Here is a 72,089-nt window from a genome sequence, read left to right on the forward strand (position 1 = left end):
AAATCTGTATGCAGGTCAAGAAGCAACAGTTAGAACTGGACATGGAACAATAGACTAGTTCCAAATTGGGAAAGAGTATGTCAAGGCTGTATGCAGTCACCTTGCTTATTTAACTTATATGCAGAGTACATCATGTGAAATGCTGGACTGGATGAAGCACAAGCTAGAATCAAGACTGCCAGGAGAAATATCAACAACCTCAGATATGCAGATGACACCACCCTTATGGCAGAAAGTGAAGAACTAAAGGGCCTCTTGATGAAAGGGAAAGAGGAGAGTGAAAAGCTTGGCTTAAAACTCAACATTCAGAAAACTAAGATCATGGCATCCGGTCCCATCACTTCGTGGCAAATAGATGGGGAAACAATGGAAGCAGTGACAGACTCTATCTTTTTGTGCTCCAAAATCATTGCAGATGGTGATTGCAGCCAAGAAATTAAAAGATGCTTGCTCCATGGAAGGAAAGTTATGACAAACCTAGACAGCATATTAAAAAGCAGAGACATTACTTTGCCAACAAATGTCCATCTAGTCAAGGCTATGGTTTTTCCAGTGGTCATGCACGGATGTGAGAGTTGGACTATAAAGGAAACAGAGTGCCAAGAAATTGATGCTTTTGAACTGTGGTGTTGGAGAAGACTCTTGAGAGTCCCTTGGACGGCAAGGAGATCCAACCATCCATCCTAAAAGAAATTGGTCCTAAATATTCATTGGAAGGACTGGTGCTGAAGCTGAAATTCCAATACTTTGTCCACCTGATGCAAAGAACAGACTCCTTGGAAAAGACCCTGATTCTGGGAAAGATTGAAGGCAGGAGGAGAAGGGGATGACAGGATGAGATGGTTGGATGGCATCACTGACTTGATGGACATGAATTTGAGCAAACTCTGGGGAATTGTGAAGGACAGGGAAGCCTGTCATGCTGCCGTCCATGGAGTTACAAAGAGTCAACTACAACTGAGTGACTAAATTGAACCGAACTTTCTTAAAAATCTCACAAGACATTTATTAAGTTGTTTGAAACTGATTTGGTAAAAATATTACTTGTACATCTTTCATCCAATGAATATATGTGTTGAGAAATTATTTAGGGATATTGTCAGACATAAGGAAGCAAAGATAAATATAATAATCACGCCACTTTAAAAAGATTTTCAGATAAGAACATAAGTGCTGAAATGAAACATTTATTTAATAAATTGCAGCATTAAATTAAAATTAATATATCTCTATATATCTGTATCAAATTAATGTGCTACTATGATTTGTAAGGCTTACATTTGGTGCCTAAGATTCAACTTTCATCAATATGTCTTTCATATTACATAATTCAGAAAATAGAAATCTTTAAAAAAGACTTAGCAGTTTGTCACCTTACGGAGGTTCAGCAAAAGCATACTGATTAATATGTCTGTAGAGATGCCAATAGATGTCCTCTGATAAATCTAATTATTACCACTGGGATGGGGAATACATGTAAATCCATGGCTAATTCATATCAATGTATAACAAAAACTACTGTAATGATGTAAAGTAATTAGCCTCCAACTAATAAAAATTTAAAAAAAAAAAAATAATAAATGGCTCATTCATCAGCCTTTGTATACCCTGGATCATTCTGTGCACATGTTAGAGAAAGATAATCACACAGTTCTTGGAACAAACAAACTAGCTCATTTTGGCTAGCTTTATAATTAGGGGGGAAAAAAAAACCACTACAAAACACTGGGTAAGAAAAATCAAAGGTTCTCGGATAAAATGAATTTCACTTCCAAATCCAGTAAAGAAAAAGCCCTGAAAATGGAATCTGTAAGCCTAGAATTACAATTAGTAGATAAAATGTATATATTTTAATTCAATCATATTGACATGCTTTGTATTAATTTTTAGATTTTTATTCAGCTCATATGCTGAATATTATATCGCTTCCATATTGTTTAATCTCATCAAAGATAGACAACCTAAATTAAAAGGTTTTATATTAAATGTGCTATGTTTCAAAGCCAGTGATTACTATCTCTTCCACCAAATGACAAATTCTAAATTTGAAGAAATAAAAGAAAGTGTGTTTACATCTACATCTGTCCTTCTATTTACTACCTACCTATAATTTGGAAGAGCTCTATTAATATAAACACTTGGTATTTTTAATTTTTTTTACTTCTCTACCTGATGCTGAGAAGGATTGGGGGCAGGAAGAAAAGGGGATGACAGAGATGAGATGGCTGGATGGCATCACCGACTTGATGGGCATGAGTTTGAGTAAACTCTGGGAGTTGGTGATGGACAGGGAGGCCTGGCATGTTGTGATTCATGGGGTCGCAAAGAGCCAGACACGACTGAGTGACTGAACTGACTGATTGACTGACTCATACATGTAGTAAAGCAATGTATTTTTATAAAATATTTTTGAAATAACTTGAGTATATTTAGTATTCATAAATCATGGCTGATTGAACAAACACACATATGCATGCCAAGAGTAATTTAATGTTGACTTAGAATGATTTGAATCTGTCAAAAATAATGCTCCAAAATTTAAAAGTTGCCTTCTATGTTAATTTCTCTCAATAAGCTCTTTCTCAGTACTTTCAAGATGAGAGAAAATAAAATACTGAAGAGGTGATATTGAGATAACCTGAGATAGCAATATAACTCAGAGAATAAAAGCTGAAAAGAGGTATAAATTACAAAAGACATAATAAAAAGTACAACATAACTGTAACCCAGGGAGTTGAATCTAATAACAGGTATCTAATAACACCTGTCCACACTTGCCCTTATTCAGCAAACTTTTATATTCAGAATGGTGAATATATACCTCACAGGCTCAGGGTTATTAATGTATGAGCATAATACAAAGTAATTGCTTTATGAAAATGTCTTCTATTACATAATGAAAAGTTTCCTTAATTTTAGGGAGAGTGAAAATTTTTCATTGATATCTATACATCTGACTTTCAAATTATCCTTTTTTTAAAATATTTGCCATATTTCTCTATGAACAGCTAGTGGAGGTGATGGAATTCCAGATGAACTCTTTTAAATCCTAAAAGATGATGCTATGAAAGTGCAGTATACAATATGCAAGCAAACTTGGAAAACTCAGCAGTGGCCACAGGACTGGAAAAGGTCAGTTTTCATTCCAACCCCTAAGAAAGGCAATGCCAAAGAATGCTCAAACTACTGCATAATTGCACTTATCTCACACCCTACTAAAGTAATACTCAAAATTTCCCAAGCCAGGCTTCAAAAATACATGAACCGTGAACTTCCAGATGTTCAAACTGGTTTTAGAAAAGGTAGAGGAACAAGAGATCAAATTGCCAACATCTGCTGGATCATTGAAAAAGCAACAGAGTTCCAGAAAAAAATCTATTTCTGCCTTATTGACTATGCCAAAGCCTTTGACTGTGTGGATCACAATAAACTGTGGAAAATTCTGAAAGAGATGGGAATACCAGACCACCTGACCTGCCTCCTGAGAAATCTGTATGAAGGTCAGGAAGCAACAGTTAGAACTGGACATGGAACAACAGACTGGTCCTAAATAGGAAAAGGAGTACATCAAGGCTGTATATTGTCACCCTGCTTATTTAACTTATATGCAGAGAACATCATGAGAAATGCTGGGCTGGAAGAAGCACAAGCTGGAATCAAGATTTCCTGGAGAAATATCAATAACCTCAGATATGCAGATGACACCACCCTTATGGCAGAAAGTGAAGAGGAACTAAAAAGCCTCTTGATGAAAGTGAAAGAGGAGAGTGAAAAAGCTGGCTTAAAACTCAACTTTTGGAAAACGAAGATCATGGCATCCAGTCCCATCACTTCATGGCAAATAGATGGGGAGACAGTGGAAATAGTGTCAGACTTTATTTTTTTAGGTTCCAAAATCACTGCAGATGGTGACTACAGCCATGAGATTAAAAGACACTTGCTCCTTGGAAGAAAAGCTACAACCAACCTAGACAGCATATTAAAAAGCAGAAGTATCACTTTGCCAACAATGGTCTGTCTAGTCAAGATTATGGTTTTTCCAGTAGTTCTGTATGGATGTGAGAATTGGACTATAAAAAAAGCTGAGCACTGAAGAATTGATGCTTTTGAACTGTGGTGTTGGAGAAGACTCTTGTTTCCTTGGACTGCAAGGTGATCCATCCAGTCCATCCTAAAGGAAATCAGTCCTGAGTGTTCATAGGAAGGACTGATTTTGAAGCTGAAACTCCAGTACTTTGGCCACCTGATGGGGCAAGTTGACTCATTTGAAAAGACCCTGATGCTAGGAAAGATTGAAGGCAGGAGGAGAAGGGGACAAAAGAGGATGAGAGGTTGGATGGCATCATCAACTCAATGGACATGAGTTGGAGTAAACTCCGGGAGCTGGTGATGGACAGGGAGGCCTGGCGTGCTGCAGTCCATGGGGTCGCAAAGAGTCAGACATGATGAGAGACTGAACTGAACTGAACCATATGTCTACTATTTTGACATGAGCAATGTACTGCATAGATCAATGTCTCCAGATTTATATACTCCTTTAGTATTACACATATGTGTATACATACATACATATATATATATATATACATGCCTATCCTGACATGGACTGTGAACTAAACTGAACTGATGTGCCTATCATATATAACTACCTAGATACAGATACATGTATTGAGATATATAATTTCTCAACATATAACCTAAGGACAAACCTGCTGAGAGTGGCTCCTGTTTCTGACCAAAGGATATTAGGGTAGATGAACTGAAATTTTCAAACTTTGTTTTCTAATTGTTGTTATCATTCAAATCTTGCATTATTTATATATGTCATAGAGTAAATTCTGAAAAATGTTTTAGAATGCTTAGCTTTCTCATGTAGACTGCAATATGGGAATAAAAATGTGTTGCCACTTTTATAATGTTTAAATTGAATCTACTACATTATTTTATCTCCTGTGATTCTATTATTTCACTGTTTCAGATTTTTTGATCCTTTGATATTAATACTATTTTTGTGTATTTTAACAGTGCCATTTGCAATTAATAAATTCCCTGTAGCCCTTTGCCTGTTGTCCTCTAACAAATCACTTTAAAGGGTTTGTAAGAGTTATTGCTACATCTCTTTCAGGAATAGACTGGTTTTTCCTTTTGTCTTTGAGTCAATTTCCTGACCCAGGGTTCTAACCCAAATCTCCTGCATTGCAAGTGAATTCTTTACCCAATGAGCCACCAGAGATGCACATTCTCATTATAAATAATCATAATTACCATGTAGCTACCTTTATAAGACTTTGTAAAAAACAACAAAAAAAGAAAAAGAAACTTACCACTATACTTCTTTTTTTTTAAGCTCAAATAAGTATTTATAGGGTGGCTCTGTGGTAAGGAATCTGTCTGCCAATGTAGGAGAAGCAGCTTTGATCCCTGGGTCAGAAAGATCCTCTGGAGAAGGATATGGCAACCCACTCCAGTATTCTTGCCAGGAAAAGCCCATGAACAGAGGAGTCTGGTGGGCTACAGCCCATGGGGTCACAAAATAGTTGGACATTACTTAGCGACTAAACAACATAAGTATTTCATTGTATGAATACACATTCACTCATTTGTTGATTAACAGTTGGGTTGTTTCCAATTTTCAGCTACTGAAATAAAACTGATATTAACATTTGGGTATATGTTTTTGTCTAAATATGTGTTTTATTTTCCTTTCTTTGGGAAAAATACACACGAATGGAAAAGTTCCATCTCTACGCAGAGGGTTGCTTATGAGTTAGACTCTTTACCTAAGTAGTTATAGCTGTACAATTTTTATATTCCCACTAGAAGTGTTCTAATTTTTAAATCCTTGACAACATTTAGTATCATCAGTCTTTTCATTCTAAACTTTCTGAAAAGTATTTAATTGTATCTACTTACATTTTTAATTTGTATTTCCTGTGTAACTAATGAAGTAAGAATCCTTTTGTGGGCTTTTTACCCAATCTTATATCTTCATTGTTAAATTTTGTTAATGCTGTTAACTGTAACATTTGTTAACTGTAAAAGTACATAAATTTTTCACCTATTTCTAGAGAGTTAAGGCCCAAGTCTTTTTCCACAGAAAAAGCACAAATAATTAATTTACATATTCTTCCTTCCATGACTTGGAGCCCATTTCCCCTTCTTTTGTTCTTTTGAGCATTGGCTGGGCTTAGTAACTTACTTCAAACAGAAAGGTTGAGGGGATAACTAATAACAATTTTAGAGGAAAAATATGGCAAATGCAACCTTACCCAAGTAATTGAGGTTAACACAATTTGTGATAAAAAGTGTTGATGTTTCCCATAATATAATGCAGTAATGAAAGCATTCCTCTCCTATAATATTCTTCCCCAAAGACCATAGCCCCTGTCTACTCATAGGAAAGCATCAGATAAATCTGTATTGAGAGACATTCTACAAAATACCTTACACAATCTATTTATTCAAAAGTGGTAAGGTCATGAAGAATAAGGAAAAATTAAATAAATGTCATTGATTGAAGGAGAAAAAGGAGCTAAGGAGTCATGAACCTAAATTCAATTTGCAACCTGAATTGTATCCTGAAACAGAAATAAGGACTTTAGTTGATTAATTGCTGCTGCTGCTGCTAAGTCACTTCAGTCGTGTCTGACTCTGTGCGACCCCATAAACATCAGCCCACCAGGCTCCCCCATCCCTGGGATTCTCCAGGTAAGAACACTGGAGTGGGTTGCCATTTCCTTCTCCAATGCATGAAAGTGAAAAGTGAAAGTGAAGTCACTCAGTCGTGTCGACTCTTAGCAACCCCATGGACTGCAGCCCACCCGGCTCCTCCATCCATGGGATTTTCCAGGCAAGAGTACTGGAGTGGGGTGCCATTGCCTTCTCCGAGTTGATTAACTAGTGAACTCCAAATAGCATGCATACTTTAGCCGATAGTACCAACATTAATTTCTTAGTGTTGATAAATAAATCACTATTCAATAACATATTAAATTAAGGGAAATTGAGGGAAGATATGCAGAAATTTTCTGTGTTGTTGCTGCTCTAAATCTAAAATTATTTCAAAGTAAAAGTGCCTTAAATATGTTAAGTAAAGTTTAACTGTTTTTATCCACTTATTATTAGACTGTAATAGTTCTTTATGTAAACTTAATGAAAGTCTTTTTTCAGACATGTATATCAATGACTAAATTTTTTTATTGTAAGGTTAAAATTTGTTAGTTTTTGTCATTAAAATAAAGAGGAAACATTATTTTTAAAGATATACACTCTAATGAATCTTAAGTATTTTCATTATAAAATAAAATTATTAGTTTTTTACATATGTGTGATGGACTTTCCAAACTGCAGCAATTCATGAAAACTAATTATATACTTTAAAAGGACAAGAACAAGTTAGTTTTTAATATTAATAAATTTACTTTTTTGAATCCTTAAGTTTTTACTATTATCTGCATTCTCCACAGTGTTTTAAACCATGGTAAAACATATTATGCAAGATTTTATTAAATCCTATATCATTTTCCTGCAACAAAACTAGTATATGAATTAAAACTAAAAAAATAAATTTCCCCATTTTAGAGACTTTGATATTAAAATTTATTTTGAACTGAGATATTATAAAATCATGTATATAGATATTTGGTTTTAAATAATTATAAAATATAAAAAGTAAAATTTTATTGGAAGGACATTTTGTAATGAGCTAAACAGTTTATAGGGTTCAGCATTCAGCCTTAATTTTTTTACTTTTTAAGATATAAATGCTTAGACCTGAGAATAGAAGGACTTTATAACTGAATTTTTTCTGATTATTTTCTGTATGAAACAAATGACTTAAAAATTTTGAAATTTAAAGAACCATGTGTTATGTCCTATAATCCTGTGGGCTGACCAGAAAGTTCTGCTTTGTGTGTTATCAGTGAGGTGCTAGGACGGTTAGAAGGTCTGAATTCCTCATTCAGGTATTTGGCAATCTGTGAAGACTGGTATCTGAGCTGAGATTGTCAGCTGGATTCTGTCTTCTCTTCCATGTGAGCTGCTCTATCTGGCTGCTTACACCTGCTTCCACTATGGTAGCACGTGTGTGCACAACGTCCCTTCAGTCATGTCTGCCTCTTTGTTACCCTGTGGACTGTAGTCAGCCAGGCTCCTCTGTCCATGGGTTGCCATGTCTTTCTCCAGGGGATTTTCCCGACCCAGGGATCAAACCTGAGTCTCTTCTGGCTCCTGCGTTGCAGGCAGATTCTTTACCGCTGAGCCACTGGGGAAGCCAAGCTAAAGAAGTAAAAGCCGCATATCTCTTCGGGCTTCCCACTCTTTACTACTGGTAAAGAACCTGCCTGCCAATGCAGGAGATATAAGAGACCTGGGTTCCATCCATGGGTTGGGAAGATCCCTTGGAGGAGGGTATGGCAACCCACTCCAGTATTCTTGCTGGGAGAATCCCGCAGACAGAGGAGCCTGGCAGGCTATAGTCCATGGGGTCATGAAGAGTCAGACATGACTGAGGAACTAACACACACACACACAGAAGATATCTTATATGCTTTTATGAAATTATTATTTTTGTGCTGTATTTCATTTAACAGGATATATAAATAGTATATTCTTATCAGGGCTGGGAAAAATTTACTTCTGATCTAAGGAGAGTAAGAAAGGTAATAGACACAAAACAACAATTATATATCATGATCATGCCATTATTATAATGTCATGGACCTAATACTATACCAATCACTTCAGATGCTACCATTTATCAAATCCTAATAATGACCTTATATAGAAGGGGATATTACTTCACTATATAGTAGATACTGAAACTAAATCTTAGTGAGAATCAACAATCTCCGTAAATCACACAGATTGTAATGGTGGTGATGTGCCTTTGGAGTTACATATTCTCCATGGCCCAAGGACTAGAGTAAGGGAACCCTAACACAGACCTGAGGGGAATTTCAGACTCTTGGTTTAAACTCCGGTGATGGACGGTCTGATCTATCAGCAACAGTGGGGGCAGGATGGGCCTGGCTCTCTTAGCCCCTCTGCATAAATGGTCCTGGTAGGTGGTCTCATCCGCCTGCAGTGGCAGCAGCAAAGTGCAAGTACCTGCTTCTCCACAAGTGGATTACCTGCAGGTGATCAGATTCATAAGCAACAACACAGCATTGACGTCTCTGGCTATTCCAGAATTTTTCCACAACCAGAAAAGAGGACAGGGGAGTTAAGGGTAGAGGGGTAGAATGCAGTGTCCCATATACTCATATCTACAAGAGCAATAAAACCCCATGTCTCCTTAAAGTACACTCAGTGATTTAAGGAAACCCAGACCCAATGGCTCTTGTGCCATCTACCCCCAAGAAGATCACCTAGCAACAGATGATATCCCATGGAAACAGCTTCTACCCTCACAGACTGCACCAGTAGGAGCTAAGTGTGGTCTAAGAATCAAAAGCATCAGGGGAATGAAGCAGGCAATATTATAGCAAACACTCAGAAAGCCAAACTGTCATTGGAAGCGATATCCACAAAAGTAGGCTAAAACTTCTAAGCTAAACCTAAACAGAATAACAACCTGTTGAAGACATTTAAGATTTAGATAGAATTGAGAGTCTCCTTCTATAATAACCAGAATGTTTAAGCTATAACTGAAAATTACCTGTTTATACCAATAACCAAGAACAGTGTAATTTGAATGAGAAAAGACACCCAACAGATGTCAATACCAAAATAAAGCAGATGCTTGAATTATCTGACAAGAATTTTAAGCAGCTGCCATTAAAATATTTCAGGGAATAGTATTCAGACATTAGAAAGAAGAAAATTAAGCAATCTGTGACAACATGAATAGACCATGAGAATGTTATGCTAAGTGAAAGAAGTCAGAGAGAGACAAATATTGTAATTTTACCTGACTGCGGGGATAGGACAACACTGTGGTTACAGTTAAAAATAACACTATTATATACTTAAAAATTGCTGAGCATTATTCTTAAATGTTCTCATCATCAAAATGATAGCTATGTGACCTAATGGAGGTGTTAGCTAACACTACACTCTTAATCATAGTGAGATATATATTTATCAAATCCACACCTTGTTGATCTTAAAAGTTACAAATTCTGTATGACAATTACAGCTCAATAACTGAAAAAGATGCTTCAACATCAATTACAAGTCCTCTTGAAAGAAATTTAAACATTAGAAAATTTCACAAGTAAATTGAAATTATAAAAAGGGAACTAAACATAAAATATGTAAATTTAAACTGAATTTAAAAAATTAATACACTAAGACATATGCTCAGTAATGTCACAGGATTTAATATCAACACAAAAATTAATTGAATTTTTAATTATGTTTCACATGTGCAGTGTTATAGTTCAACTTCTGTATACACTACAGAGTGATCACCACCACAAGTCAAGTCACCATACAGTTGACTTCCTTCAACTATTTTCCTCCTCCCAACTCCCTTTCCTTATAATGGCCACCAAGCTAATCTCTGTATCTATGAGGTATTATTTGGTTTGTTTGTTCACTTGTTTTGTTTATTTTGGTTTTGCTTTTAGATTTCACTTATAGTAAAATATATGGTGTTTGCCTTTCTCCATTCAACTTATTTCACTTAGCATGTGTGTGTTGGCCACTCAGGCATGTCTGACTCTATGGGACCTCATGGACTATAACCCACCAGACTTCTCTGTCCATAGGATTCTCCAGGCATGAATACTGAAGTGGATTGCCATGCCCTTCTCCAGAGGATCTTCCTGACCCGGGGATTGAACCCAGGTCTCCTGCATTGCAGGCTGACTCTTTACCATCTGAGCCACAAGGGAAGCCTTAGCATAATATCCTCAAGTTCCTTCCATGTTTTAACAAATGGCAGGATTTCATTCTTCCTTATGGCTGAGTAGTCATCCACTGTATAAACATGCAAAACATGTTCTTTACCCATTGTCCATACATGGACACTGAGGTTTGTTTCCATACCTTGGCTATTATAAACAATGTGTAATGAAGATAGGGATACATGTATCTTGTCAAATCAGTATTTTTATCTTCTATGGATAAATACTCAAAAGGGGAATAGCTAGGTCATATGGTAGTCTATTCTTAGTTTTTTGAGGAAACTCCATACTGTCTTCCATAGTGACTATATAACATAATTCTGCCATCAGTGTACAAGGTTTCCCGTTTATCCACATCCATCCCAACATTTGTTATAGTTTGTGTATTCCTTAACAGTCTTAACATCAGGTGAGAGGTGATATCTCATTGTGGGTTTGATTTGCATTTCCCTGATAATTAGTGACGTTGAACACTTTTTTCATGAGTCTTTGGGCCACTTTTATGTCTTCTTAGGAACAATGTATATTTAGATTCTCTGCCCATTTTTCTTAATGGGATTGTTTGTTGTTGCTGTTCAGTTGTATGAGTTCTTTTTTTATATTTTGAATACTAACCCTTTTCTTGGATATGGGACTTGTAAATATCTTCTCTTATTCACTAGGTTTCTTTTTCATTTTAAAGATGGTTTCCTTTGCTATGAAGAAGCTTTTTAGTCTGATGTAGTCCCATTTGATTATTTTTTGCTTTTGTTTCTCTCATCATTGGAGTTATATCTACAAAAGCTTTGCTAAGACTGATGTCAAAGAGCTTACTGCTTATGTTTTCTTTTATGAATCTTATGATTTCAGGCTTTATATTCAAGACTTTGATCCCACTTTGAGTTAGTTTATGTGTGTAGTATAAATAGTTGTGTAGTTTCTTTTGCATGTGGCTATCTAGTTTTCCCAGCATCATTTACTGAAGACATTATTCTTTCACTATTGTATTTTCTTTACTTCTTTGTAATAGATTAGTTTTTCATATGTGTGTGGGTTTATTTTTGGGCTCTCAATTCTGTACTATTGATCTAGGTTTCTGTTGTTTTTGTGCCAATATCATGCTGTTTTGATTTCTGTAGCTTTGTAGCATAATTTTAAATCAGGGCATGTGATAACTCCATCTTTGTTATTCTTTTTTAAGATTCATTTGACTCTTCAACATCTTTTGTGGTTTCACACAAATTTTAGAATTATTTCTTCTAGTTCTGTGAAATTGACATTTGGATAGGAATTGCATTGAATTTGTAGATTTCTTTGTGTGCTATGGATATTTCAATAATAAATTTTCCAATTAATGAGCATGGGATATTTTTCAATTTTTTTGGAATCTAATTTCTTTCATTAATAGTTTTTAGTGTACAGGTTTTCAACTCACTGATTAAATTTATTTCCAGGTATTTTATTCTTTTGATGCAATTGTAAATAGTATTATTTTCTTAATTAATCTTTCTGGTAGATAGCTATTAACTTATAGAAATGACACATATTTTATGCATATTGATTTTGTACCCTTTAACTTTACTATATTAATTTATTCATTTTAACTATTTTTGTGGAGTCAGAATTTTCTGGATGTAGTGTCATGTCCTGTATAAATAATGAGAGCTTTACTTCTTCCTTTCATACTGGATACTGTTAAATTTCATTTTCATTCCTAATTGCTGTAGCTGGAATACAAGTGTCATGAGTGGACATCCTTGTCTTGCTCTTGATCTTGGAAAGATCTTAGAGTGTGATGTTAGCTGTGTGAGTGTGATGGGCTTATCATATATGGCCTGTGTGAAGTTGAAGTACAGTCCCCCATTCCCACTTTTTATCATAAATTGATGCTGAATTTTGTCAAATGATCTTTATGCATCTATTGAGATAATCATATGATACTAATCTTTCATTTTTTTAATGTGATATACCTGTTGATTGATTTGTAGATGTTGAACAGTCCTTGCATCCTTGAATAAAATTTCAATTGTTTATGGCCCATGATCCTATTAATGTACAGCCATATCTTAGAGATATTACAGGTCTGGTTCCAGACCACTGCAATAAAGTGAATATCACAATAATGTGAGTCATACTTTTTTTTAAATTTCATTATGTATATACATTATGTTAACCTCAGCTTCCTGATGCAAACCGTCAACTCACTGGAACAGATCCTGATGCTGGGAAAGATGGAAGGCAAAAGAAGAAGCAGGCAGCAGAGAATGAGATGGTTAGAGAGCATCGCTGATTCAATGGACATGAATATGAACAAACTCTGGAAGAGAGTGAAGGACAGAGGGGCCTATGTGCTGCACTCCAGGGCGTTGCAATGAAGTGGACACAATTAGTCACTGAACAACAAAAATACATTATGTTTACAGTATATGTGGTTATTGTGTGCAATAGCATTATTTCTTTAAAAATGTACATACTTAATTTTAAAATGTTTTATTGCTTTAAGAAATGCTAATAATCATCTGTGCCTGCAGCAAGTCATCATGTTCTGCTGGTTGAGTCTTGCCTCGGTGTTGATGTCTGCTAACTGATCAGGGTGGTGGCTGCTGAAGACAGGTGGCTATGATAATTTTTTAAAATAAGACAAGAATAAAGTTTGTCACATTGATTGCCTTTTTCTTTCTTGATTAATGGCATACAAAACTGTTTGATAGCAGTTTACCCACAGTATAAAGTCTTACAAAATTGGAGTCAACCCTTCAAAATCTTGCTGCTTGCTTTATCAGCTAAGTTCATGTAATAATCTAAATCTTGTGTTTTCATTTCACAATTAATGATGCCTGTTGTCTTTATACGTGTGTATTACAACAGAAAATCAAAGATCACTAATAACAGATAATCATAACTGATATAATGATAATTTGAAGTTCTAAATGTTATGAGAATTAACAAAATGTGACACAGACATGAAGTGAGCAAATGTTGGAAAATGATGACAACAGAATTGATACACTTGGGGTTGCCACAAAACTTCAATTTCTAAGTAATATAATATCTGCAAAGCGCAATAAAGTGAACAACAATAAAACTAGGTATGCCCATATTATTATGTTTAGTTTGCTACTATTTTGTTGAGAAATTTGCATCTATGTTAATCAAGAGTATGTGCCTATAATTTTATCTTTCATGGTGTCCTTGGCAGGTACAGTATCAAGGTAGTACTAGTTTCTTGAAGCCGTTTTGAAAGTTTCCTTACATTTTTTGGAAAAGTTTGAGAAGTATACATATTAAATCTTTTTTGTATATTTTGTAAAATTTAACAGTGAAGTCTGTCTGGTCTGGTCCTGGTCCTGGGCTTTTTTTCATTGAGAGCTTTTTTGATAGATGTTTCAATATCCTTATTAGTAATAAGTCTATTGAGATTTTCTACTTTTTCATCATTCAACCTTGGAAGATTGCATGTTTCTAGAGCCTACCCATTTTTTTTTTTTTTTAGTGTAAGTATTCTTTTATATTAGAGTATAGTTGATTTACAATGCTCTTTTGGTTTAAGGTGTACAGCTTAGTGATTCAGTTATACATATAAATACATGTATTCCACATATATATGAAATTTGATATTTTAGATTCTATTGAATAGAGTTGCCTGTGCTATACAGTCGGTCCTTGTTGATTATGTATTTTATATATTTTTATGTGTATATGTTAATCCCAAAGAACTTATTTATTCTTCCTCCACAGTCTTCCCTCTTTGGTAACTATAAGTTTGTTTTCTAAATCTATGAGTCTGTTTCTGTTTTATAAGTAAGTTCAGTTCAGTTCAGTTGCTCAGTCATGCCCGACTCTTTGCGACCCCGTGAACCACAGCACACCAGGCCTCCCTGTCCATTACCAACTCCCGAAGTCCATTGAGTCGGTGATGACATCCAACCATCTCATCCTCTATCATCCCCTTCTCCTCCTGCCCCCAATCCCTCCCAGCATCAGGGTCTTTTCAAATGAGTCAGCTCGTCACATCAGCTGGCCAAAGTATTGGAGTTTCAGCTTCAACATCAGTCCTTCCAATGAACACCCAGGACTGATCTCCTTTAGGATGGACTGGTTGGAACTCCCTGAAGTCCATGGACTCTCAAGAGTCTTCTCCAACACCACAGTTCAAAAGCATCAATTTTTCAGTGTTCAGTTTTCTTCACAGTCCAACTCTCACATCCATACATGACCACTGGAAAAACCATAGCCATGACTAGATGGGCCTTTGTTGGCAAAGTAATGTCTCTGCTTTTTAATATGCTGTCTAGGTTGGTCATAATTTTCTTTCCAAGGAGTAAGTATCTTTTTTTTTTTTTAATTTCATGGTTTCAATCACCATCTGCAGTGATTTTGGAGCCCAGAAAAATAAAGTCAGCCACTGTTTCTACTGTTTCCCCATCTATTTACCCTGAAGTGATGGCACTGGATGCCATGATCTTAGTTTTCTGAATGTTGATCTGTAAGCCAACTTTTTCACTCTCCTCTTTCACTTTCATCAAGAGGCTCTTTAGTTCTTCTTCACTTTCTGCCAAAGGGTGGTGTCATCTGCATAGCTGAGGTTACTGATATTTCTCCCAGCAATCTTAATTCCAGCTTGTGCTTCATTTGTGTCATTTTTTTTAAGATTTCATATATACATGATATTATATGATATTTATCTTTCTCTATAAGACTTATATCACTTAGTATGATATTCTCTAGGTTCCATGTGGCTGCAAATGGTAGCATTCCATACTTTTAATGACTGGGTAATACTCCATTGAATACATGTACCTAGGAATGAACTTAGGCAAAAGACCTGCACTCTGAAAACTGTAAGATGCTGATGAAAGAAATAAGGTGATAAAAATGGAAAGACAGACCCTGTTCTTGGATTGGAAGAATTAATATTGCAACAATGGCTATACTACCCAAAGTGATCTACAGACTCAATGCAATCCCTATCACATTACCAAAGACATTTTTCACCAAACTACAACAAATTAAAAAAAAAAGTCTGTATGCAGACACAATAGGTGACCAAAGCAGTCTGGAAAAAGAAAAATGGAGCTGGAGAAATCAGACTTCCTGACTGCAGACTATATTTCAAAGCTACAGTCATCCAAACAATATGGTACTGGCACAAATATAAAAATATAGATCAATGGGACAGGATAGAAAGTCCAGAAATAAACCCATGCATCTTTGGTCAATTTATCTATGACAAAGGGGGTAAGACTATACATTGAAAATTTATCTGTTTATTCTACATTATCCAATTTATTAGCATTTAATTGTTTGTAGCATTCTCTTACATTGTTCTGTGATATCAGTTGCAACCTCTTTTTTTTCACTATTTAGTTTTACTTATTTGGGCTCTCTCTCTTTCTTTCCCCCCTTGGTTACTCTAGCTAATGACAGGTCAATTTATGTATCTTTTCAAAGGAACAACTCAGTTTCATTGATGTTTTCTATTTTTTTATAATCTCTATTTAATTTCTGCACTAATATTTATTATTCCCTTATTTCCATTTTTCATTGTTTTATGGCTATTTTCCTGATTCCTCTCTATTCTTTTCTTCTCTTTCTCTTCCTTGGTTTTACTTAGCTTTCTTTAGTGTTGTATTTGAATTTCTTCTCATTTTCATTTGCCCACTTACTATATATGCATATATATATATATATATATATATATATATATATATATAATCTTCTGATTACTGTGAGGTTCACAGACATCTTATGCAAATGCAAGCTGTTTTAAGTTGGTAGAACACATTTCAAAAAGCTATCTTTTTACTCCTCTCACAATATTTTATATTTTGATGACATATTTTACATCTTTCTACTTTTTATTTCTTTTAACTAGTTACTATAATTTTAGTCAAATTTACTACTTTTTTTTTTAACATTCATTCTTACATTGAAAATGCCTGAATAACTGTCTTTATTACATATTTACCTTTCAAATAATATTTCCTTTCACATGTTTTCTTATTATTAATTAGTGCCATTTCAGATTAAGATTCCCTTTATGGCCATTTTAGAGGTGGTTAATTCCTTTAGCTTTTACTTAGCTTGAAAACTCTTAATCTCTGCTTCATGTGAAATGGTAACCTTGCTGGGTAGAGAATTCTTGGTTGCATTTTTTGTTTGTTTGTTTGTTTTGTTTTTCCCCCTTTAGCACTTTGAATGTGCCACTCCCTTTAATTTGTAAGGTTGCTGCTGAAAAATCTGCTTATAGGCTGTTGGAATTTAACTTATATATAACAAATTGATTTTATTTTTCTGCTTTTAGGAATCTCTCTTTATTCTTAACTTTTACCATTTTAATTACAGCATATCTTGATATGTGTGTCATTGAATTCATCTTATTTGGAACAGGACTTTCTGGAACTAAACATTTGTTTCCTTCCTCAGATTAGGCAATTTTTCAGCCACTACTCCCTCAAATAATTTGAATGAATCTTTATCTCTCTTCTATTTCTGGGATCCCTATAATGTGAATGTTAATTCACTTAATGCTCTCTCAAAGTTTCTATAAGATTTCTTTACTTTATTTATTTATTTTCATTTTGCTGCTTTGTCTGGATGGGTTTCAATGTTTTGCCTTCCAGTTTGCTGATTTACCACTCTGCCCCATCCAGTCTACTGTTGAATGTCTCTAGTGTGTTTTTCAGCTCAGTTAAAACTTCTGTTTGGTATTTTTAAAGTGTATATATATATATATATATATATAAAATCTAAATGGTCACTGTGCTTGCCCATCCTTCTACCAAGCTCAGTAAGCATCTTCATGACCATTACTTTAAACTCTTTATCATTTATGCTGTTTATATCCATTTTGTTTAGCTCTTTTTCTTAGGTTTTGCCTTACTCCTCTGTTTCTCCATTTTACCTAATGCTCTCTTTCCATGTATGAGTTAAATAAGGTATCTCTTCCAGTCTTGACAGAGTGTTGTAATGCAGACGTCCTTTGGAGCTAGAAGCACAATCTCACCTGGCCGAAAAAGCCAAGTGTTCAGCGGTGCCATATTTGGGCTGCATGAACCCTTGCATTCTGGTGGAGCTAGTCCCTGGAAGAGCTACAGCATCCAACCACAGTGGATTCTGAGCACTAGTGGGCAGAGTTATCACCTGGCCTGCTATGAGCTCCAGTCTAGGAATAGGGATGAACAGGGCCATTGGTGGGGTACACCCACTGACACAAATAAGTTAGAGAGAAAACTCCAAAATGGCATCTTCTAGCACTAGCAAGGTAGTCTGAGATTGCAAAAATGACTCCTGCATCAGTCCCTGAGGAGTGCCCCAAGAGGTTCCTGCCTCTTCAGCATATGCTTGAAGATTAGTAGGTGCGTATCCTTCAGCTATGTTCTCTACACTTTTCAATCTAGCATTTTTGCACTGATTTTCAGGTGATGTGAGTATGGGTGCAAGCTTTTTATTATAAATTGCTGAACTAATTGGGTACGGCTTTTCTTCACTAGGTTGTGTCTCTCTTTCTCCTACTCTTTTGATGCTGTGCTTTTACCTTTAGATGTATAAACTTTGTTCATCCAGTTTTCAGGTCTCTTTCAGAGAGAATAATTGCATATATTGTAGATTTTCTGCATCCCTGGGAGGAGGAAAGTTCATGATCTTCCTACCCTGTCTTCTTGAAACCCATCCTTAATGCATTCTATATAATGAAAACTAACTTCTTTTAAAAGTCTGAAACCATTTATAATTGCTCCAAAGTAAATAAAATATTCATATTTAAATCTACCTAAACTTGGACAGAATCTGTACTGTGAAAATTACAAAATACAGTGAACAAAATCAATAAAGACCTACATAAATGGAAAGGCATATTATATTCATTGACTAGAAGAACCAAAAGAGTAAATATATATATATATATTTTTTTTCTCCAAAAAGATTGATAGGTTTAATGTAATTAAAATCTCAGAAAAGTTTGTAGACATAGACAAACTTATTCTATAGCTTATATAAAAAGCCAAACAATTTTAAAAGAGAAATAAAAAGTGAAATGGATTAGATTTCTCACTGGTAAGTCTTTCTACATAGCTGCATATTCAAGACACTATGGTACTACCAGAGTGCACACACAGGTCAGTGAAGAGCTAGATTGGATGAGGGTTTGTGGGTTCTGAATCACAGTTCATTATTCCCCTCTGCCCAACCCTGTTTCCTTCTTTTAATGATTATTGATCCTTAATAAATATCTACCCCTCTTTGTCAAAAAAGAAAAAAAAGAAATAGCTTATATGTGAACACTGGAGTAATGGCTGCTTATAGAAAGATCACCTTACAAAATAATGCAGCTGTGAAATTACTTAAAGTGATTTTTAAAGATTTTAAATTACTTATTATTTATTTTATAGTATTAAATAAAATCACTATAGACATTACATTTGTAAGATGAGTGAAATGTATATACACCATGAAGATAAATACACAAAAATATAAATAGAACTTATCCCTAAGTAGTAGGATAAGGTATAGTTTACATATTAGTTGCTATCTTTTATGGTATTTTATTTATCTTCTGTGATAATCATGGACTCTACCTATAATTATGAAAAATGTACATGCCATCTGACCACAAATTATGTAAGAATGGCAAACTAAAAGGAAAAGATAATTTTCATTCAACTTAAAATTTAACAGGAATTCAACCTTCTTGTGAATTGATTTTATTTTTAGTTTTCCGTTTGAATTCAATATTTCATTCTTCCTTCTGAATTCAACATTTGGACTTTCCTGCTGGCTCAGTTGGTAAAGAATCTGCCTGCAATGTGGGGAACCAAAGTTCTATCCCTAGGTCAGGAAGATCCTCCGGAGAAGGGAATGGCTATGCACTCCAGCATTCTTGGCTGGGGAATTCCATGGAGAGAGCAGGTTAGCGAGCTACAGTCTATGGGGTTGCATAGAGTCAGACAACTCAGAGACTAACATTGGGATTTCCCTGTATCTCAGATTGTAAAGAATCTGCCTGTAATGCAGGAGACCTGGGTTCGATACGTGCGTCAGAAAGATTCCCAGGAGAAGGAAATGGCCACTCACTCCAGTATTCTTGCCTGGAGAATTCCAGGTACAGAGGAGCCTCGTGGGCTATAGCCAAGGTGTCACAAAGTCAGACAGGACTGAGCTACTAACACGCACAACAGAAAAATTCTTGACAGAAAAATTTTATTGTTAAAATCATAGTACTTTAAACTAACAGGTAATAATCACATCAAAAAGTAGAGACTATCTCAATTTTAGAGCTGTAATTTGGCATTTTTGAAATAAACATATTTCATCTGTAATTGCTAAAAGAATGAAGAATCAGTTTTAGAAAAATTTAAAGGATAATCTTTGGGTCAAATATTCTAAATGGTAGATTATCATCTTTAATGATAGCTTGAAATGAAATTCAATACTAATTTAAAGACAAGATTGCCTCATTTAGATTTACTATAAAAATTCTAAATTAAAACTGATTATATAATACAATTCCTTTACTGGATCATATAGTTTTATACCAAGTTCTTATATTTCGATTTCATACTTTCCTAAATAACAACAAAAAAGGCAAAGCATTTAAGTACAAAATAATAATATAATTGATTGTCATTTTTCCTACTTTCACAAACAACATTTTTTTATAAACATAAAAACTCTCACTCTGTCCCAAAATAAGGATATCAAGATGCTTGGAATAAGCATTTATCATAGATTAAAATTAAAATTCTGAGTAACTCCATATATTTAAGTGTTGAATGTTACTTCAAATATGAGATTTTTTAAAATATGGAAAATAATGGGAAATCCCATTTATCACTGCAAAGAATCCTGTGAATTTATTAATATTACCCACATTTGACAAAGAAGGCTTTGATGTTTCAAGAGAACAGCATCGAAACATGTATATTATCTAGGGTGAAACAGATCACCAGCCCAGGTTGGATGCAGGAGACAAGTGCTGGGACCTGGTGCACTGGGAAGAGCCAAAGGGATCGGGTCGAGAGGGAGGTGGGAGGGGGGATCGGGATGGGGAATACATGTAGATCCATGGCTGATTCATGTCAATGTATGACAAAAACCACTACAATATTGTAAAGTAATTAGCCTCCAACTAATAAAATAAATGAAAAAAAAAAAGAAGGCTTTGAAACACTAAAATGTTTTCATTTTCACATATGCCATGGCTAAATTAGCAGTATAACTGAATGTTTACCTTAGAGAGGAGTTTCTGCCAATGGAGTTTGTGTACTGTAAACTAGTGTGAATGATGATCAGCAATGAACATTCTTAAATTCTACCCTTCAGTTACTGAATTAGACACTCTGAGAATAGAAATCAGACATCTGCATTTCTAACAAGTTAACTACATTACTCTGAAGGATACAAAATTTTGAGAAATTTTGTCATAGGTCTTTGCTTCCTACGCTTTAAGAAAACATATAATAATTTAAATTTGGATATATAATCTAAAAATATTAAAACATATTTCTCCTGTTCTAATACATACATTTTTCATGGCACTGTTAGAATGCTTATTGAATTTTCGATGAAATGAATTAGGATAGTACTTCACCTTAGACATGTCAAATTGCAGCTAATTTTGATAGTTTAATAATACCTACCTTAAGTATTAGTTTGAGGAAAAAACTGAGGTTGTAGCAAGATAAATGAAAAAGTGCTGTAATCTTTTATCTTAGACTTCTAAAGGCAAATGAATAGATAAATGGCTCTATGTTTGTCAAGTGTTTGCTGGCTTTGAAATAGCCTGTTATTATCATATCCACCTTGAAGTTTAACATGCCTTGTGGCACTTCTTAGCAGCAGTGTTAGCGGCAAAAATTCTAAAATTTTGTAACCAGGAAAACCAGGATTCAAATTTTAGGTCTGATATATTTACCATGGAAGTTAGGAATAGCATTTTCAAGACTCAATTCTTAAAGCTAGGTTGATACAGACAGACACACACACACACACACACAAAACCGGCTTTAAAATATTTTAACTTTTTAAAGAATATAAGAAAACCTTTTTTATAAAATGTGGGTGAAGAGTCCTGCAAATTCTGTCCCCAATGAAACAACAAAAAGTTGTGAAAATTAAAAAGGTATAAAATTAAACTAAATACTAACAAAACAATTATCTGAGCATTTTGCCTAGGAGAATTCACTGGAAATTACCCTAGAGGCATATAACAAATGAAAAATTTTTTAAAGAATATCTACTAAATCTCAGTGAGAACAGCAAGAGTCTGGGCACATGAGCCACAAACTACTACCTCACATTCTCAATCTTCAGCTCAAAATGTTGGAAGACCTACACTGCATAGTTGTGATCAAGAGGACAGGGCTCCCTCTCCTCTCAACTCCATCAAGTACCATAGGACACCACTGGGAGGGACAGGCATCCAGAATTTCTTGTTCTTTCCAGGTCTGGGTTCCAGAGAATAAATGCCAGGTAAATGAGGCTGAGAGTATAAGGGCTTCCTTTCTCTAGCCAACCCCCAATCATAGGGCTGAGGGTCTAACTCAAGTATGGATGGATGAAAATATAGGAAGTCCTGTCACCCTTACTTCAGTTAATTCATAGATCAATGTTTACTGGCTGGGAGAGGTATGAAAATAACACCAAAGGCATTACCTCAACACAGCACTCTGGTCAGCAAGTACAATTTTCACCTCAAGAGAAGCAAGACGCCAACCAAGTCCCAAGTCATGTCCCATAGCTCAGAAATTTTCCACAGGGGAATAAAAAGTCTACAAGGTCAGAGAATTTTGAAGCTCTCCTAAAGGAAACTGACATTCTTTGTAATAGAGTGTGGGAATTTCAAGCTTAGGTTATTCTAAAAATACTTAAGAGGTTTGAGTGCTAAGCAATTGAGAGCAGGTTGATAACTCCATGACAGTAACACCATAGGTCATCTACTTTACCGGAGACACCCAGAGAAAGAGACAGCTGAGAAGAGTCTTTCTGTGGTCAGAAGAAAACTTCAGACCCTTCCCTCAGAAACAACACAGCAAAAGGGCTCAACTTTGGAATACTTTGTGCTCCAGTCATTGATGCAAAACACAGAGCAACCAGTCAGCAATTAGTGGCTGACTGTGATACCTATAGTGGCAAACTCTTCCTCTATCTTCCACAGAGATATTAAGGAGATAGAGTCAAAGAGAACCTGCTAAATCAGACATTACAGGGTAACTGTATGCCTACCCAGTGCAGTCCTCTGAGCAGTAACAAGAAAGACTTCTAATAAATGGGAAATAGACTTCAATAACACAAGACAACTAACTGACTAAGAAGAAAAAGATAAAAAGCAATAAAAACAAATCCTAGGATGGGGGTCAGTATATAAAGCTACTAAAATATATTATACAAAGTACCCAATAAAAAGTTAATGTATCAATCTATTCAAATTTATACATGTTCAGTCTTCTTATGTTGGGTCTTTAAAGATATACAAGAGTGTAAAGTAATAATGATAGCATCATATTGTTGGTTTTGTAAAATATATGGAAGAAATTAGTATAACAATAACCAAAAAAAGTGGATAAATGGATAAAGCTATATGGAAGTAAAACTTACATATGTCACTGGATTTACATTAGTAAAAATAAGAAGTAAATTCTGATAGAATATAATATGATCAATCCCAAAGCAACGATTAGGATAATAACTAAACAGATGAGACATTATTTAAGGAATTTAAATATTCCACTAGATATACTCAATTCAGTTCAGTTCAGGCACTCAGTCGTGTCTGACTCTTTGCGACGCCATGAATCACAGCATGCCAGGCCTCCCTGTCCATCACAAACTCCCAGAGTTTACTCAAACTCATATCCATCGAGTCGGTGATGCCATCCATCCAGCCATCTCATCCTCTGTCATCCCCTTCTCCTTCTGTCCCCAATCCCTCCCAGCATCAGGGTCTTTTCCAATGAGTCAACTCTTCACATGAGGTGGCCAAAGTATTGCAGTTTCATCTTCAGCATCTTCCAATGAATACCCAGGACTGATCTCCTTTAGGATGGACTGGTTGGATCTCCTTGCACTCCAAGGGACTCTCAAGAGTCTTCTCCAACACCACAGTTCAAAAGCATCAATTCTTTGGTGCTCAGCTTTCATCACAGTCCAAATCTCACATCCATACATGACCACTGGAAAAAACACAGCCTTGACTAGATGGATCTTTGTTGGCAAACTATTGCCTCTGCTTTTTAATATGCTGTCTAGGTTGGTCATAACTTTCCTTCCAAGGAGTAAGCATCTTTTAATCTCATGGCTGCAATCACCAACTGCAGTGATTTTGGAGCCCAAAAAAATAAGTCTGACACTGTTTACACTGTTTCCCCATCTATTTGCCATGAAGTGATGGGACCAGATGCCATGATCTCAGTTTTCTGAATGTTGAGCTTTAAGCAAACCTTTTCACTCTCCTCTTTCACTTTCATCAAGAGGCCCTTTAGTTCCTCTTCACTTTCTGCCATAAGGGTGGTGTCATCTGCATATCTGAGGTTATTGATATTTCTCCTGGCAATCTTGATTCCAGCTTGTGCTTCTTCCAGCCCAGTGTCTCTCATGATGTACTCAGCATATAAGTTAAATAAGCAAGGTGACAATATACAAGCTTGATGTACTCCTTTTCCTCTTTGGAACCAGTCTGTTGTTCTATGTCCAGTTCTAACTGTTGCTTCCTGACCTGCATATAGGTTTTTCAAGAGGCAGGTCAGGTGGTCTGGTATTACCATTTCTTTCAGAATTTTACACAGTTTATTGTGATCCACACAGTCAAAGGCTTTGGCATAGTCAATAAAGCATAAATAGATGTTTTTTCTGGAACTCTCTTGCTTTTTTGATGATCCAGCAGATGTTGGCAATTTGATCTCTGGTTCCTCTGCCTTTTCTAAAAGCAGCTTGAACATCTGGAAATTCATGGTTCAAGTGTTGCTGAAGCCTGGCTTGGAGAATTTTGAGCATTACTATACTAGTGTATGCTAAGTCACTTCAGTTGTGTCCGATTCTTCGTGATCCCATAGACTGTAGCCCACCAGGCTCTCTGTCATGGGATTCTCCAGGCAAGAATACTGGAGTGGGTTGCCATTACCTCCTCCATACTAGTATATGAGATGAGTGCAATTGTGCGGTAGTTTGTGCATTCTTTGGGATTGGAATGAAAACTGACCTTTTCCAGTCCTGTGGCCACTGCTGAGTTTTCCAAATTTGCTGGCATATTGAGTGCAGCACTTTCACAGCATCATCTTTCAGGATTTGAAATAGCTCAACAGGAATTCCATCACCTCCACTAGCTTTGTTCATAATGATGCTTTCTAAGGCCCACTTGACTTCACATTCCAGGATGTCTGGCTCTAGGTGAATGCTCACACCATCATGATTATCTGGGTCGTGAAGATCTTTTTTGTACAGTTCTTCTGTGTATTCTTGCCACCTCTTCTTAATATCTTCTGCTTCTGTTAGGTGCATACCATTTCTTCCCTTTATCAAGTCCATCTTTGCATGAAATGTTCCCTTGGTAGCTCTAATTTTCTTGAAGAGATCTCTAGTCTTTCCCATTCTGCTGTTTCCCTCTATTTTTTTGCACTCATCACTGAGGAAGGCTTTCTTGTCTCTCCTAGTGCCTCCCAAAAACAGTAAAGGGGAACTGAAGTATCAAATGTATGTGAAGATTGTAGAAAATTAGAAGTAAATTGTAGCATAAATTTAACCACATAAAAATACCATTAAATGTAAAACAATTAACAATTCACTTAAAAGGGAAAGATTATCAGAAAGGATTGTTAACGACCCAACTGTTGTTATGTATGAGACATATTTTAGATTCAAAGATATAAATAGGTAGAACATGAAGAATGGAAAACATATACCATGCAAAGAGTATTCATAAGAAGATTGGAGTGGATAAACTAATGTGACAGCAAATATACTTGAGTAGAACATTATCAGCAAAAAGAGGATATTTTATAATGTCAATCTCATTATCAACGTACCTGCACTTTAGAACAGATTCCTAAACTACATGAAGCAAAAACTAACAGAACTGAAGTGAAAAGATCACTCATTTAACTTTCTATTAAAGTTTCTAGCCAGAGAATTTGGACAAGAAAAAGAAATAACAGGTATACTTGTGGAAGATAAGAAGTAAAACAATCTTCGTTTGTCTGGTATATAAAAAATTTCTATGAAACTTACTAACAAAAGTACTAGAACTGATAAATGGAGGGGGACAACATTGTAGGATACAAGATCAATATTCAGAGAGCAATTGTATTTCTGTACACTAGTAATGAGTTTAAAAAAATGAAACAAAATTTATTTTATGTTAATATCAAAATGAATAAAATAATTCAGAGTAGATTTAACACAAGAATTGTAATCTCGTATACTGAAAATGTGTTTCCCCACAATAGATGTTTTATAATTTACTTCATTATTCCCTTATTATTAGACATGCTATTCATTTAACTAACTTTATTATAAAACAATGCCACAATGACTAATCCCTCAATAGACCTTTATCTATGTGCTCAATTATCTCAAACACATAAGTATAATTGCTGCTTTGGGAACTATATACGTATAAATAACCTACATAAAACCAAATTGTCCTCTAAAGAATATAGAATTTTACACATCTATCAATAGTGTGTGAAAACAATTTTCCATAAGTAGGCTAACACTGACTGTTACAATATTTTTATTAACAGTAAACTAATGGACTGTATTTAATTTTTTTTATAATTTGAAATTCCCGTTTAAAGATAATTTTATATGTTTCATACTAGATTATTTGTCTCTTCCAAGTTCCCTGTGCTTAGACAATTTTCAAAATATTTGCTTTCATTTTCAAATTTACATTTCTTTAGGACTTCCCTGGTGGGGCTGTGGATATAAGTCCACCTGGCAATGCAACAGACAAGCATCTGATTCCTGGTCTGAGAAGATCTCTCATCTTCTTGGTTGCCACGGAGCAACTAAGCCCATGTACCACAACCACTATGCCCACATTCTAGAGCCTGTGCACCACGGCTACTGAAGCCCACGTGTCTAGAATCTGTGCTCCACAACAAGAGTAGCCAGTAGCCCCTACACACCACAACTATGCAAAGCCCATGCAAAGCAATGAAGACCTAACATAGTCAAAAATAAATAAATAAACAAAAATTACAAAAAAAAATGCTTCTTTGTATTTCCTCATTGCAAGTACTGTAATGAGTGCCTATTATAGGCCTAGCACCATTCTAGTTACTGGGTTACTGTAGTTTTCTGGTGATAGACTTCACCAAACTTAGCAATTTTGCCTCAAATCTTTAAGTTGGATAAAGGATCCAGAATTTAGGTGGTTAAAAAAAAAAATCTTAAAGTTGTTTTCATGGTTTTTCTTGTTGTATTTGTTGTTACTATTTAATGTATTGCTTATATTCTTGAAAAAAAATACACACTTTAATTGATATCCTTTTTAAATGAATTAAAATTTCCAGTGGCTTACTTTAAACATTTTTACAACTAAACACATAGCAGAGAGGGCTTCCCGGGTAGCTCAGCTGGTAAAGAATCTGCCTGCAATGCAGGAAACTCTGGTTCAATTCCTGAATTGGGAAGTTCCACTGGAGACAGGATAGGCTACCCACTCTGGTATTCTTGGGCTTTCCTGGTGACTCAGATGGTAAAGAATCTGCCTGCAATGCAGGACAACTGGGTTTGATCCCTGGGTTGGGAAGATCCCCAGGATGAGAGACTGGCAACCCTTTCCAGGATTCTTGCCTGGAGAATCCCCATGGATGGAGGAGCCTGATGGGCTGCAGTCCATGGGTAGGACACGACTGAATGACTAAGCACAGCACATAGGAGAGAATGGCTTCTAGTTTCATGCTTTATGTCTTTCCTTTCTTGCTATGTTAGGGGTCATTTATGCTCTAGGCTTCCCTTGTGGCTCAGCTGATAAAGAATTCATCTGCATGAAGGAGACTCCGGTTCAATTCCTGGGTCCGAAAGATCCCCTGGAGAAGGGATAGGCAACCCACTCCAGTATTCTTGGGCTTCCTTGTGGTTCAGCTGGTAAAGAATCCGCCTGCAATGTGGGAGACCTGGGTTTGGAAGATCCCCTGGAGGATGGCAGGGCCACCCACTCCAGTATTCTTGCCTGGAGAATCCCATGGACATAGGAGCCTGGCAGACTACAGTTCATGGAGTAGCAGAGTTAGACATGACTGAGCTACTAAGCACAGCACATGAGAGTTCACGCTCAAAGTACACTTTTTTCAGAAAGCACATGATAGGTATATTTTTTTTTCTTTCCTGATGAAATTTTGTTATTCTCTCAACTTATTATTATTTTATCTGAGCTTAGAATTAAAATTTTAATATCACTTTTGCTAAGATATTTAAATCAAAACTCAACTATTGCCAGTAATTCCATAGTAAGGAGAAAGCAGCTGTCAATCTTTGTTTTCATTTATTTGAACATAGAGCAAAATATTTCTCTGTTTGTCTGCATGTGTGTGCTGGGGGATACTTCTTCATTTTATGTAGTGTTGCATATGATTTAGCCTCAGCCAAGATGAAAGGTCAAAGTGTTCAATCTCTCAGTTATGTCTGACTCTTTGTGACCCCACAGACTGCATCATGCCAGGCTTCCCTGTCCGTCTGCAACTCCTGGAGCTCACTCAAACTCATGTCCACTAAGTCGGTGATGTCATCCAACTATCTCATCCTCTGTCGTCCCCTTCTCCTCCTCCCTTCAATCTTTCCTAGCATCAGGGTCTTTTCTAATAAGTCAGTTCTTCCCAACAGATGGCCAAAGTATTGGAGCTTCAGCTTCAGCATCAGTCCTTCCACTGTTTCCCCATTTATTTGCCATAAACTGATGGGACCAGATGCCATGATCTTGGCTTTTTGAATCTTGAGTTTTAAGCCAGCTTTTTCACTCTCCTCTTTCACTTTTATCAAGAGGCTCTTAAGTTCCTCTTCCCTTTTTGTCATAAGGGTGGTGTCATCTGCATATCTGAGGTTAATGATATTTCTCCTGGCAATCTTGATTCCAGCTTGTGCCTCATCCAGTCCAGCATTTCTCATGATCTACTCACCATATAAGTTAAATAAAAGGGTGACAATACTGTCCTTTCCCAATTTTGAATCAGTCTGTTGTTCCATGTCCAGTTCTAACTGTTGCTCTTGACTTGCATACAGATTTTGCAGGAGGCAGGTAAGGTGGCCTGGTATTCCCATCTAAGAATTTTCCACAGTTTGCTATGATTCACATAAATAAAACATGACATTCATGAAAAGTAATTTTTGGTTCTTTTGGAATTTTACTGTAAAATATGCCAAAAACTTTTTAAAAATCCTATTTAATGTTTTAAAAATATTCTATAAATCATATTTTAAAAACACATTAAAATATTTCCATAAAATTTTGCCATTATCGAAGTTCAGCTTGAAACTAGTTAGCTCTACTCAGAAAGCCAGTAAGTTTTTCTCTACGAGCAGAATTGGTTTGAGGGTTTAGTAGGAAAGGCAAATATCACACTGTACAATGGCCACAGGAAAATGATGTTAATATATTTCAGCACAAACATCTAAAAAATCTTTGTGTTATAAATTCATTGAGATTTAGAATTATTTAAGAATTATTATAGTATGTTAGGATTATACAAATGCTGCAGACATAATCACACTTACAAACATACATACTATATATATATATTTTTCCCCCCAGGACAGTACTCCAAAATGTACATTTAAAAAAGTTTAAAGAAGGAAATCAAAGGTCAACTTTATGTATAAATCAAAATCACCAAATGCAAACACATAAACATTTATAAATGTTCTTTTGTTTACAATTAATTTATTAGCTCTGTTAACACAGACTAAGAGATTTGAAAACTTAAAGTGAAAGCTTACCTATTTCAGGTTAGAAGACAAAAGATAAAAATGTCATTGTATGTCATTAGAAGTATAGACTTATCTGACTGAAATAATTAGTTCAGGTACTTCATCTCTCTAATTTTGAATTTATATATTTAGACATTAAAGATATAAGGATTGTCTTCTATTTTCAAACTTTCAATGGATGAGTTTATTTGTTATAAATTAATTACAGATTCAGAAGGAATTCTGTACAACAATTAAGGTAGTTGGCACATTAATCAGATATTTTAAAAATAAGGATGTAAACAAAAGCATTATCAAAATAATGTAAAAAAAAAAAAAAGAAAAATTTTCCATCATCAGATTGTGTAGCAAAGATTTGCCATTAAGTGCAGAATAAACCAAACTAGGTAGTTCTTACTGGAAAAAAAAAAGAGAGAATCTAATTTTCTGGATCATACATAAGGCAAAATCCCATTACTCTGAATATTTGAGTGGATTTAATGTTTTGGTTAGAAATAAAATATGGAATCACCTGAGTTTAGAAAAGCGCAAAATTACCTTTGTGTTACTGAAGCATACCACTGAGTGTTTACTGGTGCTTAAGTCTGCCCTTATTTGTCTGATAGATTTCTCATTTTACTTTAAGCAACAAATGAAACAGTAGGGAACCCCATTCTCTTCCTTTTATCCATGATTTTGTACTGCCCCCTTGTTTACTGACTTTGTAATGAGCTAAGTTAGATCAATATCAATCAAAATAGAACCTTCCTATGTGTCAGCCTCCAAACATAAAACATACATTGTTGTTTAATTTAACCCACTGTGCCAGTTGGGTTAATCTAAGAATTTGCAGTGAGGACTGAGGAGGAACTGGATAATAGTGAGACTCACTGGCTACAGGAATCATATTTAATTCAAGCTGTTGAAAAATAGTACACATTGAACTATGTGTCTGAGAAGAAAGAGGACAATTTTGTGTCAGAAAATTTAGGGTGTAGGAAGTTTGGGTATTGTTATCAATCATGGACTCTCTCCCTCTGAGAGGTATCTGCTGATGTAGGGAGAGAAAATAGATAAGAGGTAACTTTGTAATCAAACCCAAAATAGAATCCCAGGAATAGGTTATAAAGTAGGTGGATAGTGCTACTCTATATAATTTGGTGGAGGTTTAGTCACTGAGTTGAGTCTGACTCTTGTGATCCCTTGGATTGTAGTCTGCCAGGCTCCTCTGTTCCTGGAATTCTCCAGGTGAGAATACTGGAGTGGGTTGCCATTTCCTTCTTCAGAGGATCTTCCCCACCCAGGAACCAACCCTGGGTCTCCGGCATTGCAGGCAAATTTTTTACTGACTGAGCTGTGAGGGAAATCCTGGTGGAGGTGCTCAGTTAGAAATTAATTCAGAGATCAGTTTATAAAAGGAAACTTGTTCTTTTTCCTGATGAAAGAAATAGTTATGTTAAGATCTAAGGAAAGGGTATTAGTCTAGCTCTTGAGTCTACATTATTGCAGAGTCTCAAGGCCAGGAACAGAATTAATCCCTGCATCAGGATGCATGTAACCTGCAGTGACTTCCCAAGTGCAGAATAAAGAGCAGTTCACCTCAGTCAACCCTCTGCCCAAATTGCTGCATCTAGAAATGATGCAGATATTAGAGAGAGTGCAAACTAGAGGGAGTCAACTACAGGGAGTGCTGTTAAGGATGATATAAATATCCTCAGAACTTGATGCTTGCCATTAAAAAATAAAATTATTATGCAAATGAACTTACTAGGGGATTATTAAATGATATTAGTTTAAAGTTTCAGTTTAGAACCTCATAGAAACACATTATGTTTTCTAATTTTGGATAATATAAAAACATGCATCCATCCAAAGGATAGTTGTATCTTATTGGGAGAAAGCATAGAGTTATTTGTTCTTGTTAATGAATTCAATTATAAGCATATGGAATATATGAAAGCTGAATAGTCAAAAGGATAAACTATTCCAGTTGCTAAAGTGTCTTCTCATAGTTCCAAAATGCTCTGTTTGTGATGCTAGGCAGAGATTCTGCAAACTGCATTTCTGCTTTGGCAACTGATTCCATATTAGACTTTGACAATTGTATACACTAGGAGATGGGGTGTTTAGAGGAAAATAAAAGGGCATGATCCTTTCTATTGTTCCTTGTTCCTCTTATCTTCATCACAGCAGCATTTCCTCACTTAAGTACCTGAACTATTCTCTAGAAACTAACTCTTTACACAGAAATTTTTGCTAACAGTCCCACAACCAGCCGCATCATACACCCCTCAGAGACATCAGAACTGACCACCTGGTTTGCACTCCCTCCACAGATATGTGGCTGCCACCTACACAAAGTCCTTATTCTGATTTCATTATTACACCAGTGTTACGAACTGTGGCAGAACTGAAGTTTTGCTGACCTGCAAACTTGTTTATGTTACCCTGCCACAGGTGCATGGATGCTAGGAGAAGACATGGGAGTTTGCCCTTAGAAACAAAACACACTTTAATACACACAGTAATTGCAATAGATATTTGCACCACTTTTCTGAGTCACATTTTCCACTGAGAACTAGGAAGAAGGCATTGTGTTACAGCATTGTGTTACATTGTGTCAAGACTTAGAAACATGCACATTTTATCATGAGTAATGAGAAAACATGTCTAGCCTTTGCTTCAGAGGCATTCTCCTCATGAGGCATTCTCCTCTGTACTTGACAGTCAAGAAAGCTGTCCTATAACCCAATTGGAAACATAGTCTCTTCCTTACAAGATGTGCAGAAATGCAAAAGATACTTCGATGACTGTGTCCCAAAAACATCCACCACTCATTTCTACTGAACTGTGGTTCCTTGCCGAATTTTCCCAGTTCTATCCCACTCCATTGGCCATTCTGATTAATCTGATGAAAAATACTGGGAAAAAACTTAATTATTTTGTCTCACACAGCATTTAACTAAGGCTACTATTAACAGAATTCTAAAAAGCAGATTGAGGAGACTAACCTCATTTTCCTACATATTTTCCTCAACCATGTTCTGTTTCTAAAACTTAGTCAACTGAACAAATTCCATAAACTCCTGGGTTTACCTTTGTAAATCAGATGTCTTTCTCCAAGTGTCTGTACTTACCTTTCCACTTGGCCTGAAGCATTAAATCAGGGAAAGCAGCATAATTAGCAATTGTAGCTAATTATTATGGGCTTCCCTGGTAGCTCAGCTGGTAAGGAATCTACCTGCAATGCAGGAGACCCTGGTTTGATTCCTGGGTAGGGAAGATTCCATGGAGAAAGAATAGGCTAACCACTGCAGTATTAATGGGCTTCCCTGGTGGCGGTTGGATCCCTGGTTTGGGAACATCTGCTGGAGGAGGGCATGGCAACCCACTCCAGTATTCTTGCCTGGAGAATTCCATGGGCAGAGGAGCTTGGCGGGCTACAGTCCATAAAGTCGCAGAGTCGGACATGACTGAACAACACAGCACAGCTAATTATTATAACATAATATTGTATATGATATATTTATATATAAAATATAGTATAATATTATATAATATATAATTACAATGTGTGGAGATGATCATATTATCTTTATCCTTTATCTTGTTAATGTGATATATCATGTTGATTGGTCATCCCTGGAATAAATCTCACTTGATTGTACACTTTTACTGTATTGTCTTTGTTTTGCTAATATTTTATTGAGGATTTTGTCTTCTATGTTCATCATGGCTATGATGGCCAGTACTGTGAGTTTTTTGTGGTGTCTTTTCTGGTTTTGAAGGTTGGTTCATAAAACAGTTTGAAAGTTTTCCTTCCTCTTCAATTTTTTGGAAGAGTTTAAAAAAACATTTAATCTAGTTTGAATACTTGGTAGAATTTGATACCAGCACAAGTTGATTTGAATTTTGAGGAAATTAGTTATGTGATATGAACCATAATTTTAATAAGGACAGTATATATACTCATAATTAATCTTTTAAAGATTTATATCACATTGAAAATGTCAGATGATTAAATATATATGCACAAGAATGTTCATCAAAACCTTATAACAGTGTAAACTGGGAGATGACATAAATATCCATCAACCGGGAGTTTTTAACACACACTTATGGGAGAGGACCACAATGGAACATCTTTTCACAGCAAGGAATATTAACATGAGTAAAGGATCATTATGTAGCAAATAGAAATGTGGTAAGTGTGTAATATGGGCAGGGGTTTATGAGCGGACAAAGATCATACTCAGGCTACAATTCTCTATGAAACTCAAAGTCCACCAAATAATAAAACACTTATTTGTTTTCTATTTTCCTATGCATATGCATTTCTTTCAATAGCCTCTTAGGAATAGGTAGTTGTTATCAGGACATTATTCAGGACTATATAAATATACTGCAACTGTTTGCTCTCAAATGCTGTAATTCTGTCTTTATCTGTCCATGATCTATCTACCTCCCTACCTATGCATGTAAACAATAACCAAATAAATAAATAAAAGGCCATGGAAATCTTAAAGTGCTTGTCTATGGATGGTGGGATTGTTTGTGACTTTCTCTCTTAATTGTTAATATTGAGCATATACATTTTATAATAACTTAAAAAACAATATTTTTAAAAAACTAAATTATCCTGCCTCAAGACAGAATAAAGTAATTTACCTTGTCTTGGGATTTTCAGGATAGCAATCCTCTTCACATTATTAGCAAACAGGTGAAAATGCAAGCATTATATGTGACAGATGTGCTCATATGAATTGATTCATCAAAAACATTTTTATAGGACACAGAAGTGTGGGTACAGCACTATTACAGATGTTATGATTATCCCTAAGGAATGTAACTTACTCTGTCTTGGAAGATTCTACAAGTTAAGTTGGAATTCAGAATTATGTATACTCATATAACTTATTTTCAGCAGAGAGTTATTTACAAGTACAAAAGCTGCACAGTGCAACATTAATTTCAAATTATTTCTTGGCCTTGTGATTCCTGGAGCCATTTTGAATTACAACTTAATATCCTATTTTCTGAAGTCCCTCTGACCCACTGATTTCACACTTACAGTTTTTGAGCATCTACTTTAAGCCCTTTCTCTTCCCCACCTCTATCCCAAGCCAATCTTCTTGGATCTGCAGCTTTGATTAAGTGTTGGTCTCACAAATATTCCTTATTTAATACAGTTCATTGGACTGGGTATCTGATTTTATTTTTGCCCTGATAATATCTTACTGAATTTTCTTGTCTCTCAGAATTATTTCCACACTTTCTAGATTTGACCAAACACTTAAATTGAAATGTGGTTTAGTGTAAGAAAGCAAAATTAAAATGTCAGAATACTAAGTAAGATGAGCTTTAAAAAAGATTCCAGGGTGTCACATCATTCAAGTAGACTTTTTTTTCCACTATAACATACCATTTATATCATTGAAATGAGCAATTATGAAATAATTATTTCTTTACTTCAGAGGTCTTACAGTATTACTTCTTCCATTCTTATTAAGTGTTAGTAATGTGATTCAAATTAATTCTTTCTTCTACCATTTCAAGTTTCAATTCAGTGTTCTTAACAATGTCAATTTATAATTATTGTGCTTGTGAATCATTTGGCACAACTTAAAGGATGGAAGTTGGCACCAGATTGAATTTTTCTTTCAGTTAAAAGTGACACAGCATGTCTTTTTGCCCATATGTGGAAAAATATTGTTTTAGAGGAAACTTTATATTTCCATGGACTGCATTAAATGAAAAGTAAAAAACTCTTTAAGATTCCAGCAAGACATATTCACTATCACTAGTCAAATAATAATTCTCTATTCCTTCATGTTTCATTAAATGCTTTTATATTAAAAAGCTATTTTTTTAAAGCAAAGGTATATATTCAAATTTTTAAATGCCTGGGGAAATGTTAGATGGATTATTCCCAGGAATATAAAGAGAAAGCAAAGGGGAGTAAAATCAGTTGTACAAAAATAGCAGAAATCTTTGCAAAGCAACTGTAAGCAAAGACAAAGTAAGCTAAATCAAAGATAATTGGACACCAGAATCACTAGAATAACTTCTTGTTTGGCATTTCATCATTGGTATTCTTTATATGCTAAATAATACTAAAAAATAAATGGAAGTGATCCTAAATCATCTGAGGAAAACATATTATTTATTCTTATTGATATTTTTGCTTACATTAATTATCAAAGTTTTATACTAAGAAAATAGAAGAAAACTATTTCAGAGAATTGTGGAAAAATATTTAAAGTCATACAAGTCAAAAAATATTTCAGAAAATTGTGGAAAAATATTACAAGTCAAAAATATTACAAGTCAATTACAAGTCATTACAATATGAAAAATCTAAACACAATTGCTACAAAAAGAGAGGAGGAGGAAAGTTAGATTATAGTTCTTATAGGTCTTGTGTGCATGCTTAGTTGCTCAGTCAAGTCCAACTCTTTGCAACCCCACGGACTGTAGCCCAACCAGGCTTCTCTGTCCATGAGGTGTCTCCAGGCAAGAATACTGGAATAGCTGTCATTCTGTCTTCCAGGGGATCTTCCCAACCCAGGGATGGAATCCAGGTCTCCTGCATTGCAGGTGGAGTTTCTACCAGCTGAGCCACCAGAAAAGCCCATTATAGGTCTCAGTAAGACCTATCATAGACATTTAAAGGTCTTTGTTTTGTTTGGTGAGTTTGTGTTTTCATCTTATTTAATTTTTCTATTGCAAAATCAGTTTCCTTTCCTAATGGCAATCACACACATATTCCATGCATTTTCTAGAAACTAGGCTCCAACCGAAAACCCCAGGGATGTAGCAAGTTTGCTAAGTCAATTAACCTACTCTATCATTGTCACAGAGATAGCACAGCAAGAAGCAGATGACTCAAGACAGATAAATGAAGAAAAAGAAAACTAAATCCTGATGTTACTTTTTCTCTCATTGCTTAGCTGGAAGTTTCTGGGATCACCACTCAGAGCTTAAGACTAGAAGCAACATTATGGAAAGAAAGCCAAGAAATGCACCTGATGACACTGATTTGGCTCTGTACCACATCAGCTCTGAAGTCATGATTACTGACTGACTTTTTTATGTGAACCAATAGACTGTATTTTTGCTTAAGCCATTGGATTGAATTTTTTGTACCTGTAATAAAATGGGTTCTGTGACAAAACAACATGCTGAATACTATCAGTAATATACTTCTGATTAGCTAAAACTCAATCATCTCCACCTTATTTTGGTGCTTAAAAAAAATCCCAAAATGGGCTTCCCTGAGGACTCAGTGGTAAAGAATCTGTCTGTCAATGCAGGAGACACAGGTTCGAACCCTGATCCAGAAAAATCCCATACAGCGCAGAACACCTAATGCCATACTTCACAACTATTGAGTCTGTGCTCTAAGCTCCAGGAGCCACAACTACGGAGCCCACATGCCATGACTACTGAAGTCCAGTTGCCCTAGGGCCTGTGCTCCCACAACCAGAGAAGTCACTACAGTGAGAAGCCTGCACACCTCACCTAGAGACTAGCACCCATGTGCCACAACTAGAGAAAAGCCCACGCAGCAACAAAAATTAACTACTGTCAGTAAATAAAGAAACAAAATTATAATAATTCTTTTCAAAAAAGATAACAATTGTTAGTGTTACATATAGCTTTAAAGGAATCCAAATAAAATTAAAATTTTTCCATTCATTAAAATAAAATGCACTAACAATTTAGATCATTAGATTGGTTACATCGATCACAATGCAATTTAAAAATTCACATATTTAGTTTCCACTTTTTGCACATGCTATGTATTTTAAAGGGCTTCCCTTGTGGTTCAGCTGGTAAAGAATCTGCCTGCAATGTGAAACTCTTAAAATACATTGTGATTTTAACAGTCTTAAATAATGAAAGGCATTTGTTCTGCAATTCATCTCACAGTCCATAACATTAGCTTCAAATTCTGTCGCTGGTATGATGTATCAATACTTTGTTCTTATGCAGTCGCCAAATCATGTCTGATTCTCCATGGACTGCAGCGTGACATTCTTCTCCATCCTTCACTATCTCCTGGAGTTTCTCAAATTCATATCAATTGAGTCAGTGATGCTATTTAACCATCTCATCCTCTGCTGTTCCCTTCTCCTTTGCCTGCAATCTTTCCCACCATCAGGGTCTTTTCCAAGGAGTCAACTCTTCACATCAGGTGGCCAAAATATTGGAGTTTCAACTTCAACAGCAGTCCTTCCATTGAACATACAGGGTTAATTTCCTTTAGGTTTGACTGGCTTGATCTTGCAGTCCAAGGGACTCTCAAAAGTCTTCTCCAACACCACAGTTCAAAAACATAATTCTTCAGTGCTCAGCCTCCTTTATGATCCAAATCTCACATCCACACATGACTACTGGAAAAGCCATAGCTTTGACTTGACATACCTTTGTGAGCAAAGTAATGCCTCTGCTTTTCAATATGTTGTCTAGGTTTGTCATAGCTTTTTTCCCAAAGAGCAAGCGTCTTTTAATTTCATGGTTGCAATCACTATCTGCAAGGATTTTGGAGCCCCCAAAAATAGTCTCTCACTGCTTCCACTGTTTCCCCATCTATTTGCCATGAAGTGATGATACTAGAGGCCAGTATATTAGTTTTCTGAATATTGAGTTTTAAGCCAACATTTTACTCTCCTCTTTGACCCTCATCAAGAGGCTCTTTAGTTCCCCTTCAATTTCTGACATTAAAGTGGTATCATCTACATATTTGAGGTTGTTGATATTTTCCCCAGCAACTGATTCCAGCTTGTGATTCACCCAGCCCAGCATTTCACATGAGTATTAATACCCAAGGACCCTCAAGTTTAGTAGTCATACACAACTTGCAATAGTACCATAAACATCTTAGTTATGAGCCTTAGTGAAAATGTTACAGATATCAGTACAAGTAATGAACACTGTTTATTGAGATTCTTAAAGCATTATACTAAAATCCTAGTTAAGAAGATGCAATGAGAACAGAGTTTTGAGAGAAGATTCCTTAAGAAAGGAAAGTTGAGTTAAAGAATAAGACAAAGTAAAATGTAAGTAGATATATATGAAAATCACCACAATGGTTTACATCCACTGATTTGAGCAACTTAGGTGACACATCTTATTTTCTTGAAGAAGTACTTAAAGAAATATATACTACAGCATAGCAAAGTTAAACTAAGCTGTATTCAAATTCCTAGTCCACTACTTAACTGACCCTATTGATTGAAAAATAACTAAGTTTATTCACACAAAAGGTGAGTACATACATTGCAAAGTACCCATCCTTTGCTTGCAAGAGGGAGGTGGTGGACTGGTCTCTAAGTCGTGTCTGACTTTTGTGACACCATGGACTGTAACCCTCAAGCTCCTCTGTCCATTGGATTTCCCAAGAAAGAATACTGGAGTGGGTCAGCATTTCCTTCTCCACGGGATCTTCTCTACCCAGGGATCAAAATGCACCTCTTGAGTTGGCAGGCAGATTCCTTACTGCTGAGCCACCAGAGAAGCCCTTGATTGCATCAGTTCAGTTCAGTTCAGTCACTCAGTCATGTCCGACTCCTTGTGACCCCATGAATTGCAGCACGCCAGGCCTCCCTGTCCATCACCAGCTCCCGGAGTTTACTCAGACTCATCTCCATCAAGTCAGTGATGGCATCTAGCCATCTCATCCTCTGTCGTCCCCTTCTCCTTCTGTCCCCAATTCCTCCCAGCATCAGGGTCTTTTCCAATGAGTCAACGCTTTACATGAGGTGGCCAAAGTATTGGAGTTTCAGCTTCAGCATCAGTCCTTCTAATGTACACCTAGGACTGATCTCCTTTAGAATGGACTGTTTGGATCTCCTTGCAGTCCAAGGGACTCTCAAGAGTCTTCTCTAACACCCCAGTTCAAAAGCATCAATTTTTAAGCACTCAGCTTTCTTTATAGTCCAACTATCACATCCATACATGACTACTGGAAAAACCAGAGCCTTGACTAGACGGTCCTTTGTTGACAAAGTAATGTCTCTGCTTTTTAATATGCTGTCGAGGGTGGTCATGACTTTCCTTCCAAGGAGTAAGCATTTTTTAATTTCATGGCTGCAATCACCATCTGCTGTGATTTTGGAGCCCCCAAAAAATAAAGTTTGACACTGTTTACACTGTTTCCCCATCTATTTGCCATGAAGTGATGGGACCGGATGCCATGATCTTAGTTTTCTGAATGTTGAGTTTTGAGCCAAGTTTTTCACTCTCCTCTTTCACTTTCACCAACAGGCATTTTACTTTCACTTCACTTTCTGCCATAAGGGTGGTGTCATCTGCATATCTGAGGTTATTGATATTTCTCCCAGCAATCTTGATTCCAGCTTGTGCTTCTTCCAGCCCAGCGTTTCTCATGATGCACTCTACATATAAGTTAAATAAGCAGGGTGACAATATACAGCCTTGACATACTCCTTTTCTATTTGGAACAACTAGTCTGTTGTTCCATGTCCAGTTATATCTGTTGCTTCCTGACCTGCATATAGGTTTTTCAAGAGGCAGTTCAGGTAGTCTGGTATTCCCATCTCTTTCAGAATTTTCCAGTTTATTGTGATCCACACAGTTGAAGGCTTTGGCATAGTCAGTAAAGCAGAAATAGATGTTTTTCTGGAACTCTCTTGCTTTTTCAATGATCCAGCAGATGTTAGCAATTTGATTTCTGGTTCCTCTGCCTTTTCTAAAACCAGCTTGAACATCTGGAAGTTCATGGTTCAAGTATTGCTGAAGCCTGGCTTGGAGAATTTTGAGCATTACTTTAAGTGTGTGAGATGAGTGCAATTGTGCAGTAGTTTTCGCATTCTTTGGCATTGCTTTTCTTTGGGATTGGAATGAAAACTGACCTTTTCCAGTCCCGTGGCCACTGCTGAGTTTTCCAAATTTGCTGGCATATTGATGTGCAGCACTTTCACAGCATCATCTTTCAGGATTTGAAATAGCTCAACTGGAATTCCACCACCTTCACTAGCTTTGTTCGTAGTGATGCTTTCTAATGCCCACTTGACTTCACATTCCAGGATGTCTGGCTGTAGGTGAGTGGTCACACCATCATAATTATCTGCGTCGTGAAGATATTTTTTGTACAGTTCTTCTGTGTATTCTTGCCACCTCTTCTTAATATCTTCTGCTTCTGTTAGGTCCATACCATTTCTGTCCTTGATTGAACCCATCTTTGCATGAAATGTTCCCTTGGTATCTCTAATTTTCTTGAAGAGATCCCTAGTCTTTCCCATTCTGTTGTTTTCCTCTATTTCTCTGCATTGATCATTGAGGAAGTCTTTCTTATCTCTCCTGGCTATTCTTTGGAACTCTGCATTCAAATGAGAATATGTTTCGTTTTCTCCTTTGCTTTTCGCTTCTCTTCTTTTCACAGCTATTTTTAATGCCTCCTCATACAACCATTTTGCCTTTTTGCATTTCTTTTCCATGGGGATGGTCTTGATCCCTGTCTCCTGTACAATGTCACAAACCTCCGTCCATAGTTCATTTGGCACTCTGTCTATCAGATCTAGTCCATTAAATCTATTTCTCACTTCCACTGTATAGTCATAAGGGATTTGATTTAGGTCATACCTGAATGGTCTAGTGGTTTTCCCTACTTTCTTCAATTTAAGTCTGAATTTGGCAATAAGAAGTTCATGATCTGAGCCACAGTCAGCTCCTGATCTTGCTTTTGCTGACTGTATAGAGCTTCTCCATCTTTGGCTACAAAGAATATAATCAATCTGATTTGCATATCAATCATCAATTAATATGTTGCTATTTCAATGATTAATGTTTTGCAGAAAGTTGTTTTGACAGAAATTTTTATGAATCTTTATGAGAATCTTGAAATAACACACAGTCTGTTGGCTTAGAGGATGTTCATCTTTGTGGGGCAGTAGAGAGAGAAGGTTCAGCTTATATAAAAGATGTTCTAGAAAAATGATGCATTATTTAACAGCTATTTGGTATTGGCTTTATAAGTTGATGAAAGTAGTTTGAATATTACTGTGTAGTTTGAGAACAGTTTATTATCAACTTTTGATAAGATAATTGAAAAATTTGAATCTGAATATGTACTGTCTAGAACCAATAAATACACTGAAGTTTACAGCAATTACATACCTCAAAACTGAAGATCTAGAATATGCATTTGATGAGTAGAATAGCATTACTGGAACAATAAGGAAGAAGCCATTTAGTAGGTGAAATAAATCACTGTATGACTGTCATATATCCCCACCAAAGTGGTATTTTGATTATGGATAGGTGACAGTTCTTTAACAAAAGCTATGACGATGATGACTCCTGAAATGCCTTAGCATGCATTCACTTATTTTGGGGGCTTCCCAGGTGGCGATGGTGGTAAGGAATCTGACTGCCAGTGGAGGAGACACAAGAGACACAGGTTTGATCCCTGGGTCCTGAAGATCCCATGGAGTGGAAAAAGGCAACCTACTCCAATATTCTTGCCTGGAAAATTCCATGGACAGAGCAGTCTGGCAAACTGCAGTCCATGGGGCCACAGAGAGCCAGACATGATTGAGCGACTAAGCACACACACAAATACACACACACACACACACACACACACACACATACTTTCAATTTATTTTCCTTTGTTTTAATGCACATATTTGTAAGTCATTTACTCTCTCCTTTGAAGAAAGTAACCAAAAAGTAGGCATGTATATAGTTACAAATCCTTTGTACTACTTGGATAACAGGATACAAAATCTAAGACTTTACTGGTCATATAAAGAAAAGGAATCTTTGATAATTATACTTTTTTCCTGTTTCTATTTCTTTTCTTGCTTAGCAAATAATATAATCACTTCAATATCTGAATCATTTCAATCATATAATTATTCCATTAATCTACCAAGTATCTTTTGTTGTATCAATACTATTTACAATTATTCTAATACAAAAAACTTAATTACATATGTCATTTTTTTTTTCAATTTTCATCTCACCATTAGAATCACTGAGTGTCAGAAAATACTAATATAATACTTTATATGATAATTCTATTTCATATTATTTTGGGGGCCCAAATTTCCAAAATAACAATAAATAATAAAAACATGGTGCGTGTGTGTGTGTGTGTGTGTGTGTGTGCAGAGGTTAATCTAATATTTTAGGGACTATCACTATCATTTCATATTCAGATAATGTGACCATGAAGTTGAAATAGATATGTGACTTTCTAAAGAATAAAAGAGATGACAGTTGTTTTATGGGATTAAGTACAAATTTCATTAAATATAAAACTATCTCTAATTATAATCACTGAACTTGGAAAGAACCTTAGAATTAGTTTATATTATGTCATCATCTAATAAATGAATATACCCAGCCGGAGGAGTTCATAATTTAATGACTTGACATGTTTTGCAGTCAAAATTTTGAGATTTTACAACTTTATATTAGTAATCAGTACAAAAAAGAAATTCAAAGCATCAAATATATTTGATTTATTATTCTGCTGAGCCTGAAGCCAAATAAATATGTTGCCTAACCATTTGGCAATATAAATATTCATCACCATCAGAGTGAGATGGATTCATCACCATGTGTCTTTTAGCCAGCAATGCTATTTAGTAGAAAGTTCTCAGAATACTACAGTGGCTAACTTTGTTTTAAAATGTCTTTACAGTTAAAGCACAGAGGTCTGGTTTTTGCTATTCTGTTTCAATTTTCTGGGAAATCCAAGTGTCTATGTTCTATGAGCAGAGAAGAGTAAGAAAGTACACATTCTTAATAATTTTCCATATAGACTTAACTTTTATATACTGGATTATATTTTTAAAGATAATATATATGTATGTGTGTGTGTGTGTATATATATATATATATATATATATATATATATATATATATCATCATATAAAAAAGACTTTTTAATTGAATGGTTTATCTTACTTTTTTTTCTTATATACTTTGTAGTGGTTTCATGTCATTGTTATTTCACATAAGCAAGAACTATAGCTCAGAATTTAGTGACAGAAAAATTTTTACCAGGCCCAAGTGTGAGAAAACTTATTTTAAGCTAATATGCACAAATGAAAGGATTTCATGTTGTGGTCACTCACTGAGACCCAGAAATCCTGGTGTGTGAAATCAAGGTGGGTCTCAGGAAGTATTACTATGAACACAGCCAGTGGAGGTCGATATAAGATCTCCGGGGAGGTAGTTGGCTGAGGTCAGGGGAAGGGGTATTAGAATCTACTAGCAAAATCTAAAAGTCAAGGTACAATCAAATATCATATTCCTGTTTCAGTAAACATTCAAATGGTATACTCTAGGAATAATCTTCAGAGAAATTCTTATTCTAAATTTTAAATTCTTGTCCTTAAATTTTATTTTTAAACAGGTTTCTCAATCAAAGTCCAACTGTAAAATTCCCTTCATACTAAGAAAATGCAAATCTTTGAACACTTTCCAAGAAAATACAGGTAAAAGTAATAGCTTAGGGTGAAATGATTTCTGATCCTAAAATACCATAGAAAACAAGGATCAATCTGTGATATAATTAGAGTAAAAATGACCACTTATTTTTAACTTAGAATGCCAGGAACAAGTCATCTTGAAAGGCAGAATGGAATAAATAACAACACAGCTGGAAAGGAATGAAAACCTTTTGGTGGGAAAGGAAGTGTTCCTACTCTTGTTTTCCCTTTATCCTTCTCTTCTATTTATTTGAATAGAGGGTGTAAATTATACAATGAAAGAAATATCAACACTGACACAATAATAAGATAATTCTACACTGTGGGAAATTTGAACCTGAAAGTGTGGCAGATGCTTCCAGATAACAAAACAATTTTCTATAGCTGCAGTGGCCTTGAAACAATGTATTTAAATATTTAGGATTGTATGTTTTTCCTGAAAACATCTGAGTTCTCCAATAAACAATCTTAAATATATACATATACTTTAATGATTTTTACCAGCCCTTCTCATTCTCCTTCCTTCCACAGACACTTCTGAATTGACCCACTTTTCCCCCTCTTCCTAGTCACTCAGGAAAGGTTGTTCTGTTTCTTAGCCAGTTATTTATATTTTTTTGATATCTGAGTACTAGGAAGAAAGTTAAACTGAGAGCTAAAAGTAGTATTAAAGCTAGAACTTTTATAGAATGGATTCTGAGACTGTTTTGGAAAGAGTTCTAGAAGTAGTTTTAAGTATGAGAAAGTATATGACAGATAAATTATTGTGGTAGATTGTATGTATTACTTTTTCTTTTTTTGTTGTTTTTTGTTTTTTTGCTAAATTTACTTTTGAAGATAGATGGAATTTGTTTTTAAAAAAGCACTGTTTCACAGAAGACCAAAGCATGTGGCTTCTATTTTCAATAGGAAATATATTTCTGCATTTATGTTTCTTGCTATGTCAATGTTCATCTTTATATTTGTACACATTCACATGCTTATATCTATTTATATTTATGCATTTTTGAAAGTAGTGTTTATAGACATCATAGTTTATTGAATTATAACTATAAAAGAATTATTTCCAGTTAATGACAATTAAAAATGCAATTCACACTTCTAAAGTTTCCACAATAAATTAGGTCCTTTACTTAGATTGGAGAAGGAAATGGAAACCCACTCCAGTATTTTTGCCTGGAGACTCCCATGGATGGAGGGGCCTTGTGGCCTACAGTCTATGGCATTGCAGAGAGTCGGACACGACTAAGCAACTAACACACACACACTTCGATTACTTTTAATTTTTATAATGATGCTGCTGCTGCTAGGTAACGATGATAAATAAGAATATTACACCCATTTAACTTGCTTATTATGAGACAACAAATACCTTATTGAATGAGGATTTGAGGTAATATATTTTCTGTTTGGTGTTTATTTATGCAATATTTGCCTTCCTTGAGTAAAACAGAATACCACTAAAGACAGTGTTCTTTTCTTCAATAATTGTATATTTTCTTAAATATACAACTAAGTATATTGTAAAAATATACTTAACAGCCCAAATAAAATATGATTTCCTTGAAAGAAGATCATAAACTGAATGGAGTTTCACTATAGGTAACATCTAGGTAAACAACAATAGGATGAGTAATTGATTAAGTCACTGTTAGAATTCCTAACAAAAAAAAAAAAAAAGAAAATACTGTGTAGTTATGTTACTTTATTACTCAGAGATTCTTTTATTTTTATTGAAGCAGAGTTGATTTACAATATTGTGTTAGTTTTAAGGGTATTAAGAGTTTTTTGATTCATAACTAGCACAACTTTAAATTCTATTTAAAAGGAGAAAGATGAGAAAATTTTAATATATTGTATGTATACTTTTAAAATGAATCCTCAATACTTCATTTTCTCTAAAAAAATCTATGATTTGCAAATTTTAGGTAACCACCATTTCTTTGCTACTACAAAAAATGACTAAAAAGATAATATTTTGACCTTTTAAAATATCAAATCATACCAATGCAGTTTTCCTAACCTTTCAAAAACCAAATTTGTTACACTAGATTCAAAAGATAACAGCTATAATTTCAGTTGCATTTATTGTGCTCTCTGAATTTGAAGAGAAAATTAACTAACATGGAAGTAAACACTGCCTAATAACACCCTCACTTTAACCTCTTTTCATATATTCATCAATCTGTTAATTATTATTCATAAAAAGTTCTGCATGATTAGAGATGAGAAAAATAGGGTCAGAGGACTCACGATAGTAGCAATAGAGACGGTCACAGTTAGGGTCACCAGCTGTTGCAATCCCTGCATAGCTGATACTTATGGTTCTGAAAATAACAGAGCAGCTTATAAAACAGCGCAAAGATGTAACTATGGTGAAAATTTTTGAAGGAAAGGATTTTGGTCTTAAATGAGGGTTGGTTTACTTAGATTCAGTTCAGTTCAGTTCAGTCGCTCAGTCGTGTCTGACTCTTTGCGACACAGTGAATCGCAGCACGTCAGGCCTCCCTGTCCATCACCAATTCCCGGAGTTTACCCAAACTCATGTCCATTGAGTTGGTGATGCCATCCAACCATCTCATCCTCTGTCATCCCCTTCTCCTCCTGCCCTCAATCTTTCCCAGCATCAGGGTCTTTTCAAATGAATCAGCTCTTCACATGAGGTGGCCAACGTATTGTAGTTTCAGCTTCAACACCAGTCCTTTCAATGAACACCCAGGACTGATCTCCTTTAGGATGGACTGGTTGGATCTCCTTGCAGTCCAGGGGACTCTCAAGAGTCTTCTCCAACACCACAGTTCAAAAGCATCAATTCTTTGGCGCTCAGCTTTCTTTATAGTCCAATTCTCACATCCATATTAGATTAAAAGGAGAAAAGAAATGGAAAATGGGCAAACATGGATGAACCATAGAGAAAGAACAAGTTATTAGGGGATCATCTTAATTTAAAGACAATTTTTAGGGTGTTGCTTCCCTCATAGTTCAGTCAGTGAAGAATCTGTCTGCAAAGGAGACCTAGCTTTGATCCTGGGTCATGAAGATCCTCTGGAGAAGGAAATGGCAACATACTCCAGTATTCTTGCCTGGAAAATCCTATGGACAGAGGAGCCTGGCTACAGTCCATGGGATCGCAAGAGTCAGACATTGCTTAGAGACTAAACAACCAGTCACCATTAGGGTGTTTGCTTCTGTTACTCCAGAACCAAGTCCTAGGGAAATGAATCAACAAATATTAATATATTCTAATAATTATAGCAAATGCTCTTATTTTATCAATATAACATGCATTAACTGATGTCTTATTTTAAATCAGCAGGATTATTTTGAAGCTTAGATTTAAACATTTTTAAGATACTAGATTTAGAGTGGTCCTTACCTTAGGAATAGTGGAGTCCCTCTATCATGACAGAAACCTTTGAAAGTATCTAATAAACTGCCCATATATGTAAATATCTTTCTCTACTCTGAGTAGCAAATTTGAATGATTCACAGATCTGAGGGAGTTCAGAGAATTTTCCAGCTTAAAATTTCCCATTAATTGTCATTTCTATGGTAGTCCTTTTCTTTGTCTAGCTTCCTGGAGTTCAATCTAGTGCATTTTGAGTTTGATATTCAGTCAAATATTATGTGTCTCTTAAGTAGAATTATGAAGCTATTTTCCTGCAGAGACCCCTCTTCTCCAGACTCTACTTAGCAAATTGTAGTTCCCATGTTGTTGCTCAGTTGCTCAGTTGTGTCCAACTCTTTGTAACCCCATGGATTGCAGCATGCTAGGCCTCCCTGTCCCTCACCATCTCCCAGAGTTTGCTCATGCTCATGTCCATTGATTCGGAGATGTCATCTAACCATCTCATCCTCTGTCATTCCACTCTCCTGCCTTCAATCTTTACCAGTATCAGGGCCTTTTCTAATGAGTCAGCTCTTCCCATCTGGGGTCCAAAGTATTGGAGTTTCAGCTTCAGCATCCGTCCTCCCAATGAATATTCAGGGTTGATTTCCTTTAGTATTGACTGGTTTTATCTCCTTGCTGTCCAAGGTACTCTCAAGTCTTCTCCACAGTTCAAAAACTTCAATTTTTTTGGCACTCAGACTTCTTTATGGTCCTACTCTCTCATCCATACTAGACTACTGGAAAAAAATCATAACGTTGACAACACGGACCTTTGTTGGAAAAGAATGTGCCTGTTTCTAATACACTGTCTCGGTTTAACACTGCTTTTCTTCCAAGGAGCAAGAACCCTTTAATTTCATGGCTGCAGTCACTGTCTACAGTGATTTTAGAGCCCAAGAAAATGAAGTCTTTCGTTGTTTCCATTGTTTCCCCATCTATTTGCCATGAAGTGATGGGACCAGATGCCATGGTCTTTGTTTTTTGATTGTTGAGTTTTAAGCCAGATTTTTCACTCTCCACTTTCAACTTGATTCCAGCTTGTGCTTTATTCAGTCCAGCATTTCCCATGATGTACTCTGAATATTAAATAAGCAGGGTGACAATATACAGCATTGAGGGACTCCTTTCCCAATTTTGAAACTGTCTGTTGTTTCTAGTCCAGTTCTTTTTTTTTTTTTTTTTCCAAGTCCAGTTCTAACTGTTGCTTCTTTACTTGCATACAGGTTTCATAGGAGGCAGGTATGGTGGTCTAGTATTTCCTTCTCTTTAAAAAGTTTTCACAGTTTGTTGTGAGCTATACAGTCAAAGGCTTTAGCATAGTCAATGAAGCAGATGTTTTTGTGGAATTCTCTAGCTTTTTCTATAACCCAGTGAATGTTGTTTGGCTGTAGGTGACTGATCACATGATTATGGTTATCCAGGCCATTAAGATCTTTTTGTATAGTTCTTCTGAGTATTCTTCCCACATCTTCTTAATATCTTCTGCTTTTTTTAGGTCCATACAAGTTCTGTTCTTTATTGTGCCTATTTTTGCATGAAATATCCCCTTGGTATCTCTCCTTTTCTTGAAGAGATCTCTAGTCTTTCCCATTCCATTGTTTTCCTATATATCCTTGCATTGTTCAGTTAAGAAGCCTTTCTTATCTCTCCCTGCTATTCTCTGGAACTCTGCATTCAACTGGGTATATCTTTCCTTTTGTCCTTTGCCTTTCACTTCTCTTCTTTTCTCAACTATTTGTAAGGCCTACTCAGACAACATTTTTGTATTTCTTTTTCTTGGGGATGGTCTTACCCTCTGTCTGCTGTACAGTCACAAACTTCCATCCACAGTTCATCAGGCACTCTGTCTATCAGTCCAGTCCCTTAAATCTATTTCTCACTTCCACTATATAATCATAAGGGATTTGATTTAGGTCATACCTGAATGGCCTACTGATTTTCCCTATATTCAAATTAAGATCTGAACTTCACCAATAAGGGGTTCATGATCTGAGCCACAGTCAGATCCTGGTCCTGTTTTTTAATGACTGTATAGAACTTCTCCATCTTTGGCTACAAAGAATATAATTAATCTAATTTGATATTGGCCATATGGTGATGTCCACATATAGACTGTTGTTGGAAGAGGGTGTTTGCTATGGCCAGCATGTTTTGAAAACTCTGCTAGCCTTTGTCCTGCTTTATTTTGTATTCCCAGGCCAAACTTGCCTGTTATTCCAGGTATCCCTTGACTTCCTTCTTTGCATTCCAGTCCTCTGTGATGAAAAGGATATCTTTTTTTTTTTTTTTTTTTTTTGCTGTTAGTTCTAGAAGGTCTTGTAAGTCATCATAGAACCTTTCAACTTAATCTTCTTCATCATTAGTGGTTGGCGCCATGATTTAGATTACTGTGATATTGAGTGGTTTGCCTTGGAAATAAACTGAGATCATTCTGTTGCTTTTGAGATTGCAACTAAGTACTACATTTTGGACCCTTTTGTTGACCATGGGGCTACTCCATTTCTTCTAAGGGATTCTTGTCCACAGTAGTAGATATAATGGTCATATGAATTAAATTTCCCTATTTCCATCCATTTTAGTTCGCTGATTCTTAAAATGCTGATGTTCACTCTCGCCATCTCCTGTTTGACCACTTTCAATTTACCTCTATTCACAGACATAACACTCCAGGTTCCTATGCAATATTGTTCTTACAGCATCTGACTTTCACTGCCAGACACATCCACAACTGGGTGTTTCCACTTTGGCTCAGCCTCTTCATTCCTTCACCCGCTCCAGTGTTCTTGCCTGGAGAATCCCAGGGACGGGGCAGCCTGGTGGGCTGCCATCTATGGGGTCACACAGAGTCGGATACGACTGAAGCGACGTAGCAGCAGCTTCATTCCTTCTGGATATATTTCTCTGCTCTTCTGCAGGAGCATATTGAACACCTACTGACATGGGGGGTTCATCTTTCAGTCATGTCTTTCTGCCTTTTCTTACCGTTCATGGGGTTCTCAAGGCAAGAATGCTGAAGTGGTTTGCCATTCCGTTCTCCAATAGCTGCCATACTCTCCCTTGAAACAAATTTACATCTTTTCACCTTACCCAGATTAGTGGAGTCTGTTCTGGTTCTCCTCCCTTTGCTATGGCCAGTAAACTATCTCCAAGCAGAAAAACAGTATTATGGTAGGGCTCATCTCATTGATTTTTTTCTCTTCTCAGAGATCACAATCCTGCACTATATGTTGCCAAATACCTAAATGCAATGGTTGTATATATATTTTACCCAGTTCTCAAGTCATTTAATGCGGAAGGCTGAGTCTCATACAATTACTCTTTCATAGATAGAAATCACAAAGGATTTTACTCCCTGGCCTTATCAACGAAAGAATCTAGCAATTGTTATTGAAGGGAAACCTGGCCACAGCCTTGTACTCCATGTATCCATATGAAACTCTTTGGTTTCTTTATTCTTAGCAGCTATTCTTCATGGCTTTTATAGTCCCAAAGAATTAGCCTTCCTCCAGCACTTTGAACTGTCATATTTGCAGAAAGTAAAAGGAGCTGAATCAGATAAACCCTTGAATGTTTTCCTTTCTTCAGTGTCTTAATCCTTGGAGTTCTCATTACCTCCACAACTCTGCAGCTTCAAATGCCTAACTTATGCAAATGCTGGAGTTGTTCTGCTCTAAGCAATGGTACTGCTTTAGCTGCTCTATGCCACTGGGAAACAGAAGTTCTCACATGCGTTTTCAAACTAGTTTCTCTTCCTCAAGAATTATTAAACCGAATCGTTCTTCCTCAAACTACTCAACTTATATTCTAAATGCTTATTACTGTTACATAATCTATCTTTTTCAAAGCTTCTAACAAAATATCATGTTAAAGGGAAACACCCACAGACATATGGACACACATAAACACACAGCATAATATGATTTATTTAAACCTAAGGAAAACATTGTGTATATATTTGAATGGATATTAAAAAAGGTAAGAAGAATAATCTATATTATTTTTATATTTCTGTGGATTGGGAAAATGAAAGAAATTAGTTAATATTGTATATGTGGGCTATTTTTTTATTATTATTTATGTTTTACAAGAAAACCATTATTGAGTTCAGTTCATTTGCTCAGTTGTGTCCGACTCTTTGAGAACCCATGAACAGCAGCACACCAGGCCTCGCTGTCCATCACCAACTCCTGGAGTTTACCCAAACTCATGTCCATTGAGTCAGCGGTCCCCTTCTCCTCCTGCCTTCAATCTTTCCCAATCTCAGGGTCTTTTCAAATGAGTCAGCTCTTCTCTTCAGGTGGCCAAAATACTAGAGTTTCAGCTTTAACATCAGTCCTTCAAATGAACACCCAGGACTGATCTCCTTTAGGATGGACTGGTTGGATCTCCTTGCAATCCAAGGGACTCTCAAGAGTCTTCTCCAACACCACAGTTCAAAAACATCAATTCTTCTGCACCCAGCCCGCTTTATAGTCCAACTCTCACATTCATACATGACCATACATGATCCATACATTATTTTATTAAATATATGCCTTTAAAAACACAATAAATTTAATTTCAAAAATAGGTAGCATTTTATTATCAGTAGATTATTTTTGCCCTTCATAAAATACTACCCAATGACTACATTGTGCCTGGGTAGTCTCTTCCAATTTCACCTGTGACTGTTCTCTGTCCTCCATTTTGCACTATGGCCACGTGGAAATGGAAATGATTCTAAAGTCTTGGTGGACTTTAGTAATCCACATAATGTGTGGATTACTTGCTACTCCCTGTCTTGTGTAAGATTTTATGTATATTGAAAATCCATTGTTGCTTAGACTAAAGTCTCTCTCTCATGGTACTAAGTCTGGGTCACATTTAGAAAACTTATCACTGTCAAAAAAATCAGATTGTTTTCTTGTATGTCTTTAATCCACCAAATGTGAGTAATAATGAAATATTTTTCTTTCTCACATTTGAAAATCATTGGGCCTATCCCTTGCATATATTAGGGGGGATTAGTATATGGAATTTAGTTATTTTATAACACTAGTAATTCCCATGTAAATAATATCCTATTCAGATGGTAAAAGAAATACCTATACATAGAAAAAATTAAGACTCACTGGAGTGAATGTTGAGTCCTGAATCCATTTTACTTGCCAGAAGAACAACCTCTGATATACAAAATTACATTGATATGTGGTAATTTGTTTTTCTAATCCCTAATTTCCCCCCCCCAAGATATGATCTAGAAACTGTGAAGAATATAGTCTCAAGAGTATATTAAACATGGACTATAGTAGAATCATACCTTTCTTAAAATAGCACTCAAATATAGTTATGGTAAAAACTGGAAAATCGAAAAAGTAATTATACTAACATACTTACTTTGAACATGATAACATCACATTTGAGAACATACGGACTATGAAATAATAATTTGTATGCTGTGTTTATTTTTCTGGAGATTATTAGTGTATACAGAATAGGTATTATTTATGCTATCAACATGGCCTATATAGTCCCCTAAACAGCAGTCCCATTATGCAATTTTAAATAAATTGTGGTTTAATTAAGTTTTTGCCTAGCTAAGGATTTAGTTTAGAAAATATCTTGCTCTAGTCATGGCCAAAAATCTTGATAATATCAATTGTATATTATCTCAAGACACTTGAAATTTTTAAGATTGATGGCTTCTGTTCATAAATGTTCAAATTATTTGCAATAATATACAATTAAAAGACTATTTTAACATACCCCACCTTAAGAAGCTAGCTGTATTTGGAAGAACATTGAAATAATAATGTGCTTTCATTGCCTTTTAAAACATGTTCAAGTGGTCTAGACATACATAATAATCAGAAAACAATTCAATGTCTTCATTTCATTAAGGAAAATACAGGCAAAATTAATAAAAGCAAGTGTTTTATTGTAAATAAAGAAAGATGCAACTTATTAAAATTATATTACAAATTGGAAAATTAGACTACACTTTCTGAACACATATTAGCATTTACTGTATAATATATTGTATATAAGTATTTTATATATTGATCTATATGGATATAGGCATGGAGGCAGAAATAAAATGTATACTGTTAGAATTTTAGACGGATTTGTGCTAATTCCTAAATGCATAAGTGAAAGTGTTTTTCAGTCAGTCATGTAGGACTCTACGACACCATGGACCAGACTTTAGAATAAAACCAGACTTGGTTTTATTATGCCATTGTAATCAATCACATTAAAATTATTTCTCTCATATAGAGAATCAGAAAATGTCACTTGTACTGATACCAGATAATTTGTTTGGGATGATAAAGTAGGAATAAAACAGAAGAAATCACCTTTTGCTGAAGTCTACATTCTTTACATTCATCTGAGAAACCTTATGAAGGATTATTCACCAATACCACAGTGAAAGGGCACAGGGTTAAGAGGTGAAAAATCATGATTTCTACCTTTAATAAGCTTATGTTACTCTGGGGCCACAAATAAAGTGAACAATAAATTGTAATTAGATATGACCACCTTAATAGTCAAAGCTTTTATTGTTGAGTAAAAGAGACTCAAGGATATACTGTACAACATGAAGAATATAGTCAATATTTTGTAATAACAGAAAATGAAAAGTAACCTTTAACATTATATACTTTTTTTTTAATTTATAAGTTTGAGAGTTGAATACAGACATCGAAAAGTGAATATTATAAAAAGAGTACCAAAAGAATATATGTACAAAAACTCAAGAGAGGTGGGACAAATGCTGATTTGACTTCCCTTGTAGCTTAGTCAGTAAATAATCTGCCTGCAATGCAGGAGACCAGGGTTCAATCCCTGGGTCGGAAAGATTCCCTGCAGAAAGAAATGGCAACACACTCAAGTACTCTTGCCTGGAGAATTCCATGGACAGAGGAGTCTGGCAGGTTATAGTCCATGGGTCGCAAGAGTTGGACATGACTTAGCAACTAAACCACCACCACCAGCAACAACCAGAGTAGCTGATTTGACCAAGAATCAACCAGAGTATTTATCAGAATAGAGGTCATTGTTAGACTTACCCAAGGGCTGTTTTGAAAGAATCATAAAGTGGTAAGGATATATGGAAACTGCCTTATAATTATTTTTCAGTGAAACAAAATGCATAGGAGGAATAAATTAAGTTACAAAATAGTAACTTGTAAGAGTTGGGAGGGTGGCTGTGAATGAACCAAAAAAAAAGTAGTGTGATTGCTGAATATCGCAAGGAACCATCTGAAGCTAGCAGTAAATATCAGTTTACAAGAGATTATTTTCCCCTCTCTCTAGCAATGCTAAACTAAGTGAGTCAAGGATAAACTGCTAGAGTAAATTTATCCAGAGTTGGGCTTTTGCTTGGAATATATAAAAAGGAGTGGATATAATACTAATGAAACCTAAGGAAGGAAATAAAGACAGAGGAGAATAAAGGCCAGTGCAATGATGATAAGATCAATGCCTTATAGACAGGGTTGGCTGAGAGGTGGGGGCATGTATCATAGGACCTGGGAGTCAAGGAAATGAGACAATGCACATTTAGAATAAAAGCTCTTTGACAGAAGGAGAAACAAGTGTTGCAATATAATAGAAGGCATGTAATAGATGCTATATAAAAATATATATGTATATACATATACACAGACATATATTATTGAATAAATGTCATTTTACAAGATGCTAAATACCCATAATATGAATGTTTATGTACAAACACTAATTTCTGTGTTAAAGTTACTCTAATAAGTTTCACTAGAGTGATTTTAATCAGGAAGAGAAGTCCAAAGAGATTCACTACGTTGAGTTAGGAGGACATTTGGTTCATCTCACTCTCACCTTCATGAGGCAGAAAAGACCAAAAAAGTAGGATTATGTGAACACAGCTCCCACCAACAACTCTGAACTCATTTTCTAAAATTCTACACTTCTCCTCCTACAATGCGTGCATGCTAAGTTGCTTCAGTTGCGTCTGACTCTTTGTGACCCAATAGACTATAGCCCCGGAAAAGGCAATGGCAACCCACTCCAGTACTCTTGCCTGGAAAATCCCCTGGAAGGAGGAGTCTGGTAGGCTGTAGTCCATGGGGTCGCAAAGAGTCGGACACTACTCAACGACTTCACTTTCATGCATTGGAGAAGGAAATGGCAACCCACTCCAGTGTTCTTGCCTGGAGAATCCCAGGGACGGGGGAGCCTGGTGGGCTTCTGTCTATGGGGTCACACAGAGTCGGACATGACTGAAGTGACTTAGCAGCAGCAGCAGACTATAGCCCACCAGGCTCTTCTGTCCCTGGGATTCTGCAGGCAAGAATACTGAAGTCGGTTGCCATTTTCTTCCCCAGGGGATCTTCCTGACCCAGGGTTCAAATCGATGTCTCAGGCAGCTACTACATTGCAGGCAGACTCTTAACCATTAAGCCCTCCCTATAGAATAGCCTACAAAAATGATACTAAATAACCATATCTAATCAATATCTTCTTGGAATCTAAGCTTTACTTTTCTCACATATCATTGTCTTCCACAAATACCAAAGTTATTGTCTCAAAACCTAAAGTCTTTCTGTCCTCATTTTTAGTTTATATCTTTCTCAGAAAATATACTGTGGTATAGAATAACAGAGACAGGATAATTTTTCACCACTAACTTTTATTAAAGGCAGCTGTTGATGTCAATTTAACTTTCCTGTCTTTGCTTCAGTGATTCTTCATAAAGAAGTTAATGTAGAGAATAGGAGGAAAGTGATTTCCTATGTGACATGTTTCATATTAAACACTTCCTTTTAAAACCAAGCAATAAATATTCTTTTTTTTTTTTCCCATCTCAATCCCCCCTCCCACCTCCCTCTCTACCCGATCCCTCTGGGTCTTCCAAGTGCACCAGGCTCGAGCACTTGTCTCATGCATCCAATCTGGGCTGGTGATCTGTTTCACTATAGATATTAAAACCAAGTAATAAATATTCTTAAAGTGGTAAATGTAAGCAAGGAGAGTGACTTTCATGTACGTGTTAATTTTTGCTAGCTTGTGCTATTTAGATTATAAATGAAAAAAGCAGAGAAAAAATCAACTTAACATATTGTCACTCTGCTTATTCAACTTATATGCAGAGTACATCATGAGAAATGCTGGACTGAATGAAGCACAAGCTGGAATCAAGATTGCCGGGAGAAATACCAATAACCTCAGAAATGGCATACACCACGCTTATGGCAGAAAGCAAAGAAGAACTAAAGAGCCTCTTGATGAAAGTAAAAGAGGAGAGTGAAAAAGTTGGCTTAAAGTTCAACATTCAGAAAACTAAAATCATGGCATCTGATCCCATCACTTCATGGCAAATAGATGGGGTAACAATGGAAACAGTGACAGACTTTGTTTTCTTGGGCTGCATAATCACTGCAGATGGTGACTGCAGCCATGAAATTAAAAGATGCTTGCTCCTTGGAAGAAAACTTATGACCAACCTAGACAGAATATTAAAAGGCAGAGACATTACTTTGCCAAAAAAGGTCCATCTAGTCAAAGCTATGGTTTTTCCAATGGTCATGTATGGATGTGAGAGTTGGACTCTAAAGAAATCTGAGCACCAAAGAATTGATGCTTTTGAACTGTGGTGTTGGAGAAGACTCTCAAGAGTCCCTTGAATAGCAAGATCCACTCAGTGCATCCTAAAGGTAATCAGTCCTGAATATTCATTGGAAGAACTGATGTTGAAACTGAAACTCCAATACTTTGGCCCCCAGATGGGAAGAGCTGACTTATTTGAAAAGACCCTGGTGCTGGGAAAGATTGAAGGTGGGAGGAGAAGGGGATAACAGAGGATGAGATGGTTGGATGGCATCACTGACTCAATGCACCTGAGTTTGAGTAAACTCTGGGATCTGGTTATGAAAAGGAGGCCTGGCATGCTGCAGTCCGTGGGGTTGCAAGCAGTAGGACACGACTGAGTGACTGAACTGAACAGAAGTTTGTTGTTTTAATTTTAGGTTCCACTTATAAGTGATATTATGTGGTATTTGTTTTTTCCTAACTTATTTCACTTAACATAATGCCCTCAAGTTTCATCTATATTGTCACAAATGACAGGGTTTCCTTCCTTTTTATTGTTAAATAATACTCATTTGTGTGTGAGTTTGTATATCTCTCTTTATCCATCAAGACACTTCGAGCGTTCTTTTTAAGTTGTGACAAAAAGCAAATAAAAATTGTTTGCCACCTTAACCATTAAGTACACAGTTCAGTAGTGTTAAGTGTGCTTCCATTGTTGTGCAACTGATCTCTAAAATGTTTAAATATTGAAAAACTGGAACTCTACCCTCAAGGCTTTTGAAATCAGTGGTGAACTGAAAAGAAAAAAAAAAAAACCTATATCTGTGATGCATAATAGCTTTAGCTAGCCCAAGGCCTCACTGAATCAAAGTGATCTACCCTCTGGCATAGCCACCTGTCATAGTAAAAAGTGTGCATTCTTTGGGTAAATAAAAAAGTAATAGTGCCAATGTATTTACATCAGGAAGCAGCAACCAGGGACTGTTGGGGGAATAAAGAAAATATTTAGAATTATTAAACTTTAGAAAATTTGAGGAGGAAGCTCACAGAGAGAAAAAAAGAAAAAGATACCTCACTGACTTCAGGGGGAGAGGGCACTGCTCAGCAAAAACGGCATCTCCATATAACATAAGAATTAGATCTAGTGCCGTTTTTCTAGCCAAATGCCCTGATCTGAGAAGATCACATGGCTACAGCATAGACTGGGTCCCTAGGTTAAAGCTCACGATATCAGGAAGACTGGAGGGCTATATCCTTGATATTCATATTGCAAGAAACATGAGATCCAGACCTTGAAAGCTTTTCTATGTCACCAAAGTCAGAGACCCACAGGGCTTATCTGACCCTTGGAAAAATATATTTACATATTTTCATTCTAAAGTGACACTCTGGACCCAGAATCCTTTTCAACTCATAGTTAAAGAGCAAAAGTTGTCTTTCTCTTTTCCTCTCTGTTTGAAGCTATATGTGTATGTAAACATATAATTTATTTATGTCAATATTTTATGTATGCATGCATTTATTTTCCAGAAAGGAATGAGCTTTCTCTCTCCTGCTTATAAATGGAGAAGTTTTATAATATTATACCCCTTCCCTTTCTTATGAAGTGACTGGATACTCTTGCAACTTTTCATCCAAGCTGGCTTTCACTGCATTTCCCCCTGGATAAGGTGAATGGAAAGAGGGAGTCAACATACTCATCATTTGCTGTAAGGGAATCAAAAAGACATTTGTGTCTAACCCAAAATACTTCATCTGTGCCTTCAGGATAAAGTGAATAACCATGATATTTAAAAATTTAATACTGGGCTGCCAGCTGTCTGATATTAGTGCCTCTGAAAGGACACAACAAGTTGGTGCTTCCACTGTTGCAAAATGCGCAAACCGCAATGCTGTTACCACAGAAAAGGAACTAACAGGGTAACGAAGTGCCCTTAGAGTGATGCTCACAAGAAGAGAAAGAGACAAAAATATCATAAGAATGTCCTAGGAATGGTCAAAACCCTTCTTCTTCCAAGCTGACAGTCTCTTTTAGTCCATGGGATGGCAAAGAAACAGACACAGCTTAGTGAGTGAAGAACAAGTGTCACCTATTTTCAGAGCCTAACAGGGAGCCAGCTAGAACAGCAAAAATGTGCCTTTCATTATTCTAGTTGTAGCAGCAAAAAGTAGATTAGAAAGTACAGATATGTGACTGAAACATAACAATTTACTAACAAACTCACGATATTTCTAAGGAAGTGGAGGGATAGTCCATCAATTTATACCATCTGATGCTTCCGCGGTTGTTATCTTTTTTTTTTTTTGAGGGAGCATAACTTAAAGCTAAGGGGAATAGAAAACATTTCCAGTTATTTTTAAAATATATTTGTTTAAAATGTTACATTTTAAATTTTATAAAGTAAAACATATATGTTCTCTTTAAAATTTATGCTAGAATATGTACACAGATTATTGAATAAAAATTCACAGTTTTGTTAAACTATGTCCTAGATACGAGCAAAAAAACTAAAAGGAATAACACTCACAGCACAGACATAAATTATATGTTGATATGACAAGAACAAAGCTTTCATAAAAATATCTTAAATCTCTAAAGAATTTTGTTAAAATAGAAGGAAAAGACAAACAGTGATGCTGATAGAAACACCCAAATAAGGAACTGCTTTCCAAAGTCTGTCAGGATTTGTACAGCAGTACAAATACACAGATATGCACACTCACATAAGTGAGATGTCACCACAACTCTCTTAGCGGAGAAACGGATTTTGTTTAATAAATACACCCATAACTGCCATGTAGGGAAACGTGGGAACCTTGGGGAGGAGTTTAGGCAGCAAGTCTATTAAAAAGCTAGCTAAAATTTCTACATTAAAAATAAGAGAGTACTCCTGTCCTTGTAGCTTGTGGGATAAAAGAAGGATAGCAAGAAAGAAAACGGAAGAGAACAGCTTTATTGCATGGGTATAAGTTGGCTTAAAGCTCAACATTCATAAAACTAAGATCATGGCATCTGGTCCCATCACTTCATGGCAAATAGATGGCGAAACAGTGGAAACAGTGTCAGACTTTATTCTTTTGGGCTCCAAAATCACTACAGATGGTGATTGCAGCCATGAAATTAAAAGACGCTTACTCCTTAGAAGGAAAGTTTTGACCAACCTAGATAGCATATTAAAAAGCAGAGACATTACTCTGACAACAAATGTCCATCTAATCAAGGCTATGGCTTTTCCAGTGGTCATGTAGGGATGTGAGAGTTGGACTGTGAAGGAAGCTGAGTGCCAAAAACTTGATGCTTTTGAACTGTGGTGTTCGAGAAGACTCTTGAGAGTCCCTTGGACTGCAAGGAGATCCAACCAGTCCATCCTAAAGGAGATCGGTCCTGGGTGTTCTTTGGTAGGACTGATGCTGAAGGTGAAACTCCAATATTTGGCCACCTCATGCGAAGAGTTGACTCATTGGAAAAGACCCCAATGCTGGGAGGTATTGGGGGCAGGAGGAGAAGGGGACGACAGAGGATGAGATGGCTGGATGGCATCACCAACTCTATGGGCATGAGTTTGAGTAAACTCTGGGAGTTGGTGATGGACATGGAGGCCTGGCGTGCTGCGATTCATGGGGTCACAAAGAGTCGGACATGACTGAGCAACTGAACTGAACTGAACTGATAGTGTTGGGAGCATGGGAAAACAGCCAGTGTGACATATTTCAAGAGACAGGATATAAAAAGAACCATGAGAAACATTTATACCTAAATTTCAAGCTGAATATTTGAGTGTTTTGTGAGCATTCAGGATAAGGCGGTGGATTCCCTCCAAAATATGATTCAGATGTCAGAGTAGATGACACACCATAGGAAAAGGAAAGAGTACAACTAACCAGAGCAGATCTGGACTGGCACGGGCAAAGCAAAGGGAGTGAATTAAGCTTTAATACTAGCTAGAGAGCCAGACAGGAGAAAAGTTCTAATGATGGCTGGAGATCTACAATTGTTAAATCTCCCATTGGTGCCAAAGTTGCATGTATACTTTCTTAGTGACATATAGACCAAGGGTTGGAAAGAAAGGTGAAGCTTAGAAAAAAATTCTCTAGCCAAACATCAGAAAAAGGAATATTATTTTTATTACAGAGTTGCTATAAATTTCCTCTGTAAACTCCAAATGCCTAATGGATTCTACCAAATCAATGTGTTAAATATATTAGATTTATGTTTATTGTGTTTTTGTTCATTTTGGTGGAATTCAAGAAACATGTTAATAGTACAAGGAACAATATTTAATTTCATAAATAATGTGATAATATAAACTCCATTATCCAGTAATTGGAATGGTATCCTTGAGGAATTTAGATAAAACCAACATGCAAGAACAGGGTTCAAGAATCATATTATATTTGAAGTGGGAAAGAAAATCAATTAGCAAAAAGAAATTTGAACAGCACTTCCAAAACTATTTGGAAGTATTTAAATAAATTATATTTGTTTAAATCTTAAAGAATAATTATTTAGGTCTAAAGATTTCTTAATCTGTCATTTATGTTTTATTTAAACTTTAATATAATAATGAACTGACCAAAGTTTGTAGTTCTTTCTTTTATCATCTCTCTGGGCTTTAATATTCTTCTACAAGCTGTTACCAACTATTGGGATACTGTGAGGACAAAAGAAGATGTATAAAACCCTCAAATTATGTAATTATTCATTTTTTTTTTGCAATTCACTAAATATATAAGAAATATAATTGAGGAAATATACCACAGTATAGCCAAAAACACATCTGCAGAATACAACTTCTGTCTTGAAACTAATTACTGAATAATTACATTACTTTCTAAGGTTTCAGAATTTTAAAATAAACATAACTGATTATTAACTCTGGAGCTTCTCTTTTAGTTTTCATTTCAGCTAATGTATTAATATTCAATAAAAAACTACAATTATTTTGATATTTAAATAAAATATTATCAAAACAGAAATGCAAATAATTGTCAATGACTTACGTAAAAGAACTCAGTGGAAATATAGATAATTTCAATCTATCACAAAATACTGTTAATGATATTAAATCACAAGGTTATCTGGGATTGCATACTCTTTTCAGTACTTAAAACTCCTAGAAGGAATTGGAATGTGTGTGTGTGCGCTAAGCTTCTTGGTTGTGTCCTACTCTTTGTGATGCTATGAACTGTAGCTTGCCAGGCTCCTCTGTCCACGGGATTCTCCAGGCAAGAATACTGGAGTGGGTTGCCCTGCCCACGTTCAGACTTCAGAATTGATACCCATGACCTAGTGTGATAAGAACACTAAGAAATATACAAGTGGAAATATTTGAGAATCTTCTAAAAGTCACACTCTGCCATGTTTGGATATGAGTGTTACAGAGGAGAGGGATAACCATAGGTCTGCAGGATTGTCAAGTGAGGAAAAAACCTGATCTTGAATCAGGGGAAGTAATGCCGAATAGAAATTCATTAGAACAAGTTGGAACCTAGGAAGACAATAATCCATGTCTTTTTCTCATTGATGAAAACCTTGACAATGCAAGTGATCTATAAAGGAAGATGGTACCCTTTGCTATAAAACTGAACATATACCTAGCTAAGGGCTCAGTGAAACTGAAAAGAAATAAATCTGACAGAAGCCAGAGAAGCCGCAGGCTTGGCTGCTGTCCTGCATCAACAATGTGAGCCAGCAAATTAGTGACAGGGTACACAAGCTGCAGTGGTGCCTGGCACACCATGTCAACATTCGGAGTATAATGACTGCATTCCTTCTTTACTTCAAATCTCGCACAAATTTCTCTTGGGGCCAAATCTAACTAAAAATCATACAAGGAAAGTGCCTTTGGAAAACAGTTTCAGCTTAGCTATGTTGACACAATATAAAACCACTATAGGCTTTATCATCTTCAGGCCAAAAAGTATTGAAAGTACCTATGACAGATAGGAATGATCTACGAGATACTGGAAAACTTCAATTGGATAATCTCAGCCCAAATACCTAATGTTTTATTATTTCCCCTGTTAACAACTATTCTCTATTTGAAGAGCAGCCTTTGGCTTGTGACTAGATGCTGGTAGTTCTTGAATGTCTGACTGTGGGATACCATGAGACTATGACTACTCATCATAAATTGATCCTGAAGCAAAGTCAGGCCTGCACCAAAATCTTTCATTATAAATGGAAATTATATATCTGAGATAATGTCTACGAACAGGTACAGAGGCAAAAGTTTATATAAAATACAATCAGCTCAGATACCTATAAAGTCTGCTCTTATTGCTTTGTTGCAACTCTTCAAGCAACACCGATGAGCTCACAGAGAGTTCCTCTTGTCCAGTTTAAAAAGGAAGGAAAAACACAGTTGTGGTTTATAATTGGGTCTTCATAGTATACTGACACCAGTCCAAGGTGGATGGCTACTGCATCACAGCATAGTTTCAAGACTGGCTATGAAAGATATGAGGCATAAGGGACAGACGTTTTGGTCCTTACATCTAATTTTTCTCTTCATATGGAAGGAAAAATAGTCTGAGTCATGAATCTACCCTAATTAACCAACAGGAGCTAAAGGCTTTGTTGGCTGGTTAGGACTTTGAAAGAATAAAACTAGAAAATCACTGAAAGATAAACTATAAAAGAGCTACTTATATGGACCTTTCAGAATGGTCAAAAAAAAATGTATGATATCTGTATATCACATAGAGACCTACCAAAGAGAATTCAAGATGGGAGAGAGGTAGACTTTCAATAATAAGGTAAAATAAGATCACCTTTCCTATGGATCTTAATGAGTCTCATTCTCCATCTATCTTGCTGTTTGCTCAATGAGCTTATTTACAAGCTCTCCATAGTAGCAGGAATGGAAACCATACACTGGCTCAATAATATGCATTTCCCCTAATTAAGGCTAATCTGGTCACCTACTGCTACTGCTACATGATAACTAACACCAGTAGTGTCCAATGCCCAGCCATCCTCTGGTGACTGGTTGATTATATTAGACCACTTTCATCATGGAGAAGGTTGCATTTGGTTTTGTGGTAGTAGATGCATAGCTAAGATGAAGTTTCTCTTATCTGGTCAAAAAGCTTCTTCTAGATTCTCATTCAGAGACTTAAAAAATAAGTTATTTTTTTACATTTTGTGGCACCCCACAAAGCATCAATTCTGACCAGAATTGACTCCACTTATGGTGAAGGAAGTACAGGAGTACATTCATACCTCAGAATGAATTGTGGTAGCTTAATAAAACAGTAAAATGTTTGTTGATTAGTTGAAGTGTCACTTGGGAATCAATAAAAAACCTTCAGTGCTTGAGTTTGTGAAATGGAGCATTTCCTGCCATATCAACAAACAAGGATGTCACAGCCATCAGGGATTCCAGTCCATGAAATGTGAATTTACGAGCCCAGGAAGAACAATACCTGCTATCTGGCAGCCATCAAGCTGCCGCCAAGAGCTGCTGCCACTCTCTATAGTGGTGAGCAAGGAACTAAGGATGTGAAAAATCAAATCACATGAAGCTGGCCCTAGAGAGCTGAGATGCGCATGAAAGAATTAATGTCAGTAAGTCCAGACTCTTCCCATGCATAGAGAAGCACTAAACTTAACTTGAAATATCTGGTCTTCCTCAGTTAACAATAATCTTTTAATGCTCAGACTACCTGCCCCTTATTTCAAGTTTCTATATAATCTGGCTCCTCTCTCCTCCGCCTCCTTGAAACAGCTCTTTCAAGGTTGCTTGAAATGCCGTCTCTTGGGCTTGAAGTCCTAAAACTTCCCACAAAATAAAACATAATTCTCAACTTCTAGGTTGTGATTATTTTTAAGTCAACAAATTCTATCCTATCGAATGTAGAATATACCATAGATCAGTTACCAATCTACATTCCTTTTTGTCTTATACACAGTGTATACTGGCCAAACCACCAAAGGCTTTAGTTGTGAATAGATGATTTTATAACCATACCTAATAATGGGGTACCCATAATATGGTAGATTAATTACCAGAAGTCCCTGACATTCATGTAAGTATACATATTTGCTACATGGCTTTACTTTTATCCTATCCAGAAATGAACATTTTTTTCTCTAAACTTGAATCTTGCCTAAAGTTTTGTATAAACTATATACTCAACACTTATCTATAATCTACTAGGACTTCATCAATGCACTCTTATATTCAATATATGTAGTCCTAAACAGGAAGGAATAAACATTGAAAAAATTATCTATGTAGTTTTTTACATACATACATTTTGTAAAGCCACACATGAGTTGCACTTGAACCTATAAAAAAAGTAAAAGAGATTTATAAATGGGATGTCAATCTGAGGGCTATTCCAAGGTTAATTTAGAGGTAAAGTTGAGTCATACAAATCATAGCATATAGAAAAGAAAAACTAGAGATATTTTGAAATTTCAAAATAAAAAAAAATAACTTTGAAGATTAGTCAAAAAAAGAAAAATAAAATTGATGCCCAGTGATAAGTTGTTAACATGTAAAACTATACTCCTGAATATATAATGTTATCTGTGGTAGAGCAAAAACACACAGTAACGGATTTATTTTGGTAGGCGTTATTGGTCAGGAAATAAGAAAAATCATGTATATTCTTGTGAACATGCTGATCCTGAGGTGTCTATAGGAAATGACAAAGTGACAGATGCAAGTTGCAGGAAAGATAAAGGATAGGAAATACATATTTGTGAGGTTATAAATTGGCAACAGTGCAAGAATTGAAAGAACTGTGATTTCCAAATTGTATGCATTTAGAGAAAAAAAATGCACTATAACACTACTACTGGTAGGTCAGCTGGTAAAGGATCTACCTGCAATGCAGGGGACCCAGGTTCAATTCCTGGGTCAGGAAGATCCTCTGGAGAAAGGATAGGTTGCCCACTCCAGTATTTTGGGGCTTCCATGCTGGCTCAGCTGGTAAAAAACCAACTGCAATGCGGAAGACATAGATTTGATCCCTCTGTTGGGAAGATCCCCTGGAGAAGGGAATAGCTACCTACTCCAGCATTCTGCAAATTGATGGAAAAACAGTGGCTGAATTTTTCTTGGGGGTTGGGGGGCTCCAAAATCACTGCAGATGGTGACCACAGCCATGAAATTAAAAGATGTTTACTCCTTGGAAGGAAAGTTATGACCAACCTAGACAGCATATGAGAAAGTAGAGACATTACTTTGCCAACAAAGGTCCATCAAGTCAAGGCTATGGTTTTTCCAGTAGTTATGTATGGATGTGATAGTTGGACTCCAAAGAAAGCTGAGCACCAAAGAATTGATGCTTTTGAACTGTATTCTGGAGAAGACTCTTGACAGTTACTTGGACTGCAAGGAGATCCAATCAGTCCATCCTAAAAGAGATCAGTCCCGGGTGTTTACTGGAAGGACTGATGTTGAAGCTGAACTCCAATACTTTGGCCACCTGATAAAAAGAACCACTCTTTTGAAAAGACTCTGATGCTGCGAAAGATTGAAGGCAGGAGGAGAAGACAATGACAGAGGATGAGATGGTTGGATAGCACCAATGACGCGATGGACAAGAGTTTGAGCAAGCTCCAGGAGTTGGTGATGGACAGGCAATCCTGGCTGCTGCAATCCATGCGGTTGCAAACAGTTAAACACAACTGAAAAACTTAACTGAACTGCACTAAACTAAACGAAAACAAAAAAAAAATTTACACTGTTTCTACTTTATAATGTACATAAAATAAACAAGGGACACTACATGAATGAATCTTTCCCTTATCTTTACAACATCACTTTGTTTCTACTTTTATCACAGTACTAGTATTCTGTACACATTGCAGTTATCTGTGCATCTGCCTCTCTTCCCCAATATATTTAGACTTCTGAGGATCAGGCACTGTTTGAACCATATATTTATAGTGCAAATTTCTAACAGCATGGTTGACATAGTAATCACTCAGGCTTGTTGAATTTATACTCCCCATGTATCATATATATATTTGCATTACATAATAAATTAATGTATATGAATATACCACAATGGTGTGATCACTCACCTAGAGCCAGACATCCTGGTATGTAAAGACATGTGGGTCTTAGGAAGCATCACTATGAACAAGCTAGTGGAGGTGATGGAATTCCAGTTGAGCTATTTCAAATCCTAAAAGATGATGCTGTGAAAATGTTGCATTCAATATGGCAGCAAATTTAAAAAACTTAGCAGTGGCCACAGGACTGGAAAAAGTCAGTTTTCATTCCAATCCCAAAGAAAGGCAATGTCAAAGAATGTTCAAACTACCCCACAATTGCACTCATCTCACACGCTAGCAAAGTAATGCTCAAAATTCTCCAAGTGGGCCTTCAACAGTACGTGAACTGTGAACTTCCAGATGCTCAAGCTGGATTTAGGAAAGGCAGAGGAACCAGAGATAAAATTGCCAACATTTGTTGGATCATTGAAAAAGCTAGAGAGTTCCAGAAAAACATCTATTTCTGCTTTATTGACTATGTCAAAACCTGTGACTGTGTGGATCCCAATAAACTGTGGACAATTGTGAAAGAGTTGGGAATACCAAGCCTGCCTCCTGAGAAATCTGTTTGCAGGTCAAGAAACAACAGTTAGAATTGGACATAGGACAACACACTGGTTCCAAATAGGGAAAGGAGTACACCAAGACTGTATATTGTCACCCTGCTTATTTAACATATGCAGAGTACATCATGTGAAATGCCAGGCTGGATAAAGCACACGTTGCAATAAATATTTCAGGAAGAAATATCAATAACATCAGATATGTGGATGACACCATCTTTAGAGCAGAAAGCACAGAATAAAGAGCCTCTTGATGAAAGTGAAAAAGGAGAGTGAAAAAGTTGGCTTAAAACTCAACATTCAGAAAACTAAGATCATGGTATCCGGTTGCATCACTTTATGGCAAACAGATGGGGAAACAGTGGAAATAGTGACAGACTTTATTTTGGGGGGGGGCTCCAAAATCACTGCAAATTGTGACTGCAGCTGTGAAATGAAAAGATGCTTTCTCCTTGGAAGAAAAGCTATGACCAACCTAGACAACATATTAAAAAGCAGAGACATCACTCTACCAACAAAGGTCCATCTAGTCAAAGCTATGGTTTTTCCAGTATTCATGTATGGATGTGAGAGTTGGACTATAAAGAAATCTGAGCATGGGATAATTAATGCTTTTGAACTATGGTGTTGGAGAGTTGGGACTCTTGAGAGTCCCTTGGACTGCAAGGAGATCCAATCAGTCAATCCTAAAAGAAATCAGTCTTGAATATTCATTGGAAGGACTAACGCTGAAGCTGAACCCTAGTACTTTGGACACATGATGCAAAGACCTGACTCTTTTGAAAAGACCCTGATACTGGGAATGATTGAGGGTAGGAGGAGAAGGGGATGACAGAGGATGAGATGGTTGTAAGACATCACCAACTCGAGTGACATGAGTTTGATAAGCTCTAGGAGTTGGTGATGGACAGGGGATCCTGGTGTGCTGCAGTCCATGGGGTTGCAAAGACTCAGACATGACTGAGCGACTGAACTGATTTATAGACACCTTAGTAATATAGAATATAAATTATCTTCAAACTCTAAGAAAGTAAAGTTTAAAAAAATGGGCCAAAAATAACATATTATATTTTTTAAATTGTGTTAACTATTTGCATATACCTATTCTCCAAGTAATAATTTCCAAATTTTTGTACTCTAGAAGTAATAAACAGCTGCTTCATTATAAAATTTTTTCTCAGTTCAAGCTATAGTACATTTTTTAATATTTACAAAAATACATAAAGCATACAAATGTCTGTGGAACCATATATTAAAATTGTCAGAGTGACTCAAGCAAATTAGATTTTAGTATAGAATTAATTAGCTGAACTTTAACCCTTCTATTTTCTCCTCTTTCTATTATTATTATTTCTTAATCCTCATCCTTTATTTTATCCATAACACTGTTAATTAATAGTACAATCAAGAGAACCCAAGTGAAGATACTATCCAGAAGAAAAATTGATGTTTGTGGAAGGCACTAAATTTTTAACAGAGAAACAAATGCAAAAAAAAAAAAAGATATATATCACCACAACAGGTGATATATAATAGGTAGTGATATTTAAGAAATACATTTCATTCATAGAGATTTTCATACATATATTACAATTCTAACGTTTTGTCATTTGCCACTACTATATGCTCTAGTATATTATCCCACATATTTGAAATTCATGGTCTTCTGTAATATTATACAATATTCCTGTAAAGACCGGTCTTCCAAGTCTGTAAGAAGAGAACACCCATGTTTTCTTTTTCACACATCTGCTGGTGTATTCTTCAACTCAAGGCTTCTATACGCCTTTGAGGAGAGAACAGAATGTGGAGAAAACAGTGCTAATGACTCTTGTAGCATTAGCACAAATGTAAATATAAAGCGACCGTTCAGCTTCTGAAATTTCAAAATGAATTATGGTATATTTTCAAGTCAGGCATAGGAAGAGAGAATATTTGTTTTAATTGAATCAGTTCCAGTGAGATGGATGAAACTGGAACCCATTATACAGAGGGTAGTAAGATAAGCACCAATACAGTATAGTAACACATATATATGGAATTTAAAAAGATGGTAATGATAACCCTATATGCAAAACAGAAAAAGAGACACAGATGTATATAACAGAATTTTGGACTCTGTGGGAGAAGGCGAGGGTGGGATTTTCTGAGAGAATAGCACTGAAACAAGTATACTATCAAGGGTGAAACAGATCGCCAGCCCAGGTGGGATGCATGAGACAAGTGCTCAGGGCTGGTGCACTGGGAAGACCCAGAGGGATGGGATGGGGAGGGAGGTGGGAGGAGGGATCGGGATGGGGAACACATGTAAATCCATGGCTGATTCATATCAATGTATGACAAAAACCACTACAATATTGTAAAGTAATTAGCCTCCAACTAATAAAAATAAATGGAAAAAAAATTCCTTTACAGTCTCATTTAGCCAATTAAGTGAATATTATGGATTAGATTATAGAGGACCACTAAAAGTTGAATCAGATAAGAAAAGAATGGATGGAAAATTTATTTTTCTTAAACTTTAGTTTATGAGAGATTGAGAAAGGTGACAGGAAACAATGACAAAATTCTCATTTTCTTCCTCCATTTCCCTGCCTTGGTATTGAGCCTAGACAGGAGAATGACAATCAAGATAGCTTGAGAGATCTCAAAACTGTGGACATTTTCATGACATTATAATACTTGAGCTCTAATCACAGTAAAATAAGCCTCGTGGCATCTATTGTTAATAATCAGAAAGAAGACAACACTTATATTTCAAGCAGTCCTTAATGTTCTTTTGGTATGGGTGAGTCTCAAAAGCACTGAGATACTAGTCAAAGCAGTTTCCAGGATAGAGTTGCCAATAGAGAATCCTCAGAAGTAGGAGATATTCCACTTGTCTAGTTGAAGAGCAATTGGAAACCAAAATAAGACACTGGCTACATGTGCAAAAGATTCTCTGTATGCCTAGAGAAACTAGGGAAAAGACAAAGCAGCCAAGCAGATCTGCTGGATACTGGCAAGCACAAAGAGAGACAGCAGTTTACACAAACCACTATCTTTAGAGCAAGTGCCAGTTTATTGGGGAGTGATCAAGCAGACAGTGGATGTTGCTCTGAAAACATAAGAGCCATCAAGAGGATACCTTGAGATATGCTAACTCATTATTTCCAGTGATATAGCAGCCTATTATTTCTTCTTGCTCCCTTCTTACCATTTATTGTGTATTCTGGGAAGGACATGAAATTTAAGAACTGGAGCCTTATTACTTATAAACCTGAGTATTGTGAAAGGAATTGTTTGTATTATTACAACTATCTTAGGTTACTCCTTCCCAGGGGATAAGTGGTTTCTGAGTAAGACAAGATCAACTTAAACAAAATGTAGAGATTACATTTTTTAAGGACATTTATTAGTAAATTTTCTACTCAATTATAGAAGAATTTTTTATTTCTTTTGGTTGCCTCAGCAGTAACTAGTATTGAAAGAACAATATACCTGGAGCTCAGATATGATTTGGATTGGTATCTCTCCCATTTACTAGCTCAGTGATTTGGGATATACCAGCTAATTTACATTGCCATCTCTGCTACATTAGCCATTGTTGAAAACTCAGTATAAATAACCTGTGAAAATTATTTATTGCAATGCAAAACAGAAAAGTAAAGAAATGTTATAAATGCCCTTATATCTACTGTCTCAATTTTCCCCTATTTTTTCACCAACATTTTTTTTTATCACAGGTATTCATAATTAGTCCAACTTAACCCCTCTTACTAGCAAGAGACTGCAGTCATAGTGTAGGCTGAAAAAAATGTTTAGATCTTTTATTTTAGACTTCAGAGACATCACTTAACTTTGGAAATTCTTCCACTTAGCCTTCATTTCTATACAATCATGACCCTGCTTTTACAATATTTATTTTGGGTACCAACAAGATTATTAAACAATATGCCACCTAACATCAGCTTCATTGTTTTACTCACCTTTTTCCCTTACTGTATCTGCTATTTTATTGAATATTCAGACATTTCAGTTTAGTTCAGCTGCTCAGTCATGTCCGACTCTTTGTGACCCTATGAATTGCAGCACACCAGGCCTCCCTGTCCATCAACAACTCTCAGAGTCCACCCAAGCCCATGTCCATTGAGTCGGTGATGCCAACCAACCATCTCATCCTCTGTCATCCCCTTCTCCTCCTGCCTTCAATCTTTCCCAGCATCAGGGTCTTTTCAAATGAGTCAACTCTTCACATCTGGTGGTTGAAGTATTGGAGTTTCAGCTTCAGCATCAGTCCTTCCAATGAACACCCAGGACTGATCTCCTTTAGGATGGACTGGTTGGATCTCCTTGCAGTCCAAGGGACTCTCAAGAGTCTTCTCCAACATCACA

Source organism: Odocoileus virginianus, chromosome 3 (genome assembly GCF_023699985.2).
Source record: "Odocoileus virginianus isolate 20LAN1187 ecotype Illinois chromosome 3, Ovbor_1.2, whole genome shotgun sequence".
Classification (NCBI taxonomy): Eukaryota; Metazoa; Chordata; class Mammalia; order Artiodactyla; family Cervidae; genus Odocoileus; species Odocoileus virginianus.